The sequence below is a fragment of the Aegilops tauschii genome, chromosome 1 (assembly GCF_002575655.3).
Source record: "Aegilops tauschii subsp. strangulata cultivar AL8/78 chromosome 1, Aet v6.0, whole genome shotgun sequence".
Classification (NCBI taxonomy): domain Eukaryota; kingdom Viridiplantae; phylum Streptophyta; class Magnoliopsida; order Poales; family Poaceae; genus Aegilops; species Aegilops tauschii.
In genome coordinates this window covers 54,299,912-54,371,122 of record NC_053035.3, presented here as the reverse complement: position 1 = coordinate 54,371,122, position 71,211 = coordinate 54,299,912, and the positions used below count along the sequence as shown (strand labels likewise).

At 50.2% G+C, this 71,211-nt stretch overlaps 1 protein-coding gene and 1 long non-coding RNA gene across 21 annotated transcripts; one reads left to right on the top strand and one right to left on the bottom strand.

Annotated features, from left to right (window-relative positions):
• Positions 1-41,719: 41,719 nt before the first annotated feature.
• Positions 41,720-53,861, bottom strand: LOC109766188 (uncharacterized). Of its 15 annotated transcripts, none has more exons than XR_006668998.2 (8): positions 53,265-53,861; positions 51,068-52,489; positions 50,864-50,935; positions 43,837-43,914; positions 42,617-43,521; positions 42,399-42,501; positions 42,128-42,244; positions 41,720-42,014 (listed from the first exon to the last, which is right to left on the bottom strand). It is a non-coding gene; the product is annotated as an uncharacterized lncRNA (long non-coding RNA). The 15 variants fall into 15 exon arrangements; XR_005766950.3 differs by lacking the exons at positions 41,720-42,014; positions 42,128-42,244 and adding exons at positions 44,013-44,076; positions 44,153-44,184 and having other exon boundaries at positions 42,302-42,501; positions 43,837-43,923; XR_005766949.3 differs by lacking the exons at positions 41,720-42,014; positions 42,128-42,244 and adding exons at positions 44,013-44,076; positions 44,153-44,184 and having other exon boundaries at positions 42,302-42,501.
• Positions 53,862-54,037: 176 nt separating this feature from the next.
• LOC141039285 (uncharacterized) lies at positions 54,038-61,953 on the top strand. 6 transcript variants are annotated; one of them, XM_073506656.1, is made up of 10 exons: positions 54,038-54,485; positions 55,612-55,683; positions 58,096-58,981; positions 59,060-59,236; positions 59,358-59,494; positions 59,630-59,697; positions 59,776-60,294; positions 60,748-61,024; positions 61,101-61,574; positions 61,679-61,953. In XM_073506656.1, exons 7-10 carry the CDS (start codon positions 60,166-60,168, stop codon positions 61,687-61,689), a joined length of 891 nt encoding a protein of 296 aa, XP_073362757.1. In that variant the 5' UTR covers positions 54,038-54,485; positions 55,612-55,683; positions 58,096-58,981; positions 59,060-59,236; positions 59,358-59,494; positions 59,630-59,697; positions 59,776-60,165; the 3' UTR covers positions 61,690-61,953. The 6 variants fall into 6 exon arrangements, with proteins under 6 accessions (XP_073362757.1, XP_073362753.1, XP_073362756.1 ...); XM_073506652.1 differs by lacking the exon at positions 58,096-58,981 and adding an exon at positions 59,297-59,332 and having other exon boundaries at positions 54,182-54,485; positions 59,450-59,494; positions 61,101-61,953; XM_073506657.1 differs by lacking the exons at positions 58,096-58,981; positions 59,060-59,236; positions 59,358-59,494 and having other exon boundaries at positions 54,244-54,485.
• The last annotated feature ends 9,258 nt before the right edge of the window (positions 61,954-71,211 follow it).

Here is a 71,211-nt window from a genome sequence, read left to right as displayed (position 1 = left end):
AATATTATGAATATGTGTATCACTACGATCAAGATCCAACAAACTATTTTCGTTGGGTGTATGACCATCGAAGGTTTTATTCATGTAAACAGAACAACAATTATTCTCTGACATTAAATGAATAAACGTATTGCACTAAACATGATCAAATCATATTCATGCTCAACGCAAACACCAAATAACATTTATTTAGGTTCAACACTAATCCCGAAAGTATAGGGAGTGTGCGATGATGATCATATCAATCTTGGAACTACTTCCAACATACATCGTCACTTCACCCTTAACTAGTCTCTGTTCTTTCTGCAACTCCCGTTTCGAGTTACTACTCTTAGCAACTAAACCAATATCAAATACTGAGTGGTTGCTATAAACACTAGTAAAGTACACATCAATAACATGTATATCAAATATACTTTTGTTCACTTTGCCATCCTTCTTATCCGCCAAGTATCCAGGACAGTTCCACTTCCAGTGACCATTACCTTTGCAGTAGAAGCACTCAGTTTCAGGCTTAGGTCCAGACTTGGGCTTTCTTCACTTGAGCAGCAACTTGCTTGCCGTTCTTATTGAAGTTCCCCTTCTTCCCTTTGCCCTTTTTCTTGAAACTAGTGGTCTTGTCAACCATCAACACTTGATGCTTTTCTTGATTTCTACCTTCGCCGATTTTAGCATCGCGAAGAGCTTGGGAATTGTTTTCGTCATCCCTTGCATATTATAGTTCATCACGAAGTTCTTGTAACTTGGTGATAGTGACTAGAGAACTTTATCAATTACTATCTTATCTAGAAGATTAACTCCCACTTGATTCAAGCAATTGTAGTACCAAGACAATCTGAGCACATGCTCACTAGTTGAGCTATTCTCCTCCATCTTGTAGGCAAAGTACTGTCAGAGGTCTCATACCTCTTGACACGAGCATGAGTATGAAATACCAGTTTCAACTCTTTGAACATCTCATATGCTCTGTGGAGTTCAAAACGTCTTTGAAGCCCCGATTCTAAGCCGTAAAGCATGGTGCACTAAACTATCAAGTAGTCATCATACCGAGCTTTTGTCAAAACGTTCATAAGGTCTGCATCTGCTCCTGCAATAGGTCTGTCACCTAGCGGTGCATCAAGGACATAATACTTCTGTGCAGCAATGAGGATAATCCTCATATCACGGACCAAGTCCGCATCATTGCTACTATCATCTTTCAACTTATTTTTCTCTAGGAACATATCAAAAAAATAAATGGGGAACTACATCGCGAGCTATTGATCTACAACATAATTTGCAAATACTATCAGGACTAAGTTCATGATAAATTTAAGTTCAATTAATCATATTACTTAAGAACTCCCACTTAGATAGACATCCCTCGAGTCATCTAAATGATCACGTGATCCATATCAACTAAACCATGTCCGATCATCACGTGAGATGGAGTAGTTTTCAATGGTGAACATCACTATGTTGATCATATCTACTATATGATTCACGTTCGACCTTTCGGTCTCCAGTGTTCCGAGGCCATATCTGCATATGCTAGGCTCGTCAAGTTTAACCCTAGTATTCTGCATGTGCAAAACTGGCTTGCACCCGTTGTATGTGAACATAGAGCTTATCGCACCCGATCATCACGTGGTGTCTCAGCATGAAGAACTGTAGCAACGGTGCATACTCAGGGAGAACACTTATACCTTGAAATTTTAGTAAGGGTTCATCTTATAAAGCTACCGCTGAACCAAGCAAAATAAGATGTATAAAAGATAAACATCACATGCAATCAAAATATGTGACATGATATGGGCATCATCATCTTGTGCCTCTGATCTCCATCTCTAAAGTACCGTCATGATTTCTATCATCATTGGCATGACACCATGATCTCTATCATCTTGATCTGTATCAACGTGTCGTCATATGGTCGTCTCGCCAACTATTGCTTTTGCAACTATTGCTATCGCATAGCGATAAACTAAAGCAATTACATGACACTTGCATCTTATGCAATAAAGAGACAACCATAAGGCTCCTGCCAGTTGCTGATAATTTCAAAAACATGATCATCTCATACAACAATTTATATCTCATCACGTCTTGACCATATCATATCACAACATGCCCTGCAAAAACAAGTTAGACGTCCTCTACTTTGTTGTTCCAAGTTTTACATGGCTGCTACGGGCTGAGCAAGAACCGTTCTTACCTACGCATCAAAACCACAACGATTTTTCGTCAACTATGTGTTGTTTTAAACTTCAACAAGGACCGGGCGTAGCCACACTCGATTCAACTAAAGTTGGAGAAAGTGACACCCGCCAGCCACCTGTGTGCGAAGCACGTCGGTAGAACCAGTCTTGCGTAAGCGTACACGTAACGTCGGTCCAGGCCGCTTCATCCAACAATACCGCCGAAACAAAGTATGACATGCTGGTAAGCAGTATGACTATTATCGCCCACAACTCACTTGTGTTCTACTCGTGCATATAACATCTACACATAAACCTGGCTCGGATGCCACTGTTGGGGAACGTAGTAATTTAAAAAAAATCCTACGCACACGCAAGATCATGGTGATGCATAGCAACAAGAGGGGAGAGTGTTGTCTACGTACCCTCGTAGACCGTAAGCGGAAGCGTTATGACAACGCGGTTGATGTAGTCGTACGTCTTCACGATCGATCGATCCAAGCACCGAAGGTACGGCACCTCCGCGATCTGCACACGTTCAGCTCAGTGACGTCCCACGAACTCACGATCCAGCAAAGTGTCGAGGGAGAGCTTCGTCAGCACGACGGCGTGATGACGGTGATGATGAAGCTACCGGCGCAGGGCTTTGCCTAAGCACTGCAACGATATGATCGAGGTGGATTATGGTGGAGGGGGGCACCGCACACGGCTAAGAGATCAATGATCAACTTGTGTGTCTATGGGGTGCCCCCTGGCCACGTATATAAAGGATGGAGGGAGGAGGAGGCCGGCCCTCATAGGGCGCGCCCAAAGTGTGGAGTCCTACTAGGACTCCCTAGTCCTACTAGGATTCCACCTCCCACATGGAATAGGAAAAAGGGAAGGGAGAAGGAGAAGGAAGGAAGGGGCACCCCCTTTCCCTAGTCCAATTCGGACGAGTCCATGGGGAAGGGGGAAGGAGCGCGGCCACCCTTGAGGCCTTTCTCTCCTTTCCCGTATGGCCCATTAAGGCCCAATACGAATTCCCGTAACTCTCCGGTACTCCGAAAAATACCCGAATCACTCGGAACATTTCTGCTGTCCGAATATAGACTTCCAATATATCGATCTTTACATCTCGACCATTTCGAGACTCCTCGTCATGTCCCCGATCTCATCCGGGGCTCTGAACAAACTTCGGTCATCAAATCACATAACTCATAATACAAATCGCCACAGAACGTTAAGCGTGCGGACCCTACGGGTTTGAGAACTATGTAGACATGACCGAGACTCATCTCTAGTCAATAACCAATAGCGGAACCTGGATGCTCATATTTGTTCCTACATATTCTACGAAGATCTTTATCGGTCAAACCGCATAACAACATACGTTGTTCCCTCTGTCACTGGCATGTTACTTGCCCAAGATTCGATCGTCGGTATCTCAATACCTAGTTCAATCTCGTTACCGGCAAGTCTCTTTACTCATTCTGTAATGCATCATCCCGCAACTAACTCATTAGTCACAATGCTTGCAAGGCTTATAGTGATATGCATTACCGAGAGGGCCCAGAGATACCTCTCTGATACATAGAGTGACAAATCCTAATCTTGATCTATGCCAACTCAACAAACACCATCGGAGACACCTATAGAGAATCTTTATAATCACCCAGTTACGTTGTGACGTTTGATAGCACACAAGGTGTTCCTCCGGTATTCGGGAGTTGCATAATCTCATAGTCTGAGGAACATGTATAAGTCATGAAGAAAGCAGTAACAATGAAACTGTAACGATCATAATGCTAAGCTAGTGAATGGGTCTTGTCCATCACAACATTCTCCTAATGATGTGATCTCGTTCATCAAATGACAACACATGTCTATGGTTAGGAAATATAACCATCTTTGATAAACGAGCTAGTCAAGTAGAGGCATACTAGGGACACTTTGTTTTGTCTATGTATTCACACATGTACTAAGTTTCCGGTTAATACAATTCTAGCATGAATAATAAACATTTATCATGAAATAAGGAAATAAATAATAACTTTATTATTGCCTCTAGGGCATATTTCCTTCAGTTCTTAATCATGCTTGGTTTGGATAAATGGGTTTTCCCTGTGTCTTCAATTAATCTGATGAATCTGCAATGTGATTATTTTTCATCAACATATTTTACTGATAGCATGCGAACCCTTACTTAACCTGATGACTAACTACCTTATATGTGTTGCAGGGAAACAATGGGAGCACTGAGGTTTACAATCGAGGTGCACGTGCATGGTCCATTGTCTAATAGCACATTATTGTGCAATTGCAGGAACCATTCTAATATTTAAGTTTTTAACAATTTTGTCTTGCACATGTAGGTCCTGCTGTCAGAGGTTTTGACCCACTGTTCGACCCTTTTTGCATATGGGGAAATGAGTTGTCCATGAATATCAGTCAAGTCAAGAAACTCACAAAGATTGTTAGGATAAAGAAATTAGCGACAAAAAACAACAAGATCTTTGTCTGCACAATGAAGAAGACATCAGTTCACTACAGGATGGTACTAACTATTATACCTTGCCTTTTTTATTCCTTTGCCCCTTTCTAATATTGAGAAGATATTTATGCACATCCTTGTTTTCAGGCCTTTCCAAAGTAGTTCACTAATGATTACCTCTCAAACCACCTGTATGGTTAGGAGGCGAGGAAGGTATTCATACAACACCCACGGTTCAATATTGAAGTGTTCCTGAAGAGGACGAAGGATGGATGGTCAATCATCCACAGGCACTGGCCTAAAGTTACAAAGACCTTCAACATCAATGAAGGCTCAATATTCGCCTTCTGCTTTAGTAGTTTTCTAGATGAGATACATCTGTCTATGTATCGTCTGTGATGCTAATATCGAAAGGTTATAGATGTTGCATGTGAAACTTGGTCCTGGTGTAGTTGTGTAATGGGGTAGCTGAGTGCTGAAGCTATATGATGTTCTACTCTCATGTATTTCAATTATGAAAATGAAATATATTGTGTGCTTAATATGAACTGTCAATTAGATTAATAAATGGATTATGAATAATCGGATAATTAGCCTGCTAGTGGCGAATTAGCCTGCTAATTGGGTTTTTCTATTGCAAACGGTTGTTAAAAAATACCGTGGGCGATGACCTCAGGCAACGCACACAGTTTCTAGGAATAAACCGTGTTGGATCAATGAACAATCACACACGAATTTCTCTTGAAAACTGTTTGCGTCAGGCCACCTTGCGCAAACGTTTACCACATGAAAACTGTGTGTGATGGACAGCCTTTGCCACACAGTTTCTTCCACGGACCGTGTGTGATATATTCAATAACGCAAGCGATTTAACGGGAAAAATTTTGTGTGATGTACCTATGAACGGAAACGTTTTCCTTCGAACGACTTTGTGGGATGTACATACGAACGGAAACGTTTAGCGGGGACTAACTGTATGGGATGTACTTGCGACCGAAGACAATTTCGCCATATAATTGTATTTTTTTTAGCTCTACTGTACGTATTTCTATATTTGAGCGCTCGCCGGTCGCATACGACCTCATTTTGCCGAACGTGTGTGCCAGGAGGGCATATCCCCGACGGTTTCTCGGTCGTGTGGGAAGACCCCCCCTATCGCCCACACACACTTGGCGACGGTTCCAGATGCCGTCGCGGAAAGGGGTTTTAAACCATTTGTTTAGGAGCTTGCTGTACTAGTGCCGATGCGGCCACCAAGGCTCAGGCCGACGCCGCGGCCAAGGAGCAGGCAGACGCAGCCGTCAAGGCGCAGGAGGCGAAGGCGGCCCGCAGCCAGGCTCCATTGTTTGTCATCCCGCTGCGTGCCGTGCCACCGGCACCGGAGAGCCGGGCGCCGACTAGAGGAGCCGGCAACGACCAGCCGGTCATGGAGAGGGGAGGGGCGACCCCGTCATCATGGGGGCGGAAGTGCCCCCGCCCACGCCGACTGCCGACGGCCAGACCAGTCGGCCTGAGGCGCCGCATGTGCCGCCAGTCGGTGGCGAGCTGGTGGTGGGCCCGACCCCCGCGGTCCGCACTCCGGTGTGCCATCGTGCGGCGAAGGCGGCTTCAGCACCGCGGGAGGTTGAGATCAGGACCGCAAGCTCATCGGCCCCTGACGCCGAGGCCAGCAATGTCGCCCCACCGGAATGGACACCTGAGGGTGGAACGGGGCGTCCTGAACAAGGCCGCGCAAGATGTTCAGGCCCAACTTCAGGCCCAAGGCGCCGCCCTCCAGCAATACACGAAGGCGTTCTTGGCGACGCGAGCGGTCGTCCGGGTATGTTTTTTGATTCTTGTAATCTTCTGTGGGGGCGCGCCAGCGCACCAACTGGGTGTAGCCCCCGAGTTCCGAGCCGGCTGCTGAGCAGGCGGCTCGGAACTTAAAGGTAAGTTCCGAGTGCTAACTTTTTTCTTTTCTTCTGTTGTCTTCGTGGCAGGATTATCACAACATCCGCGCGGCCGCCTTCAACTCCCATGTCCGGAAGCTGGCCAAGCGGACCACTGATTTGGCCGAAAGCCGGAGTAGGCACTCCGTTTTCTTTCTCGCGGGGGCGCGTCAGTGCACCCGCTGGCTATAGCCCCTGAGATTTGGGCCGACTGCTGAGCAGTCGGGCCGGATCTCCCGGAAACCACTTTTCTTCTTTGTTGATTGTTGATTGTCTTCTTTTTCTTGTCTTCTACAGGAGTAGCCGCCGACCTGCAGCAGCGCCTGGGCGAGGCTCAAACCGAGCTGCGCGCAAAGGAGGAAGAGCACAACAAGGCAGCCCAGGAGCGCGACCGCCTAGTCAAGGAGCTGGCGGACCAGGCGGCTCAACACAAGGCGGAGCTCTAGAAGGTGAAGGACAGCGAGGCCAACCTCCAGGCCGAGTTCGAGACTGAACGCTCGGCCTGGGCTGAGAAGGAGAAGGCGCTGAACGACGGCTACGGCGAGATAGAAGATATGACCGATGGTGAGTTATCTTTCCTTTCTTTCAGCCGCCGACTGTTATATGAGCCGGCTTCTGGCTTCATACTTCTTTTTCCTCTTGCGCAGACTTCTTTCCTGGTCACGCCATTGCTGCCAGCTAGGCCATCAAGGCTCGCCGCGATGAGCGAAGACAGGCTGGTGCAGAAATCGCGCCCAATGCGCCCCGGACCCTCAGTGAGCAGCTTGTTGCTATCCACGCTCGCCTCCAGCCAGCTCATCGGATGCTCCGCCGCCTTCAGTGTGTCGGGGTCCAGGTGTTGACCGCCCTCTGTCCGGCTGCACAGATCCCACGCACCCCCAGCCAGACTGCCGAGTGGCTGGAGGTGGCAGTCGACCGCTTCGAGGCTTGGAAGGGCTCCGCGGTTCATGCCGGTGCTCGGAGGGCCATTGAGTTTGTCATGGTGTGGTATCCAGGCCTGGACTTGGCCCAGGTGGCCACCTTCCGGCAGGAGGCCGCACCAGAGTTGGCGGCGACGAGCCGCGACCTTACCCAACGCGCGGCGGCGATCACCGACTATGCCAACACCACCGATTTCATCCCCGAGCTGAACGAGGAGGGCGCTGAGGTGCCACCCAACTGGTTTGGGCTGAATTCGTAGTACGGGGAAGACTCGGCGAACGAGATCGCCTCCAGCAATGAGGGCGAGGATGGTGAAGACGACGCACCGGAGAGCGGAGCGGACGGCCAGCCCTAGCCCGATCGAGCCTCAAGCAACAAGCCGTGTGCGAGTGCGTCGACTGCTACTGATGCTGACCAAGCCGAGACTCGCCTGACGGCCACTCCACCAGCCAGCACCGCCGACTCCACCAACCTGCCGGACCCGCCCGCTGCTCCTCTGGTCTAGGCGGCCAGTTTTATCTTATCCTTTCCTGCTTTTGTAATCTCTCGAACAAGCTTGTTAAACTTGCGCAGTTCCACCCACTAGGGGCGTATTCAAAACTTGTTGAATTCTGGCTAAGAGCCTTACTATGTAAATTAACTTTATTCGCACAAGTTGTGCTTTACCGGGTTCTAACTTGTCTTGCTTGTCTGCTCTTTTGGCTTTTTCCTTTGCCGCCTTCCCTTGGTTTCCGCCCTGCCAGCCAGGCAGCCACTCTGCGGTCTATGGCTTGGTCAGGTACTTGGCCTTTTGGGAAGACAAGTACTTTGGCCGTTTAGAACGTAGCAAGTAAGTGAGAAGCCGGCCGGCCGGCTGCTCAGCAGTCGGGCGGTGAGGCAAGGAGCCGGCTTGGCCTATGTAGATGCTTGTTCCCTTAGCCATTTTTCGTGTGGACACCATTTCCCGCCTTTAGCTCTTGCCAGCCGGACAGTCGCTCTGCGAGCTGCGGCTTACAGCAAGAGAGGGCTTAGATGCTGGCACACTACTTGTCCGACTGCAGGTAGCATCAACATAGGACAAGGCGGCAAGCCCCCGGGCCGACTGGTCGAACCCGGTGCTAGGCGAAGGAATGAAATAACACATTCACAGGCATAAAACTTATCATATAGATAAAAAGGGTAGCCCCCGAGTGCTCCTCGAGGGTCTCGATGTCTTTGCGCTTAATACAAAAGGTACCGTGGTACATACTGCATTTAACTGTAAAATCTTTGGAGGAGGTTTGTGTTCCATGGGTGCTCTGTTTCCTTGCCGGAATCGTCCCTCTTGCGTACCCTGGGCTTCTGTGCATCGATCAGGTAGTAGGAGTCGTTGCCCAAGGCTTTGCTGATGATGAAGGGACCTTCGCAAGGGGCCGAGAGCTTGTGCTGGCCGGCTGTTCGCTGGATCAGCCGGAGCATAAGGTCCCCCTCTTGGAAGGATCTTGGCTTGACCTTCTGATGGTAGCAGCGCAGGCTCTGCTGGTAGATAGCGGACCGGCTGAGTGCCAACAGCCAGCCCTCTTCCAGCAGATCGACACCGTCTTCTCGTGCTTCCTTCGCCTCCGCCTCCGTGTACATGGTGACGCGAGGTGAGTCGAACTCAATGTCAGTTGGGATGACAGCCTCGGCTCCGTACACGAGGAAGAAGGTAGTGAAGTCGGTTGCTTTGTTTGGCGTGGTGCGAAGGCTCCAGTGGACGGCCGACAGCTCTTCGATCCAGCAACCGGCCAAGCACTCAAGTGGCTCAACTAGTCGGGGCTTGATGCCGGAGAGGATGAGGCCGTTTGCTCGCTCGAGTTGGCTGTTTGACTGCGGATGGGCAACGGACGCTAAGTCCAGTCGGATGCCCTGTGTCGCGCAGAAAGGAGCCAAGGCGCCTTTGGCAAAGTTGGTGCCATTGTCGGTGATGATGCTGTGTGGTACACCGTACCGGACGGTGATATCTGCGATGAAAGTCACAGAAGTCGGACCATTTCTTGATTGGCTTTGCTTCAATCCACTTGGTGAATTTGTCCACGGCGACAAGCAGATGAGTCATGTCGCCGCACGCCGTCTTGAATGGGGCCCACCATATCCAACCCCCAGATGGCAAAAGGCCAAGTAAGGGGGATGGTCTTGAGTGCGGAAGCCGGTAGATGTTGCTTGGAGCTGAATTTCTGGCACCCCTTGCATTTCTTGACCAAATCCTTGCCGTCCTCCAAAGCAGTCAGATAGAAGAAGCCGTGGTGGAAGGCTTTGGCGACAAGGGATCTGGAGGCCGCGTGGTGGCCGCACTCGCCTTGGTGGATGTCTCTGAGGATTGCTTTGCCCTTCTCTGGCTCTACGCAGCGCTGGAACACACCAGTGACGCTGCGCCTAACAAGTTCTCTGTTGACGATGGTGTATGCTGCTGCTCGACGTTGCACTTGTTGGGCCAAAATCTCGTCGGCTGGGTCATCACGGCCACTGGTACTAGGGCGGTTGGGTTGGGAGGCGGCGGGATGGAGTCGGCTGCCGCTTGTTGTGTTGTTGAAGTCCTCGGGCCAACTGCCCCAGCCCCCGGGCCGGGTTCTGAAGTTCCCGGGCCGGGTGCGGCTGCTGTAGTCCCCGAGACGCCTGCAGAAGTCCCCGGGCCGACTGCTGCAGCCCCCGGGCCGGGTTCTGAAGTCCCCGGGCCGGGTGCGACTGCTGCAGTCCCCGAGCCACCTGCCAAAGTCCCCAGGCCAACTGTTGCATCCCCCAGTCGGATCCGATTGCTCCGGGGGCGGCCGGCAGGAAGATAGACTCTGATTCCAGCGAAGGCTTGATAGACGACTTGAGGAGGCGCTGAAGGGAGACGCCGGCTGGTATGGCTTGCCGGGTGGAGCCAATCCGTGCCAGGGCATATGCTTGCCTGTTGTCGGCCCGTGGCACGTGAAGGAACTCGCACCCATTAAAATATCCGCTGATTTGCTGGACGAGGAAGTGGTAGCTTGCCATGTTTGCATCCTTGGCGTCCCAGTCGCCAGATGACTGTTGGACCACCAAGTCCGAGTCGCCGTAGGACAGGATCCGGCGGATGCCGATCTCTTTGGCCAGCCGGAGTCCGTGTACTAGTGCCTCATACTCGGCCACGTTGCTGGAGGCGGCAAAGTGGATTTGTAGTGTGTATCTGAGCTTGTCACCTTTGGGAGAGGTGAGGACGATGCCGGCTCCCAAGCCGGTGCGCATCTTCGAGCCATCAAAGTGCATCCGCCAATGGGTGGAATCCGACGCTGGCGGCAGGTACTGGGTCTCGGCCCAGTCGACGAGGAAGTCGGCCAGCGCTTGGGACTTGATGGCGGTGCGAGGCTGGTAGAAGATGGTGTAGGGGGGCAGCTCGATGGCCCACTTGGCCACACGGCCTGATGCATCTCTGCTGCCTATGATCTCAGCAAGCGGGGCGATGCAGACAACCGTGATGGGGTGCTCTTCAAAGTATGGCTTGAGCTTCTTGGCGGCAAAGTGCACGCTGTAGCACATTTTATGGTAGTGGGGGTAGTTCTGCTTTGAGGTTGACAGCACCTCACTCGAGTAGTACACAGGCCTCTGGACCGGCTGTGCCTTGCTGTCTTCTGGGCACACGACCACAATGACAGTGCTGACCACCCGGCTGGTGGCGGCGATGTAGAGGAGCATGGGCTCCTTAGAAGCCGGAGCCGCCAGGACAGGCAGCGTGGTCAGCATCTTCTTCAGCTGGAGAAAGGCCTCGTCCACCTTGTCGTTCCACTTGAAGTGAGTGGTTTATTCATTAACTGGTACAGGGGAAGGGCCTTCTCTCCCAGCCGACTGATGAAGCGGCTGATGGACGCCAAGCACCCGGTGAACTTCTGGACATCTCGCAGTCGGGCAGGTCTTTACATCCTCTCGATGGCCTTGATCTTGACAGGGTTGCACTCGATGCCGCGCTCTGAGACAAGGAAACCAAGGAGCTGGCCGGCTGGTACTCTGAAGACACACTTCTCTGGGTTGAGCTTGATTTGAAAACGACGCAGATTATCAAAAGTCTCCTAGAGATCTTCCAGGAGGGTGCCACGCTTCTTCGTCTTCACCACAATATCGTCTACATAGACGTGGGCATTTCTGCCGAGTTGCTTGAGGAGGCACTTCTGCATGCAACGCTGAAGAGTGGCACCGGCATTTCTCAAGACGAATGTCATGGTCAGGTAGCAGAAGGCTCCAAATGGTGTGATGAAGGCAGTCTTCAGCCGATCGGCCGGGTTCAGCTTGATCTGGTGTTAGCCGGAATAGGCATCAAGGAAAGACATCAGCTCGCATCCGGCTGTGGAGTCTATCACTTGATCTATCCGGCGCAAGGCAAATGGGTCTTTGGGGTAGGCTTTGTTGAGGCTGGTATAACCAATACACATACGCCACTTGTTGTTCTTCTTCAGTACAAGGACCGGGTTGGCAAGCCATTCTGGAAAGAACACTTCCATAATGAAGTCGGCTGCTAGAAGCCGGGCTATCTCTTCACCAACAATTCTTCCCTTCTCCTCTGACAGGCGGCGGAGGGGTTGCTTGGCTGGTTTTGCATCTGCTCTGACATGTAGCTTGTGCTCGGCGAAATCCATCGGAACACCTAGCATGTCTTTGGGAGACCATGCGAAGATGTCCCGATTCTCATGGAGGAAATCGACGAGCTCGCTTTCCTATTTGCTATCGAGGTTGGTCCCCATGATAGCAAACCTCTCCGGGTGGTTCGGGTCCAAGGGAATCTTCTTGGTTTCTTTGGCCGGCTGAAAGGAGCCCTGGGTCTCCAACTCCTTGGGGTCTGGTTACAGGTCCAGCTGCTTGCTGGCTGCTACCTCTTGAGCATGCGTTGGTTTTCCCTTGAAGAGGAAAGGGTGATGCAGCAAAGTAGCATAAGTATTTCCCTTAGTTTTTGAGAACCAAGGTATCAATCCAGTAGGAGGATTCACGCAAGTCACCTTTGTCGGCGTTCTGGGAACGGGGGTCCCCAGACTTGCCTGCCTGCGGCCCACGGCGTGGCTAAGTCAGCGGGCCGTACGGCCCATCTTCATCAACAAGGCATCCAAGACCCTCGCGAGGGGCCAAGCCTCGCGAGGTGGACGACGCAAGACCTCCTCAAGAGTGGCCTAGCCAGGCAGGCTCACGAGGAGCACAGATATCAAGGCAGGGCAAACCTCACGAGGCTTTCGTGACGTGAGCCATGACGATCGAGACCAAGCGGGCGCCAGGCGGGCGTCAGGCGGGCGCCAGCGGGCGCAGCGTCCTTGTTTCCTCTTTGGTGCTAAGGAGGCAAGCGCAAGCAAGGAGTACCGAGGCATCAGGCAAAGGTTGCCATATCGGTGCAACGAGACCAAGACCAGAAGGACGGCAGGACGGAGGTCATCGGGGAGCCCAAGACGGCGTCACCACCAGAGCCTTTCGCAGGCGAAGACCACTTTTGTCAGGATAGCTTGTACTAGTTGTCCCCCTTCAAATTTGCCCGCCGTTGTTGGCTCCCTTCCCGCTCAATATTTGGGGAGAGGACCAGGGCCTATATAAGTAGAACTAGCCACCACAGTAGGGGCATCTCAACTTGATCTGATCTGATCGAGAGCCTACCCTAGCCACAAGAACACCTCAACCTCAGGAAGCTGTTCTTCCCCTTGTACTGTTCATCATCAGCCCAAGAGGCAATCCACCACCACCACACCGGAGTAGGGTATTACACCACAACGGTGGCCCGAACCAGTATAAATCTCGTGTCTTTCTGTGTTGCGAGTTCGTCGAGTTCGTCCGCGAGATCTTAGCAAGCTAGGGCGTGGATCGGTAGGAGGGAAAGACTTCGCGCGCACCCCAGAGTTCGAACCTTAAGGGTTTTGCTGGAACCCCACATCCGACATTTGGCGCGCCAGGTAGGGGTGCGCCGTAGCTCCTCTCCACCAGCCTGCGCCCCGCGCCGCCGCACTTCGCCCCCATGGCAGGTGCCCCGTGATACGTCTCCAACGTATCTATAATTTTTTATTGCTCCATGCGATATTATCTACTGTTTTGGACAATATTGGGCTTTATTATCCACTTTTATATTATTTTTGGGACTAACCTATTAACCGGAGGCCCAGCCTAGAAATGATGTTTTTTTGCCTATTTCAGAGTTTCGCAGAAAAAGAATATCAAACGGAGTCCAAACGGAATGAAACCTTCGGGAGCGTGATTTTTGGAACGAACATGATCCAGGAGACTTGGACCCTACGTAAGAGAAGCTTCCAGGAGTCCATGAGGTAGGGGGCGCGCTCACCCCTCTAGAGCGCGCCCTCCACCCTCATGGGCCCCACGTTGCTCCACCGACGTACTTCTTCCTCCTATATATACCTACGTACCCCCAAACAATCAGATACGGAGCCAAAAACCTAATTCCACCGCCGCAACCTTCTGTACCCACGAGATTCCATCTTGGGGCCTGTTCCGGAGCTCCGCCGGAGGGGGCATCCATCATGGAGGGCTTCTACATCAACACCATAGCCCCTCCGATGAAGTGTGAGTAGTTTACCTCAGACCTTCGGGTCCATAGTTAGTAGCTAGATGGCTTCTTCTCTCTTTTTGGATCTCAATAGAATGTTCTCCCCCTCTCTCGTGGAGATCTATTCGATGTAATCTTGTTTTTGCGGTGTGTTTGTTGAGACTGATGAATTGTGGGGTTATGATCAAGATTATCTATGAACAATATTTGAATCTTCTCTGAATTCTTTTATGTATGATTGGTTATCTTTGCAAGTCTCTTCGAATTATCAGTTTGGTTTGGCCTACTAGATTGATCTTTCTTGCAATGGGCGAAGTGCTTAGCTTTGGGTTCAATCTTGCGGTGTCCTTTCCCAGTGACAGTAGGGGCAGCAAGGCATGTATTGTATTGTTGCCATCGAGGATAACAAGATGGTTTTTTTTATCATATTGCATGAATTTATCCCTCTACATCATGTCATCTTTCTCAAGGCGTTACTCTATTTTCATGAACTTAATACTCTAGATGCATGCTGGATAGCGGTCGATGAGTGGAGTAATAGTAGTAGATGCAGGCAGGAGTCGGTCTACTTGTTTCGGACGTGATGCCTATATACATGATCATACCTAGATATTCTCATAACTATGCTCAATTCTGTCAATTGCTCAACAGTAATTTGTTCACCCACCGTAAAATACTTATGCTTTTGAGAGAAGCCACTAGTGAAACCTATGTCCCCCGGGTCTATCTTCATCATATTAATCTTCCAACACTTTGTTATTTCCTTTGCTTTTATTTTACTTTGCATCTTTATCATAAAAATACCAAAAATATTATCCTATCATATCTATCAGATCTCACTCTTGTAAGTGACCGTGAAGGGATTGACAACCCCTTATCGCATTGGTTGCGAGGAGTTATTTGTTTTGTGTAGGTGCGAGGGACTCGCGCGTAGCCTCCTACTGGATTGATACCTTGGTTCTCACTAAGGGAAATACTTACGCTACTTTGCTGCATCACCCTTTCCTCTTCAAGGGAAAACCAACGCAGTGCTCAAGAGGTAGCAAGAAGGATTTCTGGCGCCGTTGCCGGGGAGGTCTACGCAAAAGTCAACATACCAAGTACCCATCACAATCCCTTATCTCCCGCATTACATTATTTGCCATTTGCCTCTCGTTTTCCTCTCCCCCACTTCACCCTTGCCGTTTTATTCGCCCTCTCTTTTTCATTCGCCTTCTTCTTTTTGCCCTTCACTCTCTCTGTCGTTATGTCTGAAATTGGGGAAATTATTGCCGATATGGACAATAATAATATCATAGAAAATTCTGATGCTCCTGCTGAAGAACCCCCTACCTTGCATACAAAAATATTTCGAATTGGTAGTGGTAATATTATTGGAAAAGGAGTTATTCAAGATTTCTTTACTTGTGTCGGTGCTTTGCCTTCTATGGGCGGTTCTATTCTCTATAGAATCAGTAGTCTTGCGGACGCTATTGCCATGCTTATAGTTGAACTTGAAAGGCAATTTATGCACATGCATCCTTGCATACAAAGAATTTTCCTAGAATTCTCTAATATTGAGCATTCTTCTGTTAAGCGTGCCGCCACTATGTTTTTGGCTCATGAGTTTAGATTCAAAATAAAAGAGGCCAAAGAAATCTTTACGCATTATAGGGTGGATGCAGTCATCTTCCCATTGAAGCTATCCTTTTTAATCAAGAAGACATGATGCGTTTACAATCTTTGGATCATATTGCTTATAACGAAAATCTTAGGAAAAAGGTTCCCGCCAATGTTCTAGTTGATAGAATTTCCGAGCTTAATGATGATTTTGCTATTCAAAATAATGGATTAGGTTTTCCTCTTGAACAAAGGCTTGTGACTTTTTGCCAAAAGAATGCTCTTAATGATGAATTGGTTGTGCAATACAAAGGGCCTAGGGAGGAACCCATACCTCCCGAGATTGATCTTGGGGACTTTTGTCCCATTAAATTTAGCCCTTTTGATTATTTTTTATTTCCTCAAAGAAAACTTGCTGCTGAACATAGAGAATATGAGAAAAGTTTTCATGACTTCCCATACCACTATTATGGCAATACCTAGATCTATCCTTGCTTTTATGCCTAGCTAGGGGCGTTAAACGATAGCGCTTGTTGGGAGGCAACCCAATTTTATTTTTAGTTTTTTTCTTTTTGCTTCTGTTTAGAAATAAATCTTTGATCTAGCCTCTGGTTAGATGTGTTTTATGTTTTAATTAGTGTTTGTGCCAAGTTAAACCTATAGGATCTTCTTGGATGATAGTTATTTCATCTTGCAAAAATTTCCAGAAACTTTCTGTTCACGAAAACAATTGTTAAAAATCACCAGAACGTGATAAAATACTGATTTCAATTGCTGCTGATCAACAAACAAATTGCCTAGGTCGTCCTATTTTGGCTGATGTTTCGGAGTTCCAGAAGTTTGTGTTAGTTACAGATTACTACAGACTGTTCTGTTTTTGACAGATTCTGTTTTTCGTGTGTTGTTTGCTTATTTTGATGAATCTATGGCTAGTAAAATAGTTTTGTGTTGTGAAGTTTTTAAGTTTTGGGTGAAATTTTTTGATGGATTATGGAACAAGGAGTGGCAAGAGCCTAAGCTTGGGGATGCCCATGGCACCCCCAAGATAATCTAAGGACACCAAAAATCCAAAGCTTGGGGATGCCCCGGAAGGCATCCCCTCTTTCGTCTACTTCCATCGGTAACTTTACTTGGAGCTATATTTTTATTCACCACATGATATGTGTTTTGCTTGGAGCGTCTTGTATGATTTGAGTCTTTGCTTTTTAGTTTACCACAATCATCCTTGCTGTACACACCTTTTGAGAGAGCCATACATGATCTGGAAATTATTAGAATACTCTTTGTGCTTCACTTATATATTTTGAGTTATATAATTTTGCTCTGGTACTTCACTTATATCTTTTAGAGCACGGTGGTGGATTTGTTTTATAGAAACTATTTATCTCTCATGCTTCCCTTAGATTATTTTGAGAGTCTTAAATAGCATGGTAATTTGCTTAAATAAATCATAATATGCTAGGTATTCAAGATTAGTAAAAACTTTCTTATGAGTGTGTTGAATACTAAGAGAAGTTTGATGCTTGATGATTGTTTTGAGATATGGAGGTAATAATATCAAAGACGTGCTAGTTGAGTAGTTGTGAATTTGAGAAATGCTTGTGTTGAAGTTTGCAAGTCCCGTAGCATGCACGTATGGTAAACGTTATGTAACAAATTTGAAACATGAGGTGTTCTTTGATGGTCCTCCTTATGAGTGGCGGTCGGGGACGAGCGATGGTATTTTCCTACCAATATATCCCCCTAGGAGCATGCGCGTAGTGCTTGGTTTTTTATGGCTTGTAGATTTTTGCAATAAGTATGTGAGTTCTTTATGACTAATGTTGAGTCCATGGATTATACGCACTCTCACCCTTCCATCATTGCTAGCCTCTTCGGTATCGTGCATTGCCCTTTCTCACGTTGAGAGTTGGTGCAAACTTCGCCGGTGCATCCAAACCCTGTGATATGATACGCTCTTTCACACATAAACCTCCTTATATCTTCCTCAAAACAGCCACCATACCTACCTATTATGGCATTTCCATAGCCATTCCGAGATATATTGCCATGCAACTTTCCACCATTTCGTTTATCATGACACATTCATCATCGTCATATTGCTTAGCATGATCATGTCGTTGACATAGTATTTGTGGCAAAGCCACCGTTCATAATTCTTTCATACATGTCACTTTTGATTCATTGCATATCCCGGTACACCGCCGGAGGCATTCATATAGAGTCATACTTTGTTCTAGTATCGAGTTGTAATCATTGAGTTGTAAATAAATAGAAGTGTGATGATCATCATTTAACAGAGCATTGTCCCAAAAAAAGGCCAAAAAAAGAAGGCCCAAAAAAAGGGGCAGTGCTACTATCCTTTTTTCCACACTTGTGCTTCAAAGTAGCCCATAATCATCATGATAGAGAGTCTCTTGTTTTGTCACTTTCATATACTAGTGGGAATTTTTCATTATAGAACTTGGCTTGTATATTCCAACAATGGGCCTCCTCAAGTGCCCTAGGTCTTCGTGAGCAAGCAAGTCGGATGCACACCCACTTAGTTTCTTTTGTTGAGCTTTCATACATTTATAGCTCTAGTGCATCCGTTGCATCGCAATCCCTACTCCTTGCATTAACATCAATCGATGGGCATCTCCATAGCCCATTGATTAGCCTCGTTGATGTGAGACTTTCTCCTTTTTTGTCTTCTCCACATAACCCCCATCATCATATTCTATTCCACCCATAGTGCTATGTCCATGGCTCACGCTCATGTATTGCGTGAAGGTTTATAAAGTTTGAGATTACTAAAGTATGAAACAATTGCTTTGCTTGTCATCGGGGTTGTGCATGATGAGAGCATTCTTGTGTGAAGAAAATGGAGCATGACTAAACTATATGATTTTGTAGGGATGAACTTTCTTTCGCCATGTTATTTTGAGAAGACATAATTGCTTAGTTAGTATGCTTGAAGTATTATTATTTTTATGTCAATATGAACTTTTATCTTGAATCTTTCGGATCTGAATATTCATACCACAATTAAGAAGAATTACATTGAAATTATGCCAAGTTGCACTCCGCATCAAAAATTCTGTTTTTATCATTTACCTACTCGAGGACGAGCAGGAATTAAGCTTGGGGATGCTTGATACGTCTCCAACGTATCTATAATTTTTGATTGCTCCATGTTATATTATCTACTGTTTTGGACAATATTGAGCTTTATTATCCAATTTTATATTATTTTTGGGACTAACCTATTAACCGGAGGCCCAGCCCAGAATTGTTGTTTTTTGCCTATTTCAGAGTTTTGCAGAAAAAGAATATCAAACGGAGTCCAAACGGAATGAAACCTTCGGGAGCGTGATTTTTGGAACGAACATGATCCAGGAGACTTGGACCCTACGTAAGAGAAGCTTCCAGGAGGCCACGAGGTAGGGGGCGCGCCCACCCCCCACCCCCCCAGGGCACGCCCTCTACCCTCGTGGGCCCCACATTGCTCCACCGACGTACTTCTTCCTCCTATATATACCTACGTACCCCCAAACAATCAGATACGGAGCCAAAAACCTAATTCCACCGCCGCAACCTTCTGTACCCATGAGATCCCATCTTGGGGCCTGTTCCGGAGCTCCGCCGGAGGGGGCATCCATCACGGAGGGCTTCTACATCAACACCATAGCCTCTCCGATGAAGTGTGAGTAGTTTACCTCAGACCTTCGGGTCCATAGTTAGTAGCTAGATGGCTTCTTCTCTCTTTTTGGATCTCAATACAATGTTCTCCCCCTCTCTCATGGAGATCTATTCATTGTAATCTTCTTTTTGCGGTGTTTTTGTTGAGACCGATGAATTGTGGGCTTATGATCAAGATTATCTATGAACAATATTTGAATCTTCTCTGAATTCTTTTATGTATGATTGGTTATCTTTGCAAGTCTGTTCGAATTATCAGTTTGGTTTGGCCTACTAGATTGATCTTTCTTGCAATGGGAGAAGTGCTTAGCTTTGTGTTCAATCTTGCGGTGTCCTTTCCCAGTGACAGTAGGGGCAGCAAGGCACATATTGTATTGTTGCCATCAAGGATAACAAGATGGGGTTTTTATCATATTGCATGAATTTATCCCTCTACATCATGTCATCTTGCTTTAGGCATTACTCTGTTTTCATGAACTTAATACTCTAGATGCATGCTGGATAGCGGTCGATGAGTGGAGTAATAGTAGTAGATGCAGGCGGGAGTCGGTCTACTTGTCTCGGACGTGATGCCTATATACATGATCATACCTAGATATTCTCATAACTATGCTCAATTCTGTCAATTGCTCAACAGTAATTTGTTCACCCACCGTAAAATACTTATGCTTTTGAGAGAAGCCACTAGTGAAACCTATGTCCCCCGGGTCTATCTTCGTCATATTAATCTTCCAACACTTTGTTATTTCCTTTGCTTTTTTACTTTGCTTTTATTTTACTTTGCATCTTTATCATAAAAATACCAAAAATATTATCCTATCAGATCTCACTCTCGTAATTAACCGTGGAGGGATTGACAACCCATTATCGCGTTGGTTGCGAGGAGTTATTTGTTTTGTGTAGGTGCGAGGGACTCGCGCGTAGCCTCCTACTGGATTGATACCTTGGTTCTCAAATACTAAGGGAAATACTTACGCTACTTTGCTGCATCACCCTTTCGTCTTCAAGGGAAAACCAACGCAGTGCTCAAGAGGTAGCACCCCGCCATCCACCTCTGCGGCCGGCATCGACAGCAGGGCATCTGGGTACCGAGTCCTGGCCCCCGCCCTGCGGCGGGTGCGGTGGCTAACCAAGTTCAAGCCAGAGATGCCGCCACCTTACGACGGTGCGGCAGACCCGTCGCTATTCCTGCTGGCGTACGAGGAGGCTGTCCTCGAGGCCAGAGGCAATGACAAGATCATGGCCAGGTGGTTCCCCATGGCCCTCGCCGGCGAGCCACGCGCCTGGCTGCTCAACCTCCCTGGATCCACGGTGGCGTCCTGGGGGAGCTCCGCGACCTCTTCGTTGCCCGTTACGCGGTGCCGGCGCACCACGCAGTCACGGCCCTGCTGGGCGGCTCTCAAGCACCGCCTTCAGATCGCCACGTCAAACCGTTCCTCCGTCAGATTGGGGCCACCTCCAAGCGCCCGAGGGCTCCGCCGGGTTGGGCTGCGCCAGAGGCCGACCTCACTTTCGGCTCAGAAGACCACCCCGACTCCACCGCCGGCTCAGGCATGCTCCCAATGCTCTGCACGCCCACCATCTGCAACATGGCTGTTACCAAGACCCTCATCGACGGCGGTGACGGCCTCAACTTGCTCTCCGTAGAAGCCTTCAGCCTTCTTCACGTGTCGCTCGAGCGGCTCAGCCTCAGCAAGCCCTTCTCAGGAGTTGGTGGTGGACCTGCCCACTCTGTGGGGCAGATCCGCCTCCCCGTCACCTTTGGCACACGCGACAACTACCGCACCGAGCTGGTAGACTTCGACATCGCCCGCATCGGTCTCCCGTACAACGCCATCCTCGGGTACCCAGCTCTCGCTCAGTTCATGGCGGCAACTCACCCGGCCTACAACCTCATGAAGATGCCTGGGAGCAAAGGCGTCCTCACCATCAAGGGGGACACTAAGGAGGCCGTGACGGCACTCAGGCTTGCCTTCAAGACCGCGACGGCAGCACAGCCCGCTGGCGCCGGTACCCCCGAGGCCAAGGAGGCCGCACTACCAAGAAGAAGTAGTTGTTCACCCAAGACAAGGCAGAAACCAAGCAGGTGCCGGTCAACGAGGACGGGTCTTCAGGAGCCACCTTTACCATAGGCGCCGGCCTTGACCCGGGTCAAGAGGAGGCCTTGGTGAGGTTCTTGCGCGCAAACAAGGAGATATTCGCGTGGGAGCCCAATCAGCTGGTAGGGATCCCGAGGGAGGTGATTCAACATCATCTAAGGGTATGCCCCAACATACGCCCCGTGAAGCAGTGAGCGAGACGACAGTCCACTGAGAAGCAGGCCTTCATCGTCCAGGAGACCCGCAAGCTGGAGGCGGCGGGTGCCATTCACGAAGTTCGATATCCCGAGTGGCTGGCGAACCCCATCGTAGTGCCAAAGAAAGGCGGGAAGGAACGGATGTGCGTTGACTTCACCAACCTTAATAAAGCCTGCCCCCAAGATCCGTTCCCGCTCCCGCGCATCAACCAGGTCGTCGACTCCACCGCCGAGTGCGACCTGTTGTGCTTCCTGGATGCGTTCTCAGGGTATCATCAGATCAACATGGCGGTGGAAGATGTGGAGAAGATAGCCTTCCTGACACCATGTGGGGTGTACTGGTACACCTGCATGCCCTTCGGGCTGCGCAACATAGGCGCGACTTTTCAGCGGCTGATGCACATCGCCCTAGGGCGGCAGCTCGGGAGAAACACAGAGGCCTACGTCGACGACATAGTGGTAAAGTCTCGCGAGGCGAGGACATTGATTCAAGACTTGGAGGAGACCTTCGAGAGCCTGTGCCAAGTGAACTTGAGGCTTAACCCGGAGAAGTGCGTGTTCGGCGTCCCCTCCGGGAAGCTGCTGGGATTCCTCGTATCCCACAGAGGGATCGAGGCGAACCCGGAGAAGATCAAGGCCATCGAGGACATGAGCCCACCACAGACCCTCAAAGAGATGCAGAAGCTAGCAGGGCGCGTGACCGCATTGGGGCGTTTCATCTCCAAGCTGGGAGAAAGCGCTCATGAAGAAGAAGGGCCCGTTCAAGTGGACCCCGGAGGCCGACCAAGCCTTCCAAGACCTCAAGAAATACCTTACCAGCCTTCCGGTGATGGTGGCACCACGGCCTCTCGAGCCCCTAGTACTCTACCTTGCCGCCACCCTGTACTCCACCAGCGCGGCGCTGGTGGCGGTTCGGGAGGAGCGCCAAGCCAAGGGCGCACTGCGCCAAGCCAGAGCTTAAGTGGTGCAGGGTCAGGAAGGCGCAGCAAAGGCCTCAGCGGCAGAAGACCAAGCTCGGCATGACAACACTGCAGAAACTCCTGAAGACAGTCAGGTCTCAGGAACCCCTCCACCTCAGGAGATGCCCCAATCTCCGCAGGACCCGGGCCTCGACAGTGTGCCAGCCCTCGTCGAACACCCGGTGTACTTCGTCGGCACCGTGCTGCGGGACGCGAGGGCACGCTACCCCATGCCTCAGAAACTCCTGCTCGCACTCTTGGTGGCCTCACGCATGCTGCGACACTACTTCCAGGGCCACCCCATCAAGGTCGTCTCAGCCTACCCATTGGAGAGGGTGCTCAGGAGCCCCAACTCAGCTGGAAGGGTCGCTGAGTGGAACATTGAGCTACAAGCATTCCAGTTGGATTTCAGCACTACCAGGGTCATCAAGGGGGCTGCGCTTGCTGATTTTGTGGCAGAATGGACGGATGCCCCGACACTTGAGGAAGGTGAAGACCGGTCCACCTCACCAGGGAGCGAGGCTCCAGACGGCTGGGTCATGTATTTTGATGTTGCCTTCTCGCACCAAGGCACGGGGGCTGGAGCAGGGATCATCTCGCCCACTCAGGACAAGCTCTACTACGCCGTGCAACTCTGCTTTCAGCACGGCGAGAAGGTCTCCAACAATATCGCAGAATACGAAGGCCTCATAGCTGGCCTGAAGGCTGCGGCAGCTATAGGGGTGAAGCGCCTTACCGTCAGAGGCGACTCGCAATTCCTCGTCAACTTCTCCAACAAGGTATACGAGCCAAAAGACGAGCATATGGAGGCATACCTCGCAGAGGTGCGCAAGATGGAAAAGCAGTTCTCGGGCCTGGAGCTGCAGCACGTGCCCCGGGGCACCAACAAGGAAGCCGACGACATCGCCAAGAGAGCATCCAAGCGGCAACCGCAAGAGCCCGGTGTCTTTGAGGAGCGGCTCTTCAAGCCATCAGCTACACCACCACTTTCAAGCACGACTCAGCCTCGGGAGGAGCTCCCACAGCCTCCAGCCACGGGAGGCCCAGCCTGTGGCCCGACCTCAGGAGCTCGGCTGCTCTTGGCGCTCAAGCCCCAGGAGGAATGCTGGATCAAGGAATTCAAGGAATACCTGATGCAAGGGACGCTGCCGGAGAAGGAAGAGGATGCAAAGCACGTGGCCCGGCAGGCCATGGCATACTGTATCCAAGACGGCGAGTTGTACCGGAAACGACGGAACGATGTCACGCTGCGCTGCATCTCCAGTGATCCAGGAAGGGAGTTGCTAGTTGACATACACGGCGGGGACTGTGGGCACCATTCGTCGTCACCGACCCTCATCGGCAAGGTGTTCCGCAGTGGATTCTACTGGCCTACGGCACTCAACGACGCAGCCAAGCTGGTGAAGTCCTGCGAGGCTTGCCAATTCCACGCCAAGCAAATTCACCAGCCAGCTCAGGGCCTCCAGACCATCCCGCTCACGTGGCCGTTCGCGGTCTAGGGGCTGGACATCTTAGGCCCGTTCCCTCGGGCGCCAGGGGGCTACCGCTATCTCTATGTCACCGTCGACAAGTTCACCAAGTGGGCGGAAGTGGAAGCCGTCGGTACCATCCCGGCCGGCACTGCTGTCAAGTTCATCAAGGGCCTCGTGAGCTGCTTCGGGGTCCCAAACCGCACCATCACAGATAACGGCTCGTAGTTCATCAAGGGCCTTAAGACCAGGACCTTCAAGAAGAAGCTGGAGGCCTGCGGCAGGGGCTGGCACGACGAGCTCCAGTCCGTGCTGTGGTCCATCCACACCACCGCCACCAAGCCAACGGGCGAGACTCCATTCTTCCTCGTCTACGGAGCTGAAGCAGTCCTTCCTCACGAGGTCAAGCATCGCTCCGCACGGGTCCTGGAGTTTGACGAAATGTAGCAGGACACCACGCGGGGGATGGATCTCGTGCTGGGGGAGGAATGCCATCGCGAAGCTGGATTGAGGGCGGCAAGGTACCAACAAGCGCTGTGGCGATACCTATGCCGCAACGTCCGCTCCAGGACGCTCGAGGTGGGCGACCTCGGCCTGAGGCGGGTCCTCTCCAGGGAAGGGCTTCACAAGCTTTCGCCCATGTGGGAGGGCCCGTTCAGGGTCATCCATGTCTCCAGGCCTGGTGCGGCGCGCCTGGAGACGTAGGACGGGATGCCCATCCAGAACGCCTGGAACATCCAGCACCTCCGGAAGTTCTACCCATGAAGCAAGGCCCAGAGCCTGTGAAGAAAGGCCCAGAGCCTGTAAAGAAGGCCCGGTGCCTGTGAAGAATCGCCGCCCGTGACACTCTCACGTAATAATGAGTGGGGCTGTACACGCCCCGGAGTCTCAGGAGCGTCGGCCTCAGGCCCTGGGGCTCCCGCCCACGCCTAGTGGCAGCACTTAGCTTCACGCTGGTGAGAAGACTTGAAGACTAGACTAGGTGCCGGACGCGGCTTTTCATTTGCTTTCCGTGGTTGGCTCGCTTTTTCTTAAATCGAAGTTCGCCTTTGGTGTTCCTTGCTAATTCAGTTCCCTTGCCTCTTACTGCATTTTCTGGCTCTGGTTCGCTTGTGTTCTTTCTCTCGCATACCTCGCGAGGGGGCTAGACAGGTGCCCTCGCGAGCATTTCTCTCCTACCTGCCTCGCGAGCATCTCTCTCCTCTCTGCCTTCTCGCGAGCCACCCTCGTGCGAACCCGAAAACTGGCGCATCCCTCCTAGTCTGTGCCCCTCGGGTACCGCGATGCAAAGCGCCAAGTCAAGGCTCGGGTGAACGGCGAATCTCTTAGTGCACCTTCTAATGAATTTTCACAGTTCCTGAGCAAACAGGTCAAGATGGACACGAGGAAATAAACGCCTCGCAAGGAGGAGGGCGCCCCGAATGCACCAGGGACTTGTCAAGTCGTGCAGTTGCCGAGGCAGCGTGGGGAAGCGGAGACGCCCACGTCCAATCAACCGCCACGCGTCAACCGAGGCCGCAAGCTTTTGGGGCCCGCGGTGCTCCGTACATGACCCTTGGCTTCGCCGCGAAGCCAAGCCCGAGCGCACCTTGGGCCCGGGGGCTACTGTCGGCGTTCTGGGAACGAGGGTCCCCAGACTTGCCTGCCTGCAGCCCACGGCGTGGCTAAGTCAGCGGGCCGTACGGCCCATCTTCATCAACAAGGCATCCAAGACCCTCGCGAGGGGCCAAGCCTCGCGAGGTGGACGACGCAAGACCTCCTCAGGAGTGCTCTAGCCAGGCAGGCTCACGAGGAGCGGAGATATCAAGCCGGGGCAAACCTCACGAGGCTTTCGTGATGTGAGCCATGACGATCGAGACCAGGCGGGCGCCAGGGGGACGCCAGCGCGCGCAGCGTCCTTGTTTCCTCTTTGGTGCTAAGGAGGCAAGCGCAGACGAGGAGTACCGAGGCATCAGGCAAAGGTTGCCATATCGGTGCAACGAGACCAAGAGCAGAAGGGCGGCAGGACGGAGGTCGTCGTGGAGCCCAAGACGGCGTCACCACCAGAGCCTTTCGCAGGCGAAGACCACTTTTGTCAGCATAGCTTGTACTAGCTGTCCCCCTTCAAATTTGCCCGCCGTTGTTGGCTCCCTTCCCGCTCAATATTTGGGGAGAGCACCAGGGCCCATATAAGTAGAACTAGCCACCACAGTAGGGCATCTCAACTTGATCTGATCTGATCGAGAGCCTACCCTAGCCACAAGAACACCTCAACCTCAGGAGGCTGTTCTTCCCCTTGTACTGTTCATCATCAGCCCAAGAGGCAATCCACCGCCACCACACTGGAGTAGGGTATTACACCACAACGGTGGCCCGAACCAGTATAAATCTCATGTCTTTCTGTGTTGCGAGTTCGTCGAATTCGTCCGCGAGATCTTAGTGAGCTAGGGCGTGGATCGGTAGGAGGGAAAGACTTCGCGCGCACCCCAGAGTTCGAACCTTAAGGGTTTTGCCAGAACCCCACATCCGACAGCCTTGTACCTACACAAACAAATAAGAACCTTGCAACCAACGCGATAAAGGGGTTGTCAATCCCTTCACAGCCACTTGCAAAAGTGAGATCTGATAGAGATAATAAGATAAATATTTTTGGTATTTTTATGATATAGATTGGAAAGTAAAGATTGCAAAATAAAATAGAACGGCAACTTATATGATGGAAAGTAGACCCGGGGGCCATAGGTTTCACTAGTAGCTTCTCTCAAGATAGCATAATCTAGGGTGGGTGAACAAATTACTGTCGAGCAATTGATAGAAAAGTGTCGGATGTGGGGTTCCGGCAAACCCTTAAGGTTCGAACACTGGGGTGCGCGCGAAGTCTTTCCCTCCTACCGATCTACGCCCTAGCTCGCTAAGATCTCGCGGACGAACTCGACGAACTCACGACACAGAAAGACACGAGATTTATACTGGTTCGGGCCACCGTTGTGGTGTAATACCCTACTCCAGTGTGGTGGTGGTGGATTGCCTCTTGGGCTGATGATGAACAGTACAGAGGGAAGAACGGACTCCTGAGGTTGAGGTGTTCTTGTGCTTGGTGACTTAGCGGGTGAGAGCTGGATGAACTGCTCGATCCCCCGTACTGTGGTGGCTAGCTCTACTTATATAGGCCCTGGTCCTCTTCCCAAATATTGAGCGGGAGGGGAGCCAACAACGGCGGGCAAATTTGAAGGGGGGCAGCTAGTACAAGCTATCCTGACAAAAGTGGTCTTCGCCTGCAAAAGGCTCTGGTGGTGACATCGTCTTGGGCTCCACGATGACCTCCGTCTTGCCGTCCTCCTGGTCTTGGTCTCGTTGCACCGATATAGCAACCTTTGCCTTATGCCTCGGTACTCCTTGCCTGCGCTGGCTTCCTTAGCACCAAAGAGGAAACAAGGACGCTGCGCGCTCTGGTGCCCGCCTGGCACCCGCCTGGTGTCGATCGTCATGGCTCACGTCACGAGAGCCTCGTGAGGTTTGCCCCGCCTTGATATCTCCGCTCCTCGTGAGCCTGCCTGACTAGAACACTCCTGAGGAGGTCTTGTGTCGTCCTCCTCGCGAGGGTCTTGGATGCCTTGTTGATGAAGATGGGATGTACGGCCTGCTGGCTTAGCCACGCCGCGGGCCGCAGGCAGGCAAGTCTGGGGACCCCCGTTCCCAGAACGCCCACAGTAGCCCCCGGGCCCAAGGTGCGCTCGGGCTTGGCTTCGCGGCGAAGCCAAGGGTCAAGTACGGAGCACCGTGGGCCCCAAAAGCCTGCGGCCTCGGTTGATGCGTGGCGGTTGATTGGACGTGGGCGTCTCTGCTTCCCCACGCTGCCTCGGCAACTGCTCGACTTGACAAGTCCCTGCGACATGCAAGGAAAACCATCATTACCTGCGATTGTGGGAGGCGCCGGTTGGCCTTCTCTTGCTATAAATGGGGAGGGGGCGGAGCCCCCGTTGCCCATCTCTTCCTTGCTCGCTTGCTTCTTCCTCCTTGCTCCATTGCTGGCTGTGCCACCGATGGCGCCACGAAGGAAGTTCCCTACCGCCGAGAAGGGAAAGGCCCCTCGCGAGGGACCCGGCTCCCCGGCGCCCAAGCGCGGATGCGGCCGTCCACGCAAACACGCCGCGACCCCCGCCATGGCCCACAGTCGTAGTGGTGCCATGGCATGCGGAGGGGGTCGTCCCAGCCATGGTGGTCCAGTTGACGAGGGGAGGCGTGCTATGGTGGCGTGGCCCCCGCGTTCGCGCCTTCACACGGCGGAGGTGTCGCCGAAGTTTGTCGTCTGGTCGGAGAACCCGGCCGGCAACTAGCTCCAACTCCCGCGCTTCTTCGCTGGCGAACTGCCGGCCTCTGGTCCAGGCGGACTCTGGTTGCAGGCGGATGGTTGCTGTAGCAAGGCCTCTTGGGTTGCGCTCAAGACTTCCGCCGCGGGAAACATAGCCCTGGCCCGCGGCTGGCAGACGTTCGCCCGCGCGCGTGGCCTGGGCAAGCGGTGCACCCTCCACTTCAAGTACAAGGTGGATCGACCCTCTATGTGAGGGTGTTTGGGGAAGATGGTCGCCGCGCCGGGTGCTGCCCCGAGGCGAACGACGGTGAGGAGGTGCTCGGCCTTGGTGACGGTTGCGACGAGGATGAGGGCGAGCCTGCCCTCGGCGGCGACCATGTCTCGTCCAGCTACGGCGGCTCTTCCTCCGGCGAAAGCTCCAGCAGTGGCGGCTACGACCAGCCACCGCGCCCGCTTTGAAGGCGGCAGTGGGTCATCTCGTCGCTGCGCCTCCGTGAAGCGCGAGGAAGGATCCGGCTAGGCTCGGGGTGCCGCTAGGGGCCTGCCTCCGCGGATCGCTCCAACGCTACTTTTGTTTTACTCCTTTTCCTGCATCAAGAACGAAACCAGTATGGCCCCAGGGGGGCGTGTACCGAACTATGGTTCCTCGATTATTGCACTATGTGTGTTGTTCCCGTGCCGTGTCGTTATTTTGCGCAAAGATAACTTAACCTGGTATATTCAGGACGCCCCCTTCCTCACGAGGTGTTCATTTCCTCGTGTCCATCTTGCCTTGGCATCCTGCATTTGCTCAGGGACTACGAAAATTCGTTAGGAAGTGTGTTCAAAGATTTGCCATTCACCCAGGCCCTGACCTGGTGCTTTGTATTGCGGTACCCGAGGGGCACGGACTAGGAGAGGTGCGCCAGCTTTTGGGCTCGAACGAGGGTGGCTCGCGAGAAGGCAGAGATGAGAAAAATGCTCGCGAGGGCACCTGCCTAGCCCCCTCGTGAGGTATGCGAGAGAGCGAACACGAGCAAACCCGAGCCGGAAAAATGCGGTGAGAGGCGAGGGAACCAAATCAGCAAGGAACGCCAAAAGCAAACTTCGATTAAGGAAAAGCGAGCCAACTACAAAAAGCAAATGAAAAGCCGCGTCCGGCACCTAATCTAGTCTTCAAGTCTTCTCACCAGCGCGGAGCTAAGTGCTGCCACTAGGCATGGGCGGGGGCCCTAGGGCCTGAGGCCGGCGCTCCTGAGACTCCGGGGCGTGTACAGCCCCAACTCATTATTACGTGAGAGTGTCACGGGCGGCGATTCTTCACAGGCACCGGGCCTTCTTCACATGCTCTGGGCCTTGCTTCATGGGTAGAACTTCCGGAGGTGCTGGATGTTCCAGGCGTTTTGGACAGGTACCCCGTCTTGTGTCTCGAGGCGCACGGCGCCAGGCCTAGAGATGTGGACGACCCTGAACGGGCCCTCCCACATTGGTCAAAGCTTATGCAGCCCTTCCCTGGAGAGGACCCGCCTCAGGAATAGGTCACCTGTCTCGAGTGTCCTGGATCGGATGTTGCGGCAGTGGTATCGCCACAGCGCTTGCTGGTACCTCGCCACCCTCAGTGCAGCTTCGCGACGACGTTCTTCCCCGAGCACGAGATCGATCCCCCGCGTGGCGTCCTGCTGCGTTTCATCGAACGCCAGGACCCGTGCGGAGGCTTGACCTCGTGAGGAAGGACTGCTTCAGCTCCATAGACGAGGAAGAATGGAGTCTCGCCCGTTGGTTTGGTGGCGGTGGTGCGGATGGACCACAGCACGGACTGGAGCTCGTCGTGCCAGCCCCTGCCGCAGGCCTCCAGCTTCTTCTTGAAGGTCCTGGTCTTGAGGCCCCTCAGGACCTCCACGTTAGCGCGTTCGGCCTGACCATTACTCCTGGGGTGGGCCACTGAAGCGTAGCAGATCTGCGTTCCAAGGTTAGCACAGTAGGTTTTCAAGAGGTTGCTAGTAAACTGTGAACCGTTATCTGTGATGATACGGTTGGGGACCCCGAAGCGGCTCACGAGGCCCTTGATGAACTTGAGAGCAGAGCCGGCTGGGATGGTACGGACGGCTTCCACTTCCGCCCACTTGGTGAACTTGTTGATGGCGACGTAGAGATAGCGGTAACCCCCTAGCGCCCGAGGGAATGGGCCTAAGATGTCCAGCCCCCAGACCACGAACGGTCATCTGAGCGGGATGGTTTGGAGGCCCTGAGCAGGCTGATGGATTTTCTTGGCGTGGAATTGGCAAGCTTCGCAGGACTTCACCAGCTCGGCTGCGTCGTTGAGTGCTGTAGGCCAGTAGAATCCACTGCGGAACACCTTGCCGACGAGGGTCCGTGACGACGAGTGGTGTCCGCAGTCCCCGCCGTGTATGTCAATCAGCAACTCCCTTCCTTGATCACTGGAGATGCAGCGCACCGTGACATCGTTCGGTCTTTTCCTGTATAACTCGCCGTCTTGGATACAATATGTCGTGGCTTGCCGGGCCACGCGCTCCGCGTCCTCTTCCTTCTCCGGCAGCGTCCCGTGCGTCAGGTACTCCTTGAATTCCTTGGTCCAGCATTCCCCCTAGGGCTCGAGTGCCAAGACCAGCCGAGCTCCTGAGGTCGGGCCGCAGGCTAGGGCTCCCGTGACCGGAGGCTGTGGGAGCTCCTCCCGAGGCTGAGTCGTGCTTGAAAGAGGTGGTGTAGCTGATGGCTTGAAGAGCCGCTCCTCAAAGACACCGGGCTCTTGCGGTTGCCGCTTGGATGCTCTCCTGGCGATGTCGTCGGCTTCCTTGTTGGTGCCCTGGGGCACGTGCTGCAGCTCCAGGCCCGAGAACTATTTTTCCATCTTGCGCACCTCCGCAAGGTAGGCCTCCATATGCTCGTCCTTCGGATCGTACACCTTGTTGGAGAAGTTGACGAGGAGTTGCGAGTCGCCTCCGACGGTAAGGCGCTTCACCCCTAGAGCTGCCGCAGCCTTCAGGCCAGCTATGAGGCCTTCGTATTCTGCACTATTGTTGGAGACCTTCTCGCCGTGCTGAAAGCAGAGTTGCACGGCGTAGTAGAGCTTGTCCTGAGTGGGCGAGATGAGCACTGCTCCAGCCCTCGCGCCCTGGTGCGCGAAGGCGCCATTGAAATACATGACCCAGCCGTCTGGAGCCTCGCTCCCTGGGGAGGTGGACCGGTCTTCTCCTTCCTCAAGTGTCGGGGCATCCGTCCATTCTGCCACAAAGTGAGCGAGCGCAGCCCCCTTGATGACCCTGGTAGTGCTGAACTCCAACTGGAATGCTTGCAACTCGATGTTCCACTCAGCGACCCTTCCGGCTGAGTTAGGGCTCCTGAGCACCCTCTCCAATGGGTAGGCCGAGACGACCTTGATGGGGTGGCCCTGGAAGTAGTGTCACAGCTTGCGTGATGCCACCAAGAGTGCGAGCAGGAGTTTCTGGGGCATGGGGTAGCGTGCCCTCGCGTCCTGCAGTACGGTGCTGACGAAGTACACCGGGTGTTCGATGAGGGCTGGCACACGGTCGAGGCTCGGGCCCTGCGGAGATTGGCGCATATCCTGAGGTGGAGGGGTTCCTGAGACCTGCCTGTCCTCAGGAGCTTCTGCGACGTTGCCCTGCCGAGCTTGGTCTTCCACCGCTGATGCCTTTGCTGCGCCTTCCTGACACTGCGCCACTTCAGCTCCGGCTTGGCGCAGCGCGCCCTTGGCTTGGCGCTCCTCCCGAACCGCCACCAGCGTCGCGCTGGCGGAGTACGGGGTGGCGGCAAGGTAGAGTACCAGGGGCTCGAGAGGCCGTGGTGCCACCATCACCGGGGGGCTGGTAAGGTATTTCTTGAGGTCTCGGAAGGCCTGGTCGGCCTCCGGGGTCCACTCGAACGGTCCCTTCTTATTCATGAGCTTGAAGAAGGGTAAGGCGCGCTCTCCCAGTTTGGAGATGAAACGCCCTAATGCGGTCACCCGCCCTGCTAGCTTTTGCATCTCTTTGAGGGTCTGTGGTGGGCTCATGTCCTCGATGGCCTTGATCTTCTCCGAGTTCGCCTCGATCCCTCTGTGGGATACGAGAAATCCCAGCAGCTTGCCGGAGGGGACGCCGAACACGCACTTCTCCTGGTTAAGCCTCAAGTTCACCTGGCGCAGGATCTCGAAGGTCTCCTCCAAGTCTTGAATCAATGTCCTCGCCTCGCGAGACTTTACCACTATGTCGTCGACGTGGGCCTCTGTGTTTCTCCCGAGCTGCCGCCCCAGGGCGATGTGCATCAACCGCTGAAAGGTCGCGCCTGCGTTGCGCAGCCCGAAGGGCATGCAGGTGTAGCAGTACACCCCACATGGTGTCAAGAAAGCTGTCTTCTCCACATCTTCCACCGCCATCTTGATTTGATGATACCCTGAGAACACATCCAGGAAGCACAGCAAGTCGCACTCGGCAGTGGAGTCGGGGTGGTCCTCTGAGCCTAAGGTGAGGTCGGCCTCTGGCGCAGCCCAACCCGGCGGAGCCCCCGGGCGCTTGGAGGTGGCCCCGATCTGACGGAGGAACGGCTTGACATGGCGGCCTGAAGGCGGTGCTTGAGAGCCGCCCAGCAGGGCCGCAACTGCGCGGTGCGCCGGCACCGCGTAGCGGGCGGTGAAGAGGTCATGGAGCTCCCCCCAGGAGGCCACCGTGGATCCCAGGAGGTTGAGCAGCCAGGCGTGTGGCTCGCCGGCAAGGGCCATGGGGAACCAGTTGGCCATGATCTTGTCATTGCCTCCGGCTTCGAGGACATCCTCCTCGTACGCCAGCAGGAACGGCATCGGGTCTACCGCGCCGTCGTAACACGGTGGCATCTCTGGCTTAAACTTGGTTGGCCACCGCACTCGCCGTAGGGCGGGGGCCAGGGCTCGGTACCCAGACACCCTGCTGTCGATGTCGGCCGCAGAGGTGGATGGCGGGGCACCTGCCATGGGGGCGAAGTGCGGTGGCGCGGGGCGCAGGTTGGTGGAGAGGAGCTCCGGCACACCCCTACCTGGCACGCCAAATGTCGGATGTGGGGTTCCGGTAAACCCTTAAGGTTCGAACACTGGGGTGCACGCGAATTCTTTCCCTCCTATCGATCTATGCCCTAGCTCGCTAAGATCTCGCGGACGAACTCGACGAACTCATGACACAGAAAGACACGAGATTTATACTGGTTCGGGCCACCGTTGTGGTGTAATACCCTACTCCAGTGTGGTGGTGGTGGATTGCCTCTTGGGCTGATGATGAACAGTACAAAGGGAAGAACAGCCTCCTGAGGTTGAGGTGTTCTTGTGCTTGGTGACTTAGCGGGTGAGAGTTGGATGAACTGCTCGATCCCCCCTACTGTGGTGGCTAGCTCTACTTATATAGGCCCTGGTCCTCTTCCCAAATATTGAGCGGGAAGGGAGCCAACAATGGCGGGCAAATTTGAAGGGGGCAGCTAGTACAAGCTATCCTGACAAAAGTGGTCTTCGCCTGCAAAAGGCTCTGGTGGTGACGCCGTCTTGGGCTCCACGATGACCTCCGTCTTGCCGTCCTCCTGGTCTTGGTCTCGTTGCACCAATATAGCAACCTTTGCCTGATGCCTCGGTACTCCTCGCCTGCGCTGGCTTCCTTAGCACCAAAGAGGAAACAAGGACGCTGCGCGCTCTGGTGCCCGCCTGGTGTCGATCGTCATGGCTCACGTCACGAGAGCCTCGTGAGGTTTGCCCTACCTTGATATCTCCGCTCCTCGTGAGCCTGCCTGACTAGGCCACTCCTGAGGAGGTCTTGCATCATCTGCCTCGCGAGGCTTGGCCCCTCGCGAGGGTCTTGGATGCCTTGTTGATGAAGATGGGCCGTACGGCCTGCTGGCTTAGCCACGCCGCGGGCCGCAGGCAGGCAAGTCTGGGGACCCCCATTCCCAGAATGCCGACAAAAAAGCGCATAGTTATGAGAATATCTAGGCATGATCATGTATATAGGCATCACGTCCGCGACAAGTAGACCGAAACGATTCTGCATCTACTACTATTACTCCACACATCGACCGCTATCCAGCATGCATCTAGAGTATTAAGTTCATAAGAACGAAGTAACGCATTAGGCAAGATGACATGATGTAGAGGGATAAACTCAAGCAATATGATATAAACCCCATCTTTTTATCCTCGATGGCAACAATACAATATGTGCCTTGCTGCCCCTACTGTCACTAGGAAAGGACACCGCAAGATTGAACCCAAAGCTAAGCACTTCTCCCATTGCAAGAAAGATCAATCTAGTAGGCCAAACCAAACTGATAATTTGAAGAGACTTGCAAAGATATCAAATCATACATATAAGAATTCAGAGAAGAACCAAATATTGTTCATAGATAATCTTGATCATAAACCCACAATTCATCGGATCCCGACAAACACACCGCAAAAAGAATTACATCGAATAGATCTCCAAGAGAATCGAGGAGAACTTTGTATTGAGATCCAAAGAGAGAGAAGAAGCCATCTAGCTAACAACTATGGACCCGAAGGTCTGTGGTAAACTACTCACACATCATCGGAGAGGCTATGGTGTTGATGTAGAAGCCCGCCGTGATCGATTCCCCCTCCGGTGGAGCGCGGGAAAAGGCCCCAAGATGGGATCTCACAGGTACAGAAGCTTGCGGCGGTGGAAATAGGGTTTCGTCATGCTCTCTGATGTTTTAGGCGAAAGAAGTAGGTCGGTGGAGCCACGAGGGGCCCATGAGGGTGGGGGGCGCGCCTCCCTGCCTCGTGGCCGCCTCATTGCTTCCTTGACGTCCACTCCAAGTCTCCTGGATCACGTTTGTTCCAAAAATTAACACTCCCGAAGGTTTCATTCCGTTTGGATTCCGTTTAATATTCCTTTTCTGCGAAACACTAAAATAGGCACAAAAAAACAGCAATTTGCACTGGGCCTTTGGTTAGTAGGTTAGTCCCAAAATAATATAAAAGTGTATAATAAAGCCCATTAAACATCCAAAACAGATAATATAATAGCGTGGAACAATAAAAAATTATAGATACGTTGGAGACGTATCAAGCATCCCCAAGCTTAACTCCTTCTCGTCCTCGAGTAGGTAAATGATAAAAACAGAATTTTTGATGTGGAATGCTTCCTAACATAATCTTCAATGTAATTTTATTTCTTGTGGCATGAATGTTCAGATCCGAAAGATTCAAGATAAAAGTGTAATATTGACATAAAAATAATAATACTTCAAGCATACTAACTAAGCAGTCATGTCTTCTCAAAATAACATGGCCAAAGAATGTTCATCCCTACAAAATCATATAGTTTGGTCATGCTCCATTTTTGTCACACAAGAATGCTCTCATCATGCACAACCCCGATGACAAGCCAAGCAATTGTTTCATACTTTAGTAATCTCAAACTTTTTCAACCTTCACGCAATACATGAGCGTGAGCCATGGATATAGCACGATGGGTGGAATAGAATATGATGATGGGGGTTATGTGGAGAAGACAAAAAAGGAGAAAGTCTCACATTGACGCGGCTAATCAACGGGCTAGGGAGATGCCCATCAATTGATGTCAATGCAAGGAGTAGGGATTGCCATGCAACGGATGCACTAGAGCTATAAATGTATGAAAGCTCAACAAAAGAAACTAAGTGGGTGTGCATCCAACTTGCTTGCTCACGAAGACCTAGGGCATTTGAGGAAGCCCATTGTTGGAATATACAAGCCAAGTTCTATAATGAAAAATTCCCACTAGTATATGAAAGTGACAAACTAAGAGACTCTCTATTATGAAGATCATGGTGCTACTTTGAAACACAAGTGTGGAAAAGGATAATAACAATGTCCCTTTTATTTTTTATTTTTTTGGGCCTTTTTATTGCCTTTCTTCTCTTTTTTCTTTTTTTCTTTTTTTGGGACAATGCTCTAATAATGATGATCATCACACTTCTATTTATTTACAACTCAAAGATTACAACTCGATACTTAGAACAAAATATGACTCTACATGGATGCCTCCGGCGGTGTACCGGGATGGGCAATGAATCAAGAGTGACATGTATGAAAAATTATGCATGGTGGCTTTGCCACAAATACGATGATCATGCAAGGCAATATGACAATGATGAAGCGTGTCATAATAAATGAAACGGTGGGAAGTTGCACGGCAATATATCTCGGAATGGTTATGGAAATGCCATATTAGGTAGGTATGGTGGCTGTTTTGAGGAAGATATAAGGAGGTTTATGTGTGATAGAGCGTATCATATCACGGGGTTTGGATGCACCGGCGAAGTTTGCACCAACTCTCAAGGTGAGAAAGGGCAATGCACGGTACCAAAGAGGCTAGCAATGATGGAAGGGTGAGAGTGCGTTTAATCCATGGACTCAACATTAGTCATAAAGAACTCACATACTTATTGCAAAAATCTACAAGTCATCAAAAACCAAGCATTGCGCGCATGCTCCGAGGGGGATAGATTGGTAGGAAAAGACCGTCGCTCGTCCCCGACCGCCACTCATAAGGATGACAATCAAAGAACACCTCATGTTTCAAATTTGTTACACAACGGTTACCATACGTGCATGTTACGGGACTTGCCAACTTCAACGCAAGTATTTCTCAAATTCACAATTACTCAACTAGCACAACTTTAATATCACCATCTTCATATCTCAAAACAATCATCAAGAATCAAACTTCTCATAGTATTCAATGCACTCTATATGAATGTTTTTATTATATCCATCTTGGATGCCTATCATATTAGGACTAATTTTATAGCCAAAGCAAATTACCATGTTGTTTTAAAGGACTCTCAAAATAATATAAGTGAAGCATGAGAGATAAATAATTTCTATAAAATAAAACCACCACCGTGCTCTAAAAAGATATAAGTGAAGCACTAGAGCAAAATTATCTAGCTCAAAAGATATAAGTGAAGCACATAGAGTATTCTAATAAATTCCGACTCATGTGTGTCTCTCCCAAAAGGTGTGTACAGCAAGGATGATTGTGGTAAACTAAAAAGCAAATACTCAAATCATACAAGACACTCCAAGCAAAACACATATCATGTGGTGAATAAAAATATAGCATCAAGTAAAGTTACCGATAGACGATGACGGAAGAGGGGATGCCTTCCGGGGCATACCCAAGCTTAGGCTTTTGGTTGTCCTTGAATTTTACCTTGGGGTGCCTTGGGCATCCCCAAGCTTAGGGTCTTGCCACTCCTTGTTCCATAATCCATCAAATCTTTACCCAAAAACTTGAAAACTTCACAACACAAAACTCAACAGAAAATCTCATGAGCTCCGTTAGCGAAATAAAACAAAACCACCACTTTAAGGTACTGTAATGAACTCATTCTTTATTTATATTGGTGTTAAATCTACTGTATTCCAACTTCTCTATGGTTCATACCCCCCGATACTAGCCATAGATTCATCAAAATAAGCAAACAACACACGAAAAACAGAATCTGTCAAAAACAGAACAGTCTGTAGTAATCGGTATCAAACGCAAACTTTCTGTAACTCAAAAATTCTACCAAACTAGGAAGACCTAAATAATTTGTTTATTGATCTACTGCAATTGGAATCAGTATTTTATCATGTTCTGGTGATTTTTAACAATTGTTTTCATGAGCAGAAAGTTTCTGACTTTTTCAGCAAGATCAAATAACTATCATCCAAGAAGATCCTATAGGTTTTACTTGGCACAAACACTAATTAAAACATAAAATCACATCTAACCAGAGGCTAGATCAATTATTTATTACTAAACAGAAATAAAAAGCAAGAAACAAAAATAAAATTGGGTTGCCTCCCAACAAGCGCTATCGTTTAACGCCCCTAGCTTGGCATAAAGGCAAGACTAGATCTAGGTATTATCATCTTTGGTTTTCAAATTTTTAGCGAAGTCATGCTCGAATCCGGGAGGTTCTTTGCGTTTCCCTTCATATTTGGAAATTTTTAGATCTAATGAATCCAACCACTTATTGTAAAGGGTGATCAACATATTCATGCGCTGAAGATTTCCACTAACACTTTTAAGAGGTTCAAGAGACTTTTGTAAAATTTTCGTTACTTCGCAAATCTTCTCAAAAACTTGTGTCTCTTCCTGGGTATGATGTGGCCCCTTTTGTTGAGGTAGTGTTCCCACTATCCCCTCTATAATTTCAAGCGCAGTACTGGGATCAATTTCGATAAAATTTCCTTTGGCAACGCAATCCAAGAGTTGTCTATGGGACATATTTAGTCCAACATAAAAATTGCGAAGTAAAATTCTGAAATTCACCTCTAAGGTGCAACTACGATAAGATTCCATCATCCTAAACCAAGCATCTTTTAAGTTTTCTCCTTGCCTTTGTTTGAAGTGTAGAACTTCAAACTCGGGAGACAAAGGAGCAGATAAAGGACTGGCCATGACGACGAAACAAACGATCTAACACCCGAGCACACAAGAAGCAAGTGAATAGAGACGAACGAAAAAAGAGGGCGAATAAACAGCAAAGGTGAAGTGGGGGAGAGGAAAACGAGGGGCAAATGGCAAATAATGTAATGCGAGGGATAAGGGTTTGTGATGGGTACTTGGTATGTCTTGACTTGTGCGTAGATCTCCCCGGCAACGTTGCCAGAAATGGCTAGTTGCTGGGAGATCAAATCTTGACTTGACTTGGTGTACACCTCCCCGGCAACGGCGCCAGAAATCCTACTTGCTACCTCTTGAGCATGCGTTGGTTTTCCCTTGAAGAGGAAAGGGTGATGCAGCAAAGTAGTGTAACTATTTCCCTCAGTTTTTGAGAACCAAGGTATCAATCCAGTAGGAGGCTACATGCAAGTCGCCTTGTACCTACACAAACAAATAAGAATCTTGCAACCAACACGATAAAGGGGTTGTCAATCCCTTCACGGCCACTTGCAAAAGTGAGATCTGATAGAGATAATAAGATAAATATTTTTGGTATTTTTATGATATAGATTGGAAAGTAAAGATTGCAAAATAAAATAGGACGGAAACTTATATGATGGAAAGTAGACCCGGGGGCCATAGGTTTCACTAGTGGCTTCTCTCAAGATAGCATAATCTACGGTGGGTGAACAAATTACTGTCGAGCAATTGATAGAAAAGTGCATAGTTATGAGAATATCTAGGCATGATCATGTATATGGGCATCACGTCCGCGACAAGTAGACCGAAACGATTCTGCATCTACTACTATTACTCCACACATCGACCGCTATCCAGCATTGTGACATCCCTGTATTAAGCTACAGTAATCCTCTAACTAATAATGCCAGGTCATCATAATGAATTTTGCTAAACCTCACTCGTTCCGAACCGAGTTCAATTTCAAACTTAAATAACAAGTCAAATTACAAATTCATCAAACTGAGATTTAAAAATGTTCAAAAGGTAGTAGATATTCACTAACTAATTATAGAGCATCAATCAACACCTTTTTGTTCTCAGGCATCCTGAGTCTGGGGTATCCTGACACCAATCAGATCTGAATCTCGGTCAGATATGATGGTTGGAGTATATTTTAAAGAGTTATAACATTGGTCCTTATATGACCCGGTAAGGTGATGTCATGCCTAGCACACCTGGCCCAAGGACCTATTGTTATAGTTTCCTTTTTCGCAAGGTTAGCTGTTCTTCCATGAGAAAATTGTAAGACCTATTCTACAAGTTGTTCCTGATGGATCCTTTGTGTATCCAAAGTCTGATCTTCACCTGAAGACCATGCCAATGCTATCTCGAAGCATGTCTATGGTACTCCGATTTTCAACAAGAACATTTGAAGCCCAATGCTAAATGTTTCCTGCTCAATTATCCAAACACCACTGTATGGGTAATGTCATGAAATTTCTCTCCCCTTACCTAAAGAGTTTTCTACATTATATCCTGTCATGGATATCATGCTCTGCTTGTCCTTCCGAATGATATACCCTTGAAATATGTGTTTAAACACACTTTCCTTTCCATTGTTTTGTTTAATCTGATAATCATATTTTCCTTTCCATTTGTTGGGTTAACGTTTCTTGTGATCTATATGATCTAAGGAGTAATATTCTCCTACTTATGTAAACACCTTGGTGTACAATTCTGCCAGCAAGACCCTGTTACTATTGTTGAGGACATTCCGGTAACCACCGATGGACGAGAACTTTGCCTATTGGTCCGCCTTGTTCAACGAGCAGGAAGATGATTCTCTTCGTCCCTCGCCCTTGGTACCGACGTTGTTGCCGACATAACTGACAGGCTATCCACTGACATGTGTTGCCAACATGGTCATACAAGACGTCACCGCCCTTCCTACTTTTAACCCACATGGTGGGCCCATAACCCACAGTTCCACAGGATCGAAACCTGACTCTCCTATACACCCCGTTGTCGAAGTTATTCCTCGTGCTTGACTGCGTATGTGATTCACGGGCCACCTGCCTAGTGATCTATTCTGGTACCAGACGCAATACTTTCCCATTGCTCTGAACCCCTGTCACATTTCGTATCAGACAACGAAGGATTGTCTATGCGCTTGAAACTTCTATTTTGCACCTTCTTACTTTGCTCTCGATAATGTCTTAAGTTCAAATCGAGAGTTACTTTCCGCCACCTTCCCTGATGTTATCTACCAGATAAGCAACACTGTAGCGACCCGTTCTTCCAGAATACCCCCTTATCCTTCATAAGTACGATGGAGTTCCCGAAGAAAGGATGCCTACTTCATCTTGATGACCCGAAGCAGAGAAATGAAGACATCAACGTAATGGATCAACCTCTTCAAGAAGAGCAACTAATACCGATAAAACTCGTTAGAATTTCGTAACCAGAACTTTCCCCTTACCCCCCCCCCTCTTAAATCTCGGGACGAGATTTCTTGTAGTAGAGGAGATTTGTGACATCCCTGTATTAAGCTACAGTAATCCTCTGACTAATAATGCCAGGTCATCATAATGAATTTTGCTAAACCTCACTCGTTCCGAACCGAGTTCAATTTCAAACTTAAATAACAAGTCAAATTACAAATTCATCAAACTGAGATTTAAAAATGTTCAAAAGGTAGTAGATATTCACTAACTAATTATAGAGCATCAATCAACATATTGTAAATAACTATGTGCCTCTAATTTCATTAAAACGGGAGCCAGCTACAATTAAATTAACCATTTACGGTTGAACAAATATTTATACTATTCAAAAATATTTGAAACTTTTTGTGCAACCTAATAATATTGCTTAGTATTTATGTCTGAAGTTTCCTACTAAACAAAACTCATTTGGTAGCAAAATAGTATAAACAGTAGCTAAGTGTATAACAAAAAAAAGATTAAAACTGAAATTGCCCTGTGCACTTTTGGCCCACTATGAACAAGAGCTAGCTAGCCTACTATGCCTTACTAGATGACCCGGTTGCGCCAATGGCGCAAGAAGAGAATTAGAAAGAATGTTAGTAGTGAGTAAGTAGGAGATGTAACTGAAAATATAATGCTATGTGGATTGTATTGCATCATGTATTAACCACAAATCATCAAATCAATACCAGAGAACCAAATAATGTCACCACCTCTGTACTAAGAACCAACATTTTAGCATAAAGAGTATCACAGGAGTGTTTACTTGCACATCAGGAGTAGCACAATTACAACTAAAGAGGCATTTTCCTCACTGCTATCCCTGAGCCCTTCACAGGGAAAGTTCCAAGCCTCGCAACAAGGAGGGTTCCAAGCCTCGCAACTTCTTCCTCCAGCTCTGCACATGACCCTCAGTTACAAACCTCGTCCCCCAGCTATGATTATTTAAGATGAAATCAACCTTGAATTCTGAAATCTACCGGATGACAGACAAAAGCAATACCACCAAACCTTATTCTTATTGGACGAGCACAAGATTTATGAGAAGATAACACACAAAAAATCCTATTTGGTTTCTGGATGCATGCACTTCCTGGATTGTGCACATCAAAGCATGGAAGAACATTCCTAGGAGAGCCATTGCAGCAAAACGAAGTAAACCAAAAATCAAAAAAGAGAAGTGAGTTTGTATCATGTAATTTAGCAATTTATCAGCTCATATCAGCATTTATTTTCCAGAGACCAAAGAAAATGACAGAAGTTTACATATTCTTTCCTATACCTTTCTACCAGAATGCTCTCTATTTACGAGCGCCAGACAGACTATTTCCACTTGGCGGCTAGCCACTTGGCAGCAGGTTGGACACAGCAATCCTCGCCGCGAGCTGCAAAAGAACCACACACGCACATACGTCAGGCCAGGAGACACGAACACGGGCGCCGTGAGGGGGGAACGGAATGGACCGGAAGGGGAGAGACAGATCGAAAGAGGGAGCGTACGGAGGCATAGTCAGGCTGGGAGGCGGTGAGCGCGGCGGCGGTCTCGGCGGCGAGCTCGTCGAGCTGGCTGGTGGTGACGCCCATGTATACCCTGACGCAGACCTTCTACGCAGACTCCACTGCAGCAACCATATACAAAAAGAAAACACAACGCCAGCGAAGCCCGTGGTAAATTAGGACCAATGCTTCAGCAAGCAATTATTAAGCATGCATGGCAATAAAACACAAGTCCTTCAAGGATGACTATAATGTATTAACACAATACAAATTCAGTTTCAATCAATGAAGAAGCCTATGCCTACTTAATTTTGTCACAATATGTAACCAGAAGTAGTTGATTTAGTGGACAATAAAATATACAACACACTCACCCTTCTGACAAAAGAAACTGTTCTCTAGGAGGGACTCTTCTTTGGAAGTAACATTGATGTACATGAAAGAGAAGTGTAATGATCTTTAGCAGAAAAGGTACATGATAAAAAAATTATGAGCTCAATTTCAGTGTATATAGAATACTTCAAAAAATTATGAGCACGATTTCAGTGTATATAGAATACTTTAAACAGTTGAGTTATATATACGATGAGAATCAATCAACGCAATCTCTCTAGGGGTGCTATAGCTGCTGCTCTACCTGTTTTTCATAACATAGAGCTTAGATCTTTTTTTGTCAATGCCTATCGATTCACAACTTTTGACAAGCCTAAGGATCGTCGCCAAGGCAACATTCAAATGCATGCGGGCAGAGACTGACAACTAACACTTATATAAGCCCAAATGTCACCATTACATTATCTATGACTTTTCATACTGCTAAAAGCCTAAAACTGCATGAACTATGAAGATAATGTATATGATATGCCCAAACTACATGATATGGAGTTCTGTGAATATCCAATGCAACCCTGCAAGCGTTTTAAGGAACAAGAGTTAGATCCAAATGATAGAATTTGATAAGGGATCTTACACCCCTCAAGTAACTCATTTATATGGTTTTCAAAATCGTGGGGTATTTCTAAAATACAATCAGTTAAAGCAGCTCACATGCATCAATAACATCTCTGTGTTGGCATCCCTAGATAATAACATGGACAAAGAAAAGCTATTTTTCATACAATGATGTAGAAGTTCTTATGAGAGGAGGCCACAACAAGATTAGGCGTCTACTGATCCCTCATTGCCTGAAATAAATAGAAGAGGGAACTATGTGTGAAGCTCACCTTGATGTGTTGGAATCAGATGCGCTCATTGTAGCTCGACCAAGCTGCGCCCATGGTCTTCAATGGCGCTCCCACTGCCTGTACAACCTACTATAGGTTAGAACACGACAGGTGCATGGAGGAGACAAGGACAAAGGTTGGCAACATATCAAGCACAACCAAATAAGCAAGCTCACATTAACAAAGCAAAAAATGCTTTTCACCATACTTCTCTCCTAGACTTGTCCTCATATCTTATTTCTTGATTATACGCAGAACATCAACACAAATCATGTCATCAAAATACATGACCATGTTCACAAGAGCGAGAAATCACCTTTGTTCGCTAGATTCCCCTTCTTCCCTTCTCTTCTTTCCCAGGTTTGCAGATACACATTTTAGAAAGCCCATATATTAGTCAATCAAAATCAGAGTGCCGGAGGAAGCAGAAGGCAAAGAAAAATAACGCATGATTTTCCTCTTTAGGCCATGCATCTCTGAGGTGAGCTGCAGCGCCTGAATCTGCGCTCATCATCCATCCATCTGTGTATGCAGAGGTGGAGCGCAGCCTCCCTTGCCCGAGCCCCAGCCTCCTCTCTGTTTTGTTTTGCTTTGATATATTGTAGAACCTTCTACATATATGACAATATCCAGTATGCACATAAGAAACACTGCGTTAGGGTTTCCGGCCTCCATTTCGGAGGTGCGGCGCTTCGGCCACTCCGCTCGCTTTCTCTCTCCCACTCCCTCACCCTCTCCTTCCCCACCTCCTCTGGTGAGATCCTTCGCGGAGGTGGTGGTGATGGGATCCAAGCAAGACCGCCGGGGGGAGAAGCCGCCCATGGAGCCGCCGCGGGATCGCAACATCGGGGGGGCCGACGAAGAGCGCGGATGGGGTCCGCCCCCCGCCTGGTGGATCAAGGAGCAAGAGCGTAAGAAGAAGAAGAAGGAAGAGTACAAGAAGCGCGGCCTCGAGCTCAAGCGCAAGGGGCAGCAGTCCGCTGCGGGTGGCGACCGCGTCGGCGACCCCTCTGTGAAGAAACAGAAGTTCAAGCCTGCGGGGGCGGCGGCTCCCAAACCGCCCCAACCGCCCAGATCTGAGGCACCTGGCTCGTCCAAGGGCACGGAGGAGGAGCCGATCCCCATCGAAGAAGCCGACGGCCCGGAGTGCTTCAAATGTGGTCGCACGGGCCACTTCCAGAACCTCTGCACTTTCAAGCCGCTGTGTGTGGTGTGCACCAACGAGGGGCACACTTCGGCGCAGTGCCCGACCCGCGGCAAGCCCCTGCTCCTCCAAACCATGGGCCACGCCATCTCTGGAGAGGGCTTCTTCTGCCTCCAGTTCCCAGAAGAGACGTCGGAGGAGCCGCAGATTCTGAGGGAGGCCAATACGGCGGTGCTCTCCATGCCTTCCGACGCGCTCACGCAAGAGATCCTAGAAGTGGAGCTGCCGCACCTCTTTGAGGGAGCCTGGGACTGGCAGATCTCTCCTATCCAAGGCGGCGAGTTCATGGTGGTGTTCCCAGATCCCGCAATGCTCAGGATGGCTACGCGGAGCGGCAAGCTCTTCCTCTCCCTCAACAACCTCATGGTGGACATCCGTGATGCGGTCCTCGACGCGCCCAAGGGTCTGGCCATGCCGGAGGTGTGGGTCAAGCTGGGTGGCGTCCCACCCAAGCACCGCCGCTCCGACCGTCTCATGGCGGCTACCACTATGCTTGGCCGTCCCCTGTTGGTCGAGGAGGAGTCTTTGATCCGTCCGGGGCCGGTCCGCATGCGTTTCGCCTGCCGCAATCCAAGAAAGCTCTGTGGTCAGGTCCAGATTTGGTTCAACGGCGAAGGCTTCAACATCTCCATCGAGCCCGAACTTCCCCCGGAGCAACTAGCGGCACCAGCCCTCCCTTCCCCCAATCCCCCTCCCCCCAACCGTGGCCAGGACCCGGATGGGCCGGGGCGTGACGGTGACAAGGACCTTGATGCTAGTATGGAGGACGACTCCATCGACACGGCGGCGTGGGAGAAGTTGGGCATCACCAACAAAGGAGGGGCGGCGGACCGTGTGCAGATGCCTATGATGGAGCAGCCTCTGGTGGGGGGTCCGTGGAGCTGGAGCTCTCGATCCCAAACCAGTACGGCTCCAACCTGGGGTCCGTCACGTCCCCTCCGGCGAGGAAGGCGGCTGCGGTGGTTTCGGACATGATGGTGGAGCCGCAGGCCGATGCCCGCACCCCTGGCGTGGTGTCGGTAGACTCGCTGCCTCTCACCCCGCGTTCCCCGACCCAAGGCGGCCGCAGCAGCAACAAGCTTGGTGCGGTGAAGTAGCTCAAGAAGGTGGCGGTCCGCAAGGTCACCGCAGAGGCCGGGCGTGCAGCGGAGCTCTTAGGAGCGCCGGCGACGCCGCGCCAGGCGGTGATGGCTCTGGCGGTGCCTGTCCCCGGCCCGCTCGCTCAGGAGGCGACCAAGACGGCGTCCTTCCCGAAGGCCAAGCGTTCCAAGGCCGTGGTGGAGGGGCAGGCGGCCCCTGTGCGGGTCAGCGCTCGGGCCAAGGGTGCCAAAGGGAACCTTCCGTCACTCCAACGCGCCCAACTCCTACAAGCACAGAAGAACCTCGAAACCTCAGGTAATCCCTTGCCTCGTTTTACGATTCTCGAGTCCTTTTCGGATGATCATTTGAGCGAGGTCTTGGGAGAGAGTGGGGTTGAACCGATGGGTGAGGGAGGGATGCGCGAACTCATCTCACTGGTGCGTGCGAAGGAGATGGCGCAGGCGGCGCTGGCAGCGGCGGCTGCTCAACACGCGGATCGTCTGGCACTTGAGGCTGAGCCCTCGACGTCGCTAGCGACCCGGCCCGAAGGGGAGGCAGCAACAGGGGTTGCTGCTCCTTCCTCACCTCGCTGCGGCAAGGTGAGGCGTGTGGCCAAGGCGATCACCTCAAGGGGGGTGCGCCTGCGTAACCGCGTCATCTAGATGCGTGCGCTTCTTTGGAACATCCGTGGCTTCGGCCATGCAGGTCGGCGCACCCAACTTAAAGAATATATTAGGAAAGAAGCCATTGATATCGTTGGTCTCCAGGAAACGATTAGATCAGAGTTTAGACACCATGATATCCTAGCCATAGATCCCCTTGAGCGCTTTGTTTGGCACCATAAGCCGGCAACGGGCCATTCGGGGGATGCTGCTCGGGTTCTGCAGCGCCACATTCGAGGTGCTGACCTGGGAGGTCGGCATCTTCTTCATTGCTGCCAACATCCGCGTGCGAGCGTCGCTCCGCGAGCTCGTGATCGTGCAAGTCTATGGACCAGCAGATCACTCACGCTCGGCTGAGTTTGGGAGAACTTGAAGCCAAGGTGAGGGAGGTTTCGGTAGCCCAACTCCCGTTAATGGTGGGAGGTGATTTTAACCTGATTCGGTCAGGAGCAGACAAAAACAACGATAATATCAATTGGCCAAGGGTGGCTATGTTCAACAATGTTGTTGCATCTATGGCACTTAGGGAAGTGGCCAGAACTGGGGCAAGGTATACTTGGACTAACAAGCAACTAGCCCCGGTGCGATCCGTCTTGGATCGGGTCTTCATGTCTCCAGACTGGGAAGTGGTGTTTCCACTCTGCTCGCTCCTTGCAGAAACCAGGATTGGTTCGGACCATGTGCCCCTCATCTTATCCTCAGGGGAGGACAGGATTCGCCGCAGCCCGCGGTTCTTCTTCGAAACCGCGTGGTTTGAGGTCCCAGATTTCGACTCCATCTTTAGGGAGAGATGGTTGCGAAGCGTCCAACTCGCAGGCCAGCAACGCGGCCCTTTGGAGTTTTGGATTGCTGTCGGGGGCCGCCTCCGCGCAAGCCTAAAGGGATGGGGCGCGAACCAGGGGAGTGCTGACAAGATCCTCAGGGAGAGGCTTCTTGCTGAAATATCCGTACTTGACAACCAAGCGGACACTCGTCCTTTCTCAGAGCAAGAATGGGCGCATCGATACGCCTTGGAAGGGCAAGTCGAAGCTTTGCTGCGGTCAGAGGAGGAATATTGGAGGCGCAGGGGCGGCCTCAAGTGGACGCTCAAAGGAGACGCGAACACTCAGTATTTCCACGCGTACGCGAACGGCAGACGCAGGAAATGCTCAATTCTTAGGTTGCAGTCGGAGCAGGGGCTTCTTCTACAACATTCGGAAATCACCCAACATATTTACGACTTCTACATAAGTCTGATGGGGACCGACGAGGCACAACAAGCGCGTCTCAGCACGGATGTGTGGCTCCCGTACCAAAAGGTACTACTTAGTGAGAACGAAGAGTTGGGGCTCGCGTTTCTCCCTAAGGAGATTGACGACGCTCTCCTAAGCATGAGAGCAGACACGGCTCCGGGGCCGGACGGGTGGCCGGTGGCGATGTTTAAGCACTTTTGGCCATTGCTGCGCGATCCCATATACGAGGTGTGTAATGGCTTCATGCGTGGCTTCGTGGATATTGCTAGGTTAAACTATGGCGTTCTATCGCTAATCCCAAAAGTGCCAGGGGCGGACAACATACGCCAGTACAGACCTATCGCGCTTATCAACGTTCCGTTTAAAATCTGCGCCAAAAGTTGTGCCACTCGGCTCTCGCCGATCGCCCATCGCACCATTAGTCGTGCCCAGTCGGCGTTCATTCGGGGTAGAAACATTCTGGAGGGACCTCTAGCGCTGCAAGAGACCCTTCATGAGCTTAAGCGCACACACGAACCTGCGATCCTCCTTAAACTAGACTTTGAGAAGGCCTACGACCGAGTTAATTGGGACTTCCTCAGGCAGATCCTCACCAGTCGAGGATTCTCGCCGTTATGGGTGCACCGAGTCATGCAGCTGGTCTCGGGGGGGCAAACTGCGGTCTCGATGAATGAAGAAGTAGGGCACTTCTTCAGGAACAAGCGTGGCTTACGCCAAGGCGACCCCATGTCGCCGCTCTTGTTCAACTTCGTCGCTGACGCGTTGGCAGCTATGCTGCGGAAAGCAACGGAGGCAGGCCACATAAAAGGGGTGTTGGGACACCTCATCCCAGGGGGGATTTCGCACCTGCAATATGCAGACGATACGCTACTGCTGTTCCAGCCCGACCTCCATAGTGTGGCTACGATCAAAGCCTTACTGATTAGCTTCGAGCTTATGTCAGGGCTTAAGATCAACTTTCACAAGTGTGAAGTGATGCCCATGGGATTGGTGGCGGATGATGGTAGACGTATCGCGGACCTGCTCAATTGCAAACTTGGCAATATGCCGTTTACCTACCTAGGTCTCCCGTTGGATGCCAAACGCATCAAGATCGACGGGTGGGCTCCGCTATGGACCAAGGTGGGAGAGCGGGTCTGTCCGTGGAGGGGGAAGTTCCTCTCCTCTGCAGCTAGGCTGGTGCTCACGAATGCGAGCCTCTCCTCGCTGCCGCAATTTGCAATGGGTCTGTTCCTCCTGGCGGAAGGGGTACACGCCAAGATGGACACACCGCGGTCCCGTTTCTTTTGGGAAGGCTCGGGACCAAAACGCAAGTACCACATGGTTAAGTGGGCTGCAGTGTGCCGTCCCAAGGATCTGGGAGGGCTTGGGATCACAAACACCAGAATCCAGAACATTGCACTCTTGTGCAAATGGATTTGGAAACTCTCGCAGGGAGCGACGGGTCTATGGGTTGATCTGCTGCGGGCCAAGTATTTCCCGAATGGGAATTTTTTCGAGGGCATGGCGAGGGGATCTCCTTTCTGGAATGATCTCCAAGCGGTCCGGCCAGCTTTCGCTCAGGGAGCCAAGTTCTCCATTGGTAATGGACGCTCGGCTCGCTTCTGGCTAGACCACTGGGTGGGAGCCCAACCCCTCTGGGTCGATTTCCAGAACCTGTATACTCTGGCTGTCAACCCGGAGATCACAGTTGCCACGGCGCTTGCCTCTTCCCCTCCGGCATTACATTTCCGGAGAGAGTTATCGCAAGTAGAACAAACACACCTAACGGAATTGCTTGATACCATTGCGCCGGTCTTGCTGTCGTCGACGGCGGACACAGTCACCTGGGCTCTCACCCCGTCTGGCAAGTTTTCGGTCAAGTCTCTTTACCGTAAGCTATGCCAGGGCCCATCCTTCCAGATGCCAAAGGGCTTGTGGAACGCGCGCCTTCCGCTTAAGATCAAGGTGTTTTTCTGGCAACTGTTCCACAATAGACTGCCCACTTCGGCTAACGTCGCCAAACGCAATGGGCCGTCGACCGGCCTGTGTGCGATATGTAACGTCCTGGAGGACGCGACCCATGTTTTTTTCCGATGTCCTCTGGCACGTTTTGCTTGGAGCGCCGTTCGTGCAGCGGCCAACTCCTCCTGGGATCCCCGGTCAGCGTCTGACCTCGCTACCATAGTAGGCTCGTTTCACGGTGGCAACAACCGAGTACTCTGGAGCTGTTTCGGCGCCTTGACCTGGGCAGTCTGGCTCACTAGGAACAAACTAGCTATCGAGGGTATCTTCCCATCTCACCCTGCTAACATAATCTACAAATGCAACCTTCTTCTGCAGCAGTGGAGTCCGTTGGCGAAGCGCAAGGGTGCTGAAAAACTGAAACTCGCCCAAGATCGCCTTCGTCAGATCTACGTTTTGGCTAGGGAGCCATCTGCCACCTCTGCGCCGTGAAGTGGCCCTTTTGTCTTGCGAGCGAGCCTGCGTGCTCTATGCTCTGCCTCCGGGCCTGTATTTTGCCTTGCTGCGTGCTATTGCTGGCCTGGTCTAGACTTGTGCGCCTTCGCGCCATCGTGGTCTGAGCCTCCGTGCTCTGGTTCGAAACTTATGTTTGAGCCTCCGTGCTCGTGTTCGAGGTCCTAACATTGTCTGTTACGGTGCCTATGTCGTGGGCTTTATTAAATTAAAGCCGGACGCTCCTAGCGTCTTCGTTCTAAAAAAAAAATATGCACATAAAAGAAGCGGTTCATCTGAATTGGTGAACATATATTTAAGAACCCTGTGAAATAATGAGCCATTAAGCAAACAACAAAATCAGTATCTACAAATACAGACAAGGCGGCCGACAATCCAAACAAAAGGTTTACCTGATCGAGCAGAATTTCATTGACAAATTCCAAAAACAAAAATAGTCAGCACTGCGTCGTTGCAACAAAATCCTGCGAGATAGAAATAAAATTGGAACCACTATAAGAACAAATTAGCTCATGAACACATCATCAGACAGGATAGGGCAAATACTGCCAATACAAAGTACAGAGAAAACAGAAGAGGCAAAAAGAGAGGAGCACCTCGGCAAGATTTTGGAGGAAGACGTCTTCGCGCTCCTTTAGTCGACGCCCTCGTCCAGTGTTGTCCCAAGGCTCTCCTAGTCTTGTTAAGTGTACTGTCTCTTGTCGCCGAGGTCAGTGCGCTTGACATGGCGCTGCGTGCTACTGCCTTCGCGTCCCAAGGCTCTCTTACTCTTGTTGTCCTCTCCCTCGAATGCAATGAACGACCGGTACATACACCATAGAAAAAATGTTAGCAACTGAATATATGACATATCCTTCATCAATTATTAAATAAAAATTGAAAATGAAGGTCATCTCATCATCTCATGGCCTTCTCTTCAATTTTTGCTTTTCAGAAAGGCTTTTCAGTGTCACAATTAACCAAATAAAGAAGCAACCAGCAGCAGGTAGTAGCAGTATAACACATAACAGCAACACAAGCAACCAGCAGCAGCAGAACCAGCACACACATCTAGCAGCACAAGTAGTAGCCATAGCTCACAAAGCAATTGCACAAACGCACAGTACATCACAAGCACAAAATCAAAGGGAGACAGAGAGAGGAAGCTATGTGCTTCCGCCATCTACTTAGACCAATAAGACATAATCACCTTAAAATTAGACTCTGTGTTTTCTCTGAAAGTTTACCTAAAAATAGTAAACTACATGATAGCAGACCATGCAGGTTAGCAAGCCTGTGTAAAGACATGATTGGTTACAAAACTACATCAGCGCATCGTATCTCTCGTCCTGGGCGGACATGAGGAACGCTTGCATCATCTCGAGCTAATTGTGATGAAGACCTCGTCACGCCGGACTCCAAGTTGCAGAGCCACCTCCTCAACCAGTGTGGATTTGGCGTGGCAATGCACTGCATCCAACACAGACTTGCCAACGCTTACCTTTTTCTTCTTCCGTCTATTTAACATATTTCTCTTCGTATCCAGCTTGCAAAGAGAAGTGTGTTATAACTGTTTCTGTAACATTTGAACAAATCAAAGCAAGTGTTCAGTTTATTTTTCACCATCTGTTCATTGGATCCTACTCTAGTTTTAAGGAGTTTGTAAAGTATGAATCATATTCAACCAATAACATGTCGCGTATATATAATAACATCTTAGCCAACAATGCCTTGAAGGAGAGCAATATGTCAATATATCTATGATAGATGAGGAATGCAAATAATTTTCCCATACATCAGACCTAAAAAGTTTAAATCTATGATTAATGAGCAAATCAAATTCCAACAAGTATGCAATGATGCAATGGCCAGGAGCTAATTTCATCAATAATTCTAATATACTTCTGTAAAGAAAGAAGCTCATCAATATTGTATTTTGCTTCCCGCAGTCGTTCACTCCAGAAGTTAAGGTCCCAGCGTGCCAGATCATTGGCTTCTGCAGAACCAAAATCTTACAGAGGCTTTTAGATCTTCCATATCTGCATTAAGAAAAGCAACAATTAAGACATCTGTTTATTCCATCCTAGTTCCTAGCCTTCATAAAAGAAAATATGAGAACAACAATTGATGAAGGAGATATAATGCTGATGGATAGGCCAAATGACCACGGCATGCCGGTTGCTTGTATACAGCCGCGGGCCGCCGATCCGGCGCGCACCCCAACGACCGTGCGTGTGTCTGATCCAGCGTCGTGCTTACGTCAAAGGTCCGCCGGGCTGACCGGCGCTCCCCACGCCACGGGTACCAAAAACAGCCATCTCAGGATGGCTATCCACCTCTATTCCCCGTGCTTTGCTGCTGCGTGTGTCTGCTCGTGCTTGTTTTGTGTATTTATGTTGGATTGCTACTGCTGGGCGCTGGGTGCTAGTCTGCTTATGGTCTTATGGTGACCTCCGCCGCCATTCCACATCAACAATCTCCACCTTCAGGTCAGGATTTTCACAACTATACCTCGGGTGAGTAACAAGAATTACTATTTGCATATGTAAACAGCAAGAGGTGCTCTGCCAGATTCTGAAGCACATATATTACAGCAGCATGCATTGGTTTGGGCATATATAAACAATGATCACCTAGTCTACTGGATCCTAGAATCAAGAATTAGTAAGAAGCTAAGAAAACTGAACAATGTGATTCCCAGGAGGCAACACATATTTTTTGTCTCCCTCAAAACCAGTTAGCATATCAAACACAGTAGACTGTATCTACTCTTGCAGAAAAATGAGAAGAGATTGAATAGTAATATTCTGGTACCTCTAGGCTCATCCTTCTGAGGAAACATTGCAAAAGATCCAATGAAATGACAACCTCCCAAACGTCGTCTCGGACATGGACTGGTCCTGAACCTGCACAACACAAGCATAATTTCAGGTTGTCTTTTTTAGAGCACACAAGAACAGAAGCAAACAAGACAACAAATCCATGGATAGCGCTCTAAAATAAGTGATGCATCGGTCGAGCCACCGCCGGGACGCCTGGATCTCCTCTTCATCCTCCAGATCCCGCATCTCTCCTCTTCCTCCGGGTCCGGGGCTGGCTTGCGCGGGGGAGGAGAGAGATGTCTGGGGCGAGGAGAGAGAAGGGGCTGGCGGTGCGGGAGAGGAGACGAGTGAGAGGGACGAGAGGAGACGGACGAGGTGCGGGGTGGCTCGAGGCGGGGGAGCGGAGGCTCCATGGCGGCAGCTGGCTCGAGGCGGGGGAGGGGCGGAGACAGCGTCGGCAGCAGCGAGCATGGAGAAGGGGAGAAGGGGGCGCGGCGGCTACGGCAGGAGGGGAAACGGGTTAGGTCTGTGGCTGCCCGCTCGCTCGCTTTTTTCTCCCGCGCTCGCTCGCTTCTCTCCTCGCGTGCGTGATGCCACGCTCGCTTTGCCGACACTATTTATAGCAGCGGACATGAAATGACGAAAATGCCCCCAGAGGGCACTGAATTAACAGGCGGTGGCATAGCGATTTAAAGGCGACGTGGAGGCAACGGTTGTGACTACGAGTCTAGGAGGGTTTATATGTTCAATGGGCACTAAACGCACAGGACCTGCCCAGCCCAAGTCGTTGGTCGTCCCCAACCTCTCGTGTCGTGGACGCTGCTCGTCCGTCCAGCGCGCGGATGCCGCGCTGTCGGCCATCCCGTGGTCGCAGAGATGGATAAGGACTCCCTTGACGCCTCTCCCTCCGCCAGGAACCCTAGCCATCCCCTGATCCCCTCACTCTCGTTTTCCTCCTTGTTTTCTTCTTCACCGAGCAGAATCGTCGCCTCGCCTTTGTCAATCCCGCGACCACCGGCCTCCCCTCGCCGCGCCAAGATGTCCAGGAGCTCCGTCATCCTCGACTACGTAGCATCCGTACCAGGGAACCACGAGGACCACGCTACACCGACGGGATCGAGCGTCTTCCTCATCTACGGCCGTCACTGCCCCGCGCCCGATCTGCCTCACCGGAGCTTCTCCGCCTCATCGGACACGTCCTCTGCCTCCCCCTGTGAGCGGCACCCCCATTCCCCTCGTTCCCCCCCTTCGTTCATCGCTCCGTTGCACCGCCCCGTGCCACCCATGTTCCTTCCATTCGCTGCGGTCATCGCGACCGCGCCCACCACCCAGCCCGCGTCCAGCCCGCGCCCCTAGCATGCCCTGCAACCGCTCGCGCGTGCGGCCTCTGCGCCCACGCCGCGCCCCTCCTGTCCTCGTCGTCCTTGCATGCCGCCCGCGCCCGCATGCTGCTTCATGCTGCCTTGCGAGCTGCTACTGCTCCACCCCTGCTGCTCGCTAGCCGCTGCTGCTACCCGCTTGTACTGCTGCTGTTGCCGCTGCGCGGCTACTGGTGCTTCCAGCCTGCTACTGCTCCCGCTAGTTGCTGCCAAGCACTTGCCGCTGCTACCCATCGTTGCTTGTGCCGCTATAGCTACTACTGCTGTTGGTTGAGGCCGCAGGCACCTAGGCCTCATGTACGTGCCGTGGCCATGGCCTTGTGCCTTTGCGTATGGCCGTGTGGTGGCCGGCCTATTAGTTTATTTTAGTTAGATTAATTAGTGATTAAGTATAGCCAAATGACATGTGGACCCTGCTGCTAATTAAAGGTTAAAACAAATAAAAATATACAAGCCTATAACATGGAGGACCCACTTGTACTGTTCACGTGTTGACCAGTCAAATGTTGACTAGGTCAACCTAGCCACTGGACCCCACATGTAAGCCACTGTAGCTAAGCTGCTGCTGTGTGCACTTAGCAATTTAATTTAAATAAAACGAATTAAAACAAATTCTGAAAATGCAATAAACTTCGATAATTCATATAAAATAATTCGTAACTCGGATGAAAATACTTCATACATGAAAGTTGATCAGAACGACGAGACGAATCCGAATATGCAGTCCGTTCATCCGCTACACATCCCTAGCATAGCGAACACGCAACTTTTTCCCTCCGGTTCATCTCTCCAAAAACGCGAAACACCGGGGATACTTTCCCGGATGTTTCCCCCCTTTGCCGATATCACCTACTACCGCGTTAGGGCACATCTAGCACCGTGTTTGTCATGTTATGCTTTGAGATGCTTTGATTGCTCTGTTATTTATTGTGTTCCCCCTCCGTTTCTTCTTTCCGGTAGACCCTGAGACCGATGCCGGTACCCCTGTGATTGACTACATCGACGACGAACCCTTCTTGCCAGAGCAACCAGGCAAGCCCCCCCCCCCCCTTGATCACCAGATATCGCCTATTCGTTCTCTCTACTGCTTGCATTAGAGTAGTGTAGCATGTTACTGCTTTCGGTTAATCCTATTCTGCTGCATAGCCTGTCATTGTTGCTACAATTGTTACCCTTACCTGCAATCCTAAATGCTAGTAGAGGATGCTAGTATTCCATCAGTGGCCCTATGCTCTTGTCCGTCCGCCATGCTATACTACTGGGCCGTGATCATTTCGGGAGGTGATCACGGGCATATGCTTTATACTTTATACTGTTACATTACTTATGATACTGTTCGGAGATGGGGGCTGAAGGGGCAGGTGGCTCCATCCCGGTAGAGGTGGGCCTGGGTTCCCGACGGCCCCCGACTGTTACTTTGTGGCGGAGCGATGGGCAGGTTGAGACCACCTAGGAGAGAGGTGGGACTGGCCCTGGTCGGCGTTCGCGGATACTTAACATGCTTAACGAGATCTTGGTATTTGATCTGAGTCTGGCCACTGGCCTATACGCACTAACCAGCTACGCGGGAACAGTTATGGGCACTCGGCGTCGTGGTATCAGCCGAAGCCTTCGTGACGTCAGCGACTGAGCGGCGCGCGCCGGATTGGAACGTAAGCCTGCTCTTGTATTAAGGTGGCTAGTTCTGCTTTCGGCCGCCCACGCAACGTGTAGGTGTGCAATGGGCGATGGGCCCAGACCCCTGCGCCATAGGATTTAGACCGGCGTGCTGACCTCTCTGTTGTGCTTAGGTAGGGCTGCGACGTGTTGATCTAACGAGGCCGGGCATGACGTCTAGTCAATGAAAACTGTTTTACTAACATGGCTGTGTGGCTTACGGGCCCACGTCGCCCTTGGGTGGTGTCGTGGTTTTGTCACGGCAGATGTCCTAGACAAAGGACTTAGTCGTGGAGCCATCGCTACGGGTTAGCTTAAAGGGGTTAAAGAGGACAATGGACGCAAGAGAGTTTATACTAGTTCGGCCCCTTACGATGAAGGTAAAAGCCTACGTCTAGTTGTGATGGAATTGATGGGGTTTCGATGACCAAGGAGCGAATACGCTTTGCCTGAGTCTCGATTTGTTGTTTGTTGTCCTTGAACCGCCACCGGGTCGTCCCCTTATATACATGGGTTGACGCCCGTCGGTTTACAAACTCCGAGGCCGGCTCATAATCGTGTCCGGCTCGGTCTCTACTACTTCTATCTTACAACACAAGTTTACATACAATGTCGGTTTGTGTCTACAGGCCTTAAACCGGCTTTGGGCCCTGGGCCTTTATGAAGCGTCACCGTCTGTCTTCATGGGCTTCAGATACAGATGAACTACTTATGAGGTTAACCCGGCCTCTCCTGGCCGGTTTACGCCCAGTGATAATATCCCCAACATTATGCCCCAGATTGATTTGAACTGGTTCATGTCAATCCCCAATACTTAAGAAAATTTCTTCTTCAACATCTTCACACAATCTTGTAAACCGCCATGACATCATCTTCTAGGATCTTGGTAAACCGCCATGACATCATCTTCTAGGATCTTGGTAAACCGTCGTGACGTCACCTGTCATTAACGAGCCTCCGACAATCGAGGCGACAGCATCGCCTCATATCCAAAAACTTGGCCCCTCGATTTTCGCGTCTGTCGTTTATCTCCCTTATAAATAGGGCCAGGGGGTCTTTCCATTTTCCCCCTCGTGCCTCTTCACTTCATCGTCATCCTCGCGACGCTCGACCCTTCGACCTCGGCCGCCACCGTCAACCTTCGACTGCTGCACCAAACTTGGCCGCTGCATCGACCTGCACGTACCAGAGCTCCTCCGCGCGCCGCCGCTGCTCAACAGCCTCCGTAAGTCTCCCCTTTCTCTTACCATAGATTTGCACTTAGGGTTTCTGTCGTTCATCAGTGTTCGTCGCCGCCCTTCTTTTCCCTTATTTATATCCATGGATTAGATCCAAAAACCACATAGGTCTCGTGCGGTAGTAGTTTAAACCACATAGATCTCGCGCTTTAGCAGTTTCAGCACCTGTTTGATATCGAACTCATCTCATCTTGGTGAACTTTCAGTACGCTAGAATTTAGGTCAAAATATATTTCAAAATATATTTTGTTTTTCCTACGCGCGGTAGATCTGAAATTACCATAGCAAGATGTGAAACTTGTTTCTTCCTTCTCTTACACACTTTGAATACCAGATTGGCCGGTTTAACTTCACAGAAAAAATGATGACCCGGTAGATACCATTAGTCCCCTGTTGAACCGCCAATGCATTACACTGTTCCATTGCCAGACTCCGGTTTATGAATAACCAAATCCGGTTTACCAATATGCTAGTATCCTCATACCGCTGTATAGTTGTCCACTGTAAATCTTAAACCGGTAATAATCATGTTTCAGATTTTCCTTGTCAGGGCTAAGCAAGTCTATGAGTGCAATTGGGCTCCCTCTCGAGTAACCGAGGAACAGTTAAGCAACCTTGTTAAAACGGGCGCTTTAGCCAAGAAAGATGTCATCCACTGGAGGGTCCCTGGCCCGGAAAATCCTCCTACACCCAAGGACGGAGAGGTAGTCGTTTTTGCTGATCATCTCAGACGAGGTTTTAGCCCTCCCGGTTCAAAAAATTTCCGGGATGTACTGGCTAGTTTTCAACTGCGCCCTCAAGACATTGGTCCTAACTCTGTAACCAACATCTGCCACTTCCAAGTCTTTTGTGAGGTTTATCTGCAAGAGGAACCTTCAGTCAAACTGTTTCGGGATTTCTTTCACCTAAACCGTCGCACAGAGTTCTCAGATGGACCCAATACGGAACTGGGCGGACTGGCGGTTCAGCAAAGGAAGGAAGTCACCTTCCCTCATCCCAAACTCCACAGTCATCCCAAAGAGTGGAACCGGACTTGGTTTTACTGCATGGATACATCTCCATATGATGAGAATCCTTTGCCGGGTTACCGCCCTGAACGCCTTAGCAACACACATCCTTTTCCTCAGAGGTTGACAGCAAGAGAACGGGCCAACTATGCTCCCCAATTATCAAAGCTTAGAGCCTTCATGGCGAACGGTTTGACAGGAGTTGATCTTGCTCGTTGCTGGATAAGCTGAAGCATTCTGCCCTTAAGCCGGCGCCCCGGTTTGATGTGTGAGTACACGGGGAGTTTGAAGGATGCTCAGCGGCACATTGATATTCAGCTTACAGACGAAGAAGTCACTGAGGCTGTAAAGACAATACTGAACGAACTGGAGACCGTCTGTGCCCAAACCGGACTACTCCGTTTCTGCACCTTCAACAAACCACCAGCTGTAAGAATCATACAATCCTTTGTATCTGAATTTGCTTCTGTCCAAATATTCTCTGAAAGTGTGATTATTTTCTGACAGGGTGATGATCCGTTCTGGAACAAGAAACCATCACAAGACAAACCGGCAAAGCCGCAAGACAAACCGGTCAAGCCAGTTCGTCCAAAGACCAAGGTTGTTAAGAAACCTGCCAAGAGAAGGACCACTGCATCCTCCGATCTACCAGCTGATGAAGATGTGCGTAATCCGGAACCAGAGGTAGAACTTGACTCTCTTGGTTGATTTTTCGTACATCTCATTGCCAATGATTATTATCAGGATGACGCTGAAGGCAGTCACGCTGAGGACGTAGAGGTAACTATTCTTTCCTCCGATTCAGATCGTCTGCCAACATCAAAAATCCGTCAAGCAAACCGGAAAGTAAAATTTTCTCACCCTCTTGCTTACTTGGACCCAAACTTTCTTTTGAAGACGCAGCAGCACGAAGCTCGCCGTACAACCCGGCACAGCGGCCAGGTAGTTACCTCTGCCGGTTTACCGAACAGTCCGGTTCGGAAACGCCGATCAGAGGTCTCTTATCCCATTGATACTTCATGCCCAAAAGCAGGTTGTTTTCGCCAGCCTCTTAACCCGTCTGATTCAAATTATCAGGGTACTTCTCACTCATCCTTTGGCGAGTCCTCGGCCACACAGCTTCCACCCCTCAACACAGTTCTTGGGTGAGTTATGCACATGTCTTTATTCTTGATATGTTATCTTTTCATACTGTACTGATCCTTATGTCTATCTTTTCGCAGCGCCAAGCCAAGACCCAGCAAGAAAGCTCGGTTGAACAAACGGGCTGATGATAATGTAGCTGCTGAACCGGAAACAACTCCAGATCTGGAAGAAACTGACGCTGACGCCATGCTTCACGATCCGCCGCTTCAAGACCATGATTTCCTTGCTGAACACGTGCAAGTTGATACTACAAGTCATGCAGACCGGCCAGCCAGCCCTGTCCGAACTGGTAACAAACTGGTCAGTCCAGCTAAGGACACTGATAAACCGCCAACTCCGGCGAAAGCTGCTGATGAACAAGATGATGACGTTATGATTATTGGCACTGGCCACACCACTCCTGGCAATCTTGTAGCTTTGTCAAAGCATACTGCCAAGGATGATCTCTCTACTATCGGCAAAGGCAAATGGAATGCCGATTTATCAAGCTTCGCCCACCTCAATGTTCAAGATATTCACTCTGGTTCTTGAACCGTCTGTATACCAGCCGTGACTATGAAGCTAGTTTGGTCAACTTGATGAAGGAGCGATATGAGGTAACTACTGTTTTTCTCCTTTGTCCAATTGCAGTTTATCAACTCCTAGTAGCCCCCAAGTGACGGTTTATGATACCAATCTAAACCGGGACTTTTGTCATAACTTAACTTTGCATATTTAGCCTCCAGGGACTGGATTACCTTGTTAAGATGAACCGGTTCCTTAAAATTTGCCATACTGCTCTTTCACCGGTATAGTCCCCAAGGGACGGTTTAACTTTATAAAGATGAACCGGGACTGTAGAATAATTCCCATATCAATAGTTTTTGTTGAGCAAACACACATTAGCCCCCAAGTGCCAAGCTTAATACTTGTATTGTGCTTGGGACTTGTAAAAATTTCTGAGTAAAAGCAAATATGCATTAGCCCCCAAGTACTAAGGGCATAACTTGTTATGTGCTTGGTACTTCAAATATGTACTGTCAACTCATTAAGTATCTGTCTCTTTATAGGCTGAACTGAGCAAGAAGGAAAGCCAAACCGCTGACCTGCAAGAGAACATCAAGTCCCAGCAGGCCGAAACTTCCAAAGCAAAAGATGAGCTGACAAGCGCCTTAGCCGCTATGGAAAAGCTAAAGGAAAGCTTTGCCAAGGAGCAGGCAGATTGGAACACAGAGAAATCCGCTTTGCGGAAAAGAGCTGAAGATGCAGAAGCAACTCTCAAACCGGTGGTAGACGAGCTGACTGGGGTGAAGCGGCAAGTACATGCGATGACCGCTCCTGTGTTTGGTAAGCATCTTGTCCTTAATACTGTCAACATATTTTCCCATGCGTTGCTGGTTTACTGATGTTTGCAATGATGCAGGAACTCGCATTAGTCATCTGGGCTCTGATGTTCAGAAGAAGCTGAAGGCTGCCTATACGCTGATAGAACAACTATATACCGGCGCTCAAAGAATTATCCGCACCGCTTCTCACAATAAGATGCCCCCAACGTTAATCAAAGATACCTTAGACAGGCTATCTATGCTGCCTGCCCGGGTAGAAGATCTGAAGAGGTCTGCTGCAAGGGCTAGCGCTCTGACCGCGCTAACCCGGGCAAAAGCATGGGTGCCTGATCTTGACCCGACGGACGTGGCTAAAGGCTACCCAAACTTGAAAGAAGACGGATCAGAATTTTGCACTGAAGATCTTCGCGCCATAAACTGGGAAGTACGTCCACTGGCTTGTCAACTTGCTGAAGAAGCTGATCTTTCACATTATCAGGCGAGTTATGATATCAATAACAAGCGGGTTGCTGCACCAGCTCCTGAGGCTCAAAACCTGATCCCTCCAATCCGTAAGCACACTTATGCCCCTGATATTGAACCGTCCACCCTTAAAAGCGACGAAGCTGTGTTCCAAGCTTTAACTGGGATCGACTGGGCAACTGTTGACTTCCAGCCGCTGGGTAGGGACGAAGAAGATGAACCGGTGCAAGATGATCCGCAGCCGTCACGTCAAGCTGATAAGCAATCATAATCCGGGGGCCGGTTTAGTTTTTCTTTCGTTGTAATGCTTATTGAGACAATTACTCCTTTGGGCACTGAAAACGCCTTGTAATAGGCGAGTTAAAACACTTGGTCTGTTATGCCTTCGTGCATATTTATCTGCAACTGATGCATGTTAATCCGCCATGCTTAAGATATGATGTTCATAATCCATAGCTATTTATTCAAGCTGTTCCTCCAGATAAGAAGCTTAAAGCGCCCTGGCGGTTTACCACTGGGCGGGTCATGATACCCAACTATATATAGGACCAAGGTTTATAACCAAGGTTGCAAAAGATAACCAAATATGGAAATATATGATACCTGTGATCTTTAGGCATAGTGTTTGCTGACCAACCTTGTAATGAGGGTAATAACCCTAATCCGGAGTAAAAGTATTTCCTGTTATATAATGCCGATTTACAATAAAACCGTTCTGGGTTGTGATAAACACCGGTTTATTCCATACTGGTGACTATGAGTCAAAACCAGACCGGGCTGATAGTCTCCGGATTATAACTTGATCATGTACTGACAACTTGTAGTTGACAGCCTAACCGGGTTGATAAACACCGGTTTGAAAACATCACAAATCTTAGCAAAAGAAAAAGAAACTTACCAAAAGGCAAATAAAACCGTTGTAGTCGAGGCTTTTCACGGGCTGCCAGGCTCCAAATTTGATCAAGAGGTGTTGCTATGGTTCAGGTTCGACCAAGCCCCCAAGTGATGCTATGGCATTACGCCGATCAAGAGGCGTTGCTATGGTTCGGGTTCGACCAAGCCCCCAAGTGATGCTGTGGCATTACGCCGATCAAGAGGCGTGGCTATGGTTCGGGTTCGACCAAGCCCCCAAGTGATGTTGTGGCATTGCGCCGATCAAGAGGTGTCGCTATGGTTCGGATACGACCAAGCCCCCAAGTGATGTTGTGGCATTGCGCCGATCAAGAGGTGTAGCTATGGTTCGGATACGACCAAGCCCCCAAGTGATGTTGTGGCATTGCGCCGATCAAGAGGCGTGGCTATGGTTCGGATACGACCAAGCCCCCAAGTGATCTAATATGAAGCTTTGAGAAGCCAAATCAAGGGGTAAACCGGACGCCGCTTTGCAAGGTCCATGTAACCACACAGGATGTAAGAAAAACAACAGATACCCCGCCTTAGCTGAGGTTCCGGTTTATTGTATTGATCATAATATATACATTGTCATAATATGTACATAAGTAGAGCCTATAGCTCAAGTATAGTAAGGCCGAAGATGAGCAATATTCCACGGCCGGTTGGTCTCCTCCTCCGATTACGTGAGTCTTTGCGCTCTCGAACATCGATTAGGTAGTACGACTCGTTGTGTAGATCCTTGCTGACCACAAAGGGTCCTTCCCAAGGGGGGGATAGCTTGTGCATATCCGTCTGATCCTGAATGAGCTGAAGCACCAAATCGCCTTCTTGAAAGGTTCTGGTTCTAACCCGGCAGCTGTGATAACGATGCAGATCTTGCTGATAAATCGCCGAACGGGCTGCTGCTATGTCACGTTCTTCATCTAACAGGTCAAGAGCTTCCTGCCGTGCCTTCTCGTTGTCCGCTTCAACATATGCCGCTACACGAGGCGAGTCATGACGGATGTCACTAGGAAGAACTGCTTCCGCTCCATAAATCATGAAGAATGGTGTGTATCATGTCGATCTGTTGGGCGTGGTATTGTTGCTCCGTAACACAGAAGGTAGCTCCTCAACCCAACAACCCGGCGTCCGTTGCAAAGGAACCATAAGCCGGGGTTTGATGCCTCTCAAGATTTCTTGATTGGCCCTCTCCGCTTGACCATTGGACTGGGGGTGAGCCACTGATGACACGTCAAGCCAGATGTGCTCACGTTGACAGAACTCCTTCATGGCACCCTTTGACAGATTGGTACCATTGTCTGTTATAATGCTGTGTGGAAAGCCAAACCGGAAGATCACCTTTTTGATGAATTGAACCGACGTGGCCGCGTCACACTTACTAACTGGCTCTGCCTCCACCCACTTCGTGAACTTATCAACCGCCACCAAAAGGTGGGTCTTTTTATCCTTGGACCTCTTGAAAGGCCCAACCATATCCAGCCCCCAAGTTGCAAATGGCCAGGTGATTGGAATCATCCTCAATTCTTGAGCCGGTACATGAGCGCGCCTTGAGAATTTCTGACAACCATCACATCTTTTGACCAAGTCCTCGGCATCAGCATGAGCTGTCAACCAATAGAAACCGTGACGAAACGCCTTGGCCACCAACGATTTTGAACCGGTGTGGTGACCACAATCCCCTTCGTGGATCTCACGCAAAATTTCACGGCCTTCCTCAGGAGACACACAGCGTTGAAACGCCCCTGTCATACTGCAATGATGTAACTCTCCATTGATAACAGTCATGGACTTGGACCGCCGGGTTATCTGCCTGGCCAAAGTTTCATCTTCTGGTAACTCGCCCCGGTTTATATACGCCAAATATGGAACCGTCCAATCCGGGATAACATGAAGAGCCGCCACCAATTGGGCCTCCGGATCAAGAACAGCCAAATCCTCTTCACCAGGGAGCTTAACGGACGGATTATGCAAAACATCCAAGAAGACATTAGGTGGAACCGGTTTACGTTGGGAACCCAGGTGGCTTAAAGCGTCCGCCGCTTCATTCCTTCGCCGGTCCACATGATCAACCTGATAACCTTTAAAGTGACCTGCAACAATATCCACCTCACGACGATATGCTGCCATGAGTGGGTCCTTGGAATCCCAAGTGTCGGACACTTGTTGAGCCACCAGATCCGAGTCACTGAAGCACTTCACTCGGCTTAAGTTCATCTCCTTAGCCATCCGAAGACCATGGAGTAAAGCCTCATATTCAGCTGCATTGTTAGTGCACGGGAACATTAAACGGAGAACATAACAAAACTTATCACCTCGTGGGGAAGTTAATACGACTCCAGCCCCCGATCCCTCCAATTGCCTGGACCCATCAAAATGAATAGTCCAATAAGTATGATCCGGCTTCTCTTTCGGCGCTTGTAACTCTGTCCAATCATTGATGAAATCCACAAGTGCCTGAGATTTGATCGCCTTTCGGGGCATGTATTTCAACCCGTGAGGTCCGAGCTCAATAGCCCACTTAGCAATCCGGCCGGTTGCTTCCCTGTTCTGGATTATATCTCCCAAAGGAGCAGGGCTGACCACCGTGATGGGATGACCTTGGAAATACTGCTTCAATTTCCGGCTTGCCATGAAAAAACCCATACACCAATTTTTGCCAATGTGGGTACCTCTGCTTGGACTCAATAAGTACCTCACTGATATAGTAAACCGGCCGCTGAACCGGATATTCCTTTCCTGCCTCTTTGCGCTCTACCACAATAGCCACACTAACAGCCCGAGCGTTAGCTGCCACATATAGCAGCAACGGTTCTTTATCAACCGGAGCAGCGGGAATCGGCGGATTAGCTAGCTGTCGCTTTAAGTCCTCAAATGCTTCATTAGCGGCGTCACTCCAGACGAAGTTATCCGTTTTCTTCAGCATATGATACAAAGGGATGGCCTTCTCGCCAAGGCGACTGACAAACCGGCTCAACGCGGCAATCCGGCCTGCCAGGCGTTGAACATCATTGATACACTTCGGTTTATTCAAAGAGGTGATGGCTTTGATCTTATCCGGATTAGCTTCAATGCCCCTGTTAGACACCAAAAAGCCCAAGAGTTTGCCTGCAGGTACACCAAAGACACACTTGGACGAATTAAGCATCATTTTATAAACCCACAGGTTATCAAAGGTTTCCTTCAAGTCATCAATCAATGTTTCCTTCTTCCTTGATTTTACCACAATATCATCCACATAGGCGTGAACATTGCGGCCGATCTGTTTATGCAGACAATTCTGCACACACCTTTGATAACTCGCCTAGGCACTCTTGAGCCCAAAGGGCATGGACACATAGCAGAAGGCTCCAAAGGGAGTTATAAAGGTTGTCTTCTCCTGGTCCTTAACTGCCATTTTGATCTGATGATAACCAGAGTATGCATCCAAAAAGCTTAAACGCTCGCAACCCGCCGTAGCATCAATAATTTGATCAATACGGGGAAGGGCAAAAGGATCTGCTGGACAAGCTTTGTTGAGATCTGTGTAGTCCACACACGTACGCCAAGTGCCATTCTTCTTGAGGACGAGCACCGGATTAGCCAACCACTCAGGATGGAATACTTCAACGATAAATCCAGCCGCCAAGAGCCTGGCTACTTCTTCTCCAATAGCTTTGCGCCTTTCTTCATTGAACCGGCGGAGAAACTACTTGACTGGTTTATACTTAGGATCAACATTGAGAGTGTGCTCAGCGAGTTATCTTGGTACACCTGGCATGTCAGAAGGCTTCCATGCAAAGATGTCCCAATTCTCACGGATGAACTCGATGAGCGCGCCTTCCTATTTCGGATCTAAGTTAGCGCTGATGCTGAACCGCTTGGACGAATCGCCAGGTACAAAGTCACCAAGCTTAGTCTCATCAGCCGATTTAAACTTCAGGGCCGGATCATGCTCTGTGGTTGGTTTCTTCAACGAGGTCATATCTGCCGGATCAACATTGTCCTTGTAAAACTTCAACTCTTCTGTTGCACAAACCGACTCAGCATAAGCCGCATCACCTTCTTCACACTCCAGAGCAATCTTGCGGCTCCCATGCACGGTTATAGTTCCTTTGTGACCCGACATCTTGAGCTGCAGATAGACATAACAAGGCCGTGCCATAAACTTAGCATAAGCTGGCCGTCCAAATAGGGCATGATACGGGCTGCTGATTTTCACCACCTCAAAGGTCAAGGTTTCTAATCTTGAGTCATGCTCATCTCCAAAAGCCACCTCCGGAGCTATCTTACCAACAGGATATGCCGACTTACCAGGCACCACACCATGAAACACCGTATTGGATGGTTTAAGATTTTTATCTGTTAGCCCCATGCGACGGAAAGTTTCATAATAAAGGATATTGATGCTACTCCCTCCATCCATGAGTACCTTAGTGAACTTATAACCTCCCACCTGAGGTGCCACCACCAGAGCCAGATGACCCGGATTGTCAACCCGGGGTGGATGATCTTCTCTACTCCACACAATCGGCTGCTCGGACCAGCGCAAATAACGGGGCACGGCCGGTTCAACGGCATTCACCGCCCTTTTATGAAGCTTCTGATCGCGCTTGTCCAGGCTAGTGGTGAAGACATGATACTGTCCGCTATTCAACTGCTTTGGGTTGCTTTGGTAACCCGACTGCTGCTGCTGCTGATTGCCCTGATGATTATAGGCACTTTGATTACCCTGATTACCTTGATTGTTATGTCCACCCTGATTGCCATGGAATCCTAAACCGGAATTTCCTCCGCCATAACCCGGCCCGTGAGAGCCAGAGCCTGAACCGCCTCCTGATCCATGATCATACCGGAAAGAGTCAGAATTTTTGAACTCTTGCATGATGTAACAATCTTTCCAGAGGTGTGTGGATGGTTCCTCCTTCGTCCCATGCTTTGGACAGGGCTGGTTCAACAGATACGACAAACGGTCCGGATTGGGATTTGGCATTCCATTGCGCCGGTGCGGTTTACCCTTACGCCGCTGGCCCTTGTCGTGTGTACTAGTGTTAGCCACAAAGTCTAAACCGTGGTCCGCTTTACGCTTGCTGCCGTTTCCATGACCCGCCGGGTTGGGGTGCTGCCCCTTGGTGTTGCCGCTCTTCTTTCCCTTCCCTGTCTTATCATCATCAGACTCGGGATCCTTGGTACTATCAGAGTCGGCATACTTCACTAGTGCAGCCATGAGAGTTCCCATATCATTACAATGACGTTTGAGCCGTCCCAACTTCAACTTCAGGGGTTCAAACCGGCAATTGTCTTCCAATGATAAAACTGCGGTGTCAGCGTTGATGCGGTCCGATGAGTGCAAAATCTCCGAAACCCAGCGCACCCAACGGGTTGTTGACTCTCCTTCCTCCTGGACACAGGCAGCTAAGTCCATAATTGACATGGGCTGCTTGCATGTATCCTTGAAATTCTGAATAAACCGGGCTCTCAACTCGGCCCATGACCTGATAGAATTAGCCGGTAAGCTCTTTAGCCAAGTGCGGGTCGTTCCTTCTAGCATCATGGTGAAGTACTTCGCACATGCCGCATCATCCACGTCCAGCATCTCCATGGCCATCTCATAGCTTTCGACCCATGTTTTAGGGCATAAATCGGCGGTGTAATTCGGCACCTTGCGCGGGCCCTTGAAATCTTTGGGCAGGCGCACATTGCGCAACACTGGGACAAGACATGGTACTCCCAAGGAACTAGAGGTAACTCCTGGTTCCACCGATGTGGTTGGACGAACCGGAGTAAGCTGACGGGCTTCATGTTGCGCCGCTAACTCGGCCTCTCTGCATGCCCGAGCCCGGTCCACCACCTCTTGAGCATCACCAGCACCACCCGCCGGGTTATTGCCACAGGGCGGATCACGGTTCCGCGCATTGCTTGACACTGCCGGTTCATCCATACGTCTGCTGTAGCTCCGGCTTGGACGAGGAGTGGAATGAATCCGATCGCGACTGTACGAATAAGCCTCCTATTGAACCAAAGTTGTCTGAAGGAGCTCCTTAACCCGGCGCGTCTCGACCGCCGCCGGAGAATCGCCTTCGATCGGGATGGCCGCCAGCCGTGAAGCGGCAGCGACAATGTTGTCCATCGGGTTAGAGTAATGACCCGGCGGCGTGGGGACATGTGGTATTACAGCGTTGTTCTGACGAGGCGGATCCGCTGAACGTGGCTGAACCGGCGTCCCCCGCTCCAGGTGCCTCCGCCCGGTTTACCACCGGCGGATTACTGGTTCCCGCTCCTGGGGTGTTAAAGAGATCTCTAGCGTCATAAACCGGCGGCAGGTGAGATCGGTGCCTCCTCTTCAGGACTTCGTTTGACGCACTCTGGTCCAGCATGATCCGGTAAGCTTGTGCATCCAAAGCGGCCCGCTCCGCGGCTATCCTGGTATCCTCAGCTGCTAAGTCCGCTTTGGCCTGGGTGATCTGATCTTTCACTTTCGCGATTTCCGCATTGTGCACATCTTGATCCGCCGGGTTAACCTCCGCCATCAGCGTTGCCAATGCGTCAAACAAATCAGACAGAACCTAAGCTGGTGGTCGCACAGGGCCTCCTGCCCCGGCCACTGCTGCCGCTGCTGATCCGGAAATCATTGCCGCTGTGGTCGAAGAGTTGAGCACCAGTTGCGTACCGGCCATGAAGATCGCAACCCGGTTTGGCAGATCAAAGGGGTCCGGAATACTGTCGCCATTGGAACAGCCCCCAATCCGGCCATCTTGTAACTGATATAACGACTCGGTCTCTCCGGTCGATGACTCGTCGCCGGAATAAACGACGGTCTCACCACCGGATTCCGATCTATCCTCAGATTCCCCTCCATGGATAACTCCCACGAAGGCACGCTTCATGACAGGCTTGACCCGGGCAGATCTCACACGCTGAGTCGTTTCGACGAGGTCGGTGCAGATGTCCGGCTCAGGGCCCAGTTCGCCGATCTTGCCAATGAAAACGTGTATGCCACCAAAGGGGGCCCGGTACCCGTACTCGATTGAGCTGGCCTCGGGGCCCCAGCCTACATCGTCGATGTAGAGCTTGCCGCGACGACTCTTGGTCATCCGGCCCACAGCGTAACCCCTGAGTCCTTCGAAGTTGCCCTCCAAGAACTTGAAACCGTCGTGCGATAGCCCCACGGTGGGCGCCAACTGTCGTGGTTTTGTCATGGCAGATGTCCTAGAGAAAGGACTTAGTCGTGGAGCCATCGCTACGGGTTAGCTTAAAGGGGTTAAAGCGGACAAGGGACGCAAGAGAGTTTATACTAGTTCGGCCCCTTACGATGAAGGTAAAAGCCTACGTCTAGTTGTGATGGAATTGATGGGGTTTCGATGACCAGGGAGCGAATACGCTTTGCCTGAGTCTCGAGTTGTTGTTTGTTGTCCTTGAACCGCCGCTGTGTCGTCCCCTTATATACATGGGTTGACGCCCGTCGGTTTACAGACTCCGAGGCCGGCTCATAATCATGTCCGGCTCGGTCTCTGCTACTTCTATCTTACAACACAAGTTTACATATCAATGCCGGTTTGTGTCTACAGGCCTTAAACCGGCTTTGGGCCCTGGGCCTTTATGAAGCGTCACCGTCTGTCTTCATGGGCTTCAGATACAGATGAACTACTTATGAGGTTAACCCGGCCTCTCCTGGCCGGTTTACGCCCAGTGGTAATATCCCCAACAGGTGGTATTAGGATCTTTTATTCCTCGTCTATACTCTGGGATTCTGATCTCTCTTCTATTCGGGTTAAATGATTTTCTAAAATCTAACTTTACGTCCAGATGATCGCCGGCTGCACATGAAGATTTCAAAGTTACTTTCCGATACTCTTTCGGGACTGCCCATTGCTTTTGCAATTCCCTACCACCGAAATATCCCTATGAGTAAATACATACACTTGTCGTTCTTACTTAGTCCCCAGTTGCTCTTGTTATTACAAGATACCCTGAAATACTCGTTGTTGTTCCGAGAATACTTATGCCTACTGCCTTGTAGTTCCTTACCACCTGAATACCCCTACGGATAATTTCTCACACTTATCGAGTATCCGCTCATCCCTAGTTGATTCATGTATTTCACAAAAGTCTTCGAAATGCCATTCGATCTTCCGAAAGTCCCGAGCAGCCTATTCCTCTTGAAATTCTTGCTTGCTTGCATTATGGTTAATCCCATAAGTCTCGTAGTCTTATTGGCATCCCTTGTCATTATCATTTCGAGTCTGTTGACTCAATATGTTTGCGAGTATACGCAATCATCATTGATCCTTATAAATTACCTTTTTGGCTGAGCTGCCATTCTTTTAACTGGAATTGGTTCTCGACCAATCCAATTCCGTTGATTGTACCCTAAGGCTATTCAACTTATCCATCCCTAATCAGAGCATTGCTTCTGATCCCTTGATTTGGAAATCATAATTCCTTTGCATTTGAGATTTGAGTTAGTTAGTTGTTTCTATAATCTGATCCCTTTGCATTCTTCTTCCTCTAGTTGAGTACCGATGCTCACGTCAGATCCCTTGTGGACCACCAGATCCTTTGTTGGATTTTATCCGAAAACGTCCTTCATATTCAATAAGCCTATGAGCCTTTCCTCGGATACATAATGCCTTTGGTAAATTGTATCCTCTGCTTTGTCAACCATGCTCTACTTTTGAGCTTGTGTTATTTACTCCTGAAGTTTGTGGTATATGTTCCTAAGATGCCCCGATGGGTTGAACCAACGCCTTCCCTAATCTGATTGAACCCGTAAGATTTCACGGGCCATACTTATCTGGTATTGCACCAGGTAAAACTTTCAACAACTAATGCCATTTTTGAAACACGAGAAGT

Excerpts from the sequence above, each read along its gene's own strand:
- LOC141039285 (XM_073506652.1), top strand. The coding sequence starts at position 60,166 with ATGGAATGCCGATTTATCAAGCTTCGCCCACCTCAATGTTCAAGATAT. Across the intron at positions 60,295-60,747 it reads TGATGAAGGAGCGATATGAG|GCTGAACTGAGCAAGAAGGA; the intron begins GTAACTACTGTT and ends GTCTCTTTATAG. Across the intron at positions 61,025-61,100 it reads GATGACCGCTCCTGTGTTTG|GAACTCGCATTAGTCATCTG; the intron begins GTAAGCATCTTG and ends GCAATGATGCAG.